The 72,089-nt window shown below is 37.3% G+C and overlaps 1 long non-coding RNA gene across 1 annotated transcript; it reads left to right on the top strand.

The window, feature by feature from the left end:
- Window positions 1-41,414: 41,414 nt before the first annotated feature.
- Window positions 41,415-51,307, top strand: LOC115835903. Its single transcript, XR_004030861.1, has 3 exons — window positions 41,415-41,521; window positions 43,532-43,534; window positions 51,276-51,307. It is a non-coding gene; the product is annotated as an uncharacterized LOC115835903 (long non-coding RNA).
- The last annotated feature ends 20,782 nt before the right edge of the window (window positions 51,308-72,089 follow it).

The raw sequence follows: 72,089 nt of genomic DNA, 5'->3' as shown, positions 1-72,089 counted from the left end.
CCTCTGAAACATCACCATAATTAAGTTTCAAGGCTGCACTCTATAGATCACTGAAACAGATACTAGGGTTGAAAAGGTCTCATTGATATGAATGGCATAAGCCATCTAGATGCCCAAGCAGAAATGACAACTTAAATATCACCCTTTGATTAACTCTGAAAGGAATACATCTACCAGGAGGGAGTGAGAGGCCACCTGAAAATAAAAAAAAAAGCTACTGAAAAGTAGGTGGTTCTTCTGATGAAAAGCAGGCTTACAAAGAATAAATTGCAAGACAGAGCAGGAGAATAAAACACAAAGACAAAGAGATGGTATTGCATATATGTAAATACAAGGCCTGGAGGAAAAACAAACAAGCAAAAGAAGTTGTATATTAAACTTTAGGAATGCACAACTCTTGTCACCAAGGTTTGCTGAATCTTCTTTCAGAATCTTTTGGGAAGCTTGCAACTACTACTTTACCAAAATAGCACCTAACTTAAAAAACTATTTCCAGCTACACCTAAAGCTTCAACCTAGCTTCAACTAAAACTGCTTCATCCCATGCTAAGCAGGGAGAGACAGGATCATTATGAAGGAAACACGTAGACTGGAAACAGAGGAAGTCTTTATTTGTGCTTCAGTAGTGGCTTTTTTTTAATATAAGCTTTGCAAACTTGAACAATTTCTTTAACCCACCTGAACCTCAGTTTCTATTTGTGAGAAAGGTGCAATATTCCTGCTCATCTTGTCTATTAATGAATATGAACGGGGATTTGTAAACTGCAGTATTGTGCAAACTGAAAATTATTGCTATTAAGAATCAATTTGTTCATAAAAGTAATTTTTACTGGAAAGATATTATATATATTAGGAATACCAATGAGAATAACTAACAAATAACTTGATCTTTGGCTTTAACCCATGTTTTTAAAGATAGTCATTGTATTTATTTCTTTTCCATCGGGTTGGCACCTCTAGGTATGTGGCCTGAGAGTCTCTCTGGAACCCAGGGACCTTGTGTCTGCAATTTTTAGCATTTGCCACCAGATGGCAGAGTGTAGCAAGTAAACTCCAACTGACTGCTCCTCAGGGAAATCTCCTGTGCTCCTTCAGCACTGGGAAAAATAATTTATGGAGACATGCTCATGATGGTTATTTTCATGCTGTGCACATCATTTTTAAAAAGCAATAAAAGTAGAATTCTATTGAAACGAATGTGCAAACAACCCATATATCAGGCCATATTTGTTTTCTGTGTCTTATGCATTTGTGTGTGTGTGTGTGTGTGTGTTTTTAAAGGGGTGAATGATTCTATGGTTAGCTCAGTGCCCAGCTTCTCAAGTGTTTCTGCTTTGAGTAAAAGTATGTAGTTCAAGATGATCTGTGTGATCATAATTGAATTTATATTATGTAGAGTTTGCTGAGTTTTGCTGTTTTTTCAACCTTAGAAGTGCAAATATTTCCCCATATGCCTTGCTTAAATAAATCTAAGCTTTAAGTTTTGCTGTCTACATTGTATTTAATTCAAAAGAAATCCAGATGTTACTCCAGGAGCCTTCAATACTGTTATAAATCTGTATTGAACTCTCTTGAAGCGGCAAGAAAGTGGGACCAGCATGGGTGAAGAACACCTTTTTAAACAAGAGCAGCCTTTCCAAACTCTTTGCTATTTCCCTCAAAACTTTGATCCTCTCCTCTTTCCTCTTGCATTCCAGATATATTTTTCTTCCCCCTCTGCCTCCCCCCAGGTCTTAGTTTTTTTCTAGTCCTTTCCAAGGTAATTTTCATCAGCACTATTAAACCGGAGGTGAGTGGTACAACATACGATTTTTCTTAGAATGATTTTTATTTTCCCTTAATGTGGCAATCTAAGTGGTTGCAGGTAACAAGTGACTAGAACAATCCAAGTTGTTGGAAGTTATGGCCATGAAAAGCCAATTAAGTCTTAATGTCATCCGGAAGTCCACTTTTCACACATTGCCAAATTCATCAATCCTGATGATTAGGAATCAGCTCCTTCTGAAACATGTGAGCCATAGAGAGTTCCCCTCTTCTGGGCTCTGTCACAGTACCCTATGATATGTTGCTTTAATATCCTTTAATATGTGCATGTATCTCATGGCCTGATATTGTTTAAGAATGTGTTTGCTGCAAGTAACAGAAAAGCTAGTTAAACTTACCAAGGCCTAAAATATGGAGTTTATGTTTCATACCTAATAAAGAGTCTAGGACAACATAGGCAGCTCTGCATTTCATTTGGAAAAGTCTTTCATGATAACAAGATGGCTACACCAATGTCAAGCACAAGCCGAGTCTACTGTTTCATTAGGAATGCTAATCTTCCCCAGAAGACCTGAGCAATTTCTACCCAAGTTTCATTGGCCAAACTGGACCTGTGACCACTCTAGGTAGCAAGGGTAACTAGGATTGTGAGATGAGCTCTTAGATCAAAGGACCAAAAGACTAGGAAAGGGCCAGGTTAGCTAGCCGATCATCACTGCCAGATTCTCTGTACAAGAGACTGCCAATTAGCCTCCAACATTTGATAAAAACCTCGAATTTTAACTGAGCACATGAGTTCCTAGAATAAGAGCCTTTCCCAACTTCTCTTGTAGCTCAGGGTGGCCACTTGACTATTCTTACAGAGAGATATAAATATAAATGTATATATACAAGTCCAAAAAAAGCCATACCATTTTTGGCTTCAGTTTTTATTCTTGGTTTTCTTCTACTCTATTTCTCTTTCTACTGTCTCAAAATCAGATGTGGTGGCTGGAGAAACCATCATGGATTACATAGATTACATGGTCTTCAGAAAGAAAGCTGCTTTTAGCAGGAAAACCAGACAGTAGGAATCTGGGCTGCTGACACAATATGGAGAATTATATCAGCATTTGACTGTTTGCCTAGGTTTTATTAGAGAGAAATAAACTCCACATTGTTGTAGTGGGTTGAACTGTGGCCTCAAAAATATGTTTCCACATCTTAATTCCTGGGATCTGTGGATATAACCTTACTGGGGTGGGAGTGGGTGGGAAACCTTTGCCAATATAATTAAGTTAAGGATCTCAAGATGAGATCATCCGGAATTTTCCAGGTGAGCCCTATATCCAATAACAAGTGTTTTTATAGGAGTCTCACAAGGAGAGTCACGCAGAAAATAGAGGAAAGGATGCAAACACACGGAGGAGATGGAAAGGTACACAGGGAGCAGAGATTTGAGTAATACAGCCACGTGGAATGCCGGAAGCCACCAGAAGTTGCAAGAGGTAAGGAAGACCTCTCCCTCAGAGTCTCTAAAGGGAGCTGGGCCTGCCAACACCTTGCATTTAAATTTCTGACCTCCAGGACCGTGAGAGAACACATTTCTGTTATTTAAAGTCACCAAGTTTGTGATCATTTTGTGCAGCAACACTAGGAAATAGATATACTTTTTTAAGCCACTACTTTTTCTTAGTTTTCTGCCATTCATAAAGTAATCTAATGCTAAATAACATTTTCACAAACTATATTGTAAACATCTTTAAATCAAAGATTGCATTTCGTAATTATTTATATCTCCCACATGGACTAGAAGAGAGTGTGTGTATGTGTAATTACTAGTGGCACTACTTTTGCATTGCTACCCATTCATAAGGGAATTGGTGTTTAGTAGATACTGCTAGTTTCAAATAAAGCTTGGAAGAATTTCGGGGGGTGGAGCCAAGATGGCCGAATAGGAACAGCTCCGGTCTCCAGCTCCCAGCCCCAGCAACACAGAAGACGGGTGATTTCTGCATTTCTGCTTGAGGTACTGGTTTCATCTCACTAGGGAGTGCCTAACAGTGGGTGCAGGACAGTCGGTGAAGCGCACTGTGCGCGAGCCGAAGCAGGGCGAGGCATTGACTCACTCGGGAAGCGCAAGGGGTCAGGGAGTTCCCTTTCCTAGTCAAAGAAAGGGGAAGCAGACGGCACCTGGAATATCGGGTCAGTCCCACCCTAACTGCGCTTTTCCAACGGGCCTGGAAAACGGCACACTAGGAGATTGTGTCCGCACCTGGCTCAGAGGGTCCTATGCCCACGGAGTCTCACCGATTGCTAGCACAGCAGTCTGAGATCAAGCTGCGAGGCGGCAGCGAGGCTGGGGGGGGTGGCGCCTGCCATTGCCCAGGCTTGCTTAGGTAAACAAAGCAGCCAGGAAGCTCGAACTGGGTGGAGCCCACCACAGCTCAAGGAGGCCTCCCTGCCTCTGTAGGCTCCACCTCTGGGGGCAGGGCACAGACAAACAAAAACCCTGCAAGAACTTCCACAGACTTAAATGTCCCTGTCTGACTGACAGCTTTGAAGAGAGTAGTGGTTCTCCCAGCACGCAGCTGGAGATCTGAGAACAGTCAGACTGCCTCCTAAAGAGGGTCCCTCACCCCTGAGCAGCCTAACTGGGAGGCACCCCCCAGTAGGGACAGACTGACACCTCATTCAACCCGGTACTTCTCTGAGACAAAACTTTCAGAGGAACTATCAGACAGCTGAATTTGTGGTCTCACGAAAATCTGCTGTTCTGCAGCCACCGCTGCTGACACCCAGCCAAACAGGGTCTGGAGTGCACCTCTAGTAAACTCCAACAGACCTGCAGCTGAGGGTCCTGTCTGGTAGAAGGAAAACTAACAAACAGAAAGGACATCCACACCAAAAACCCATCTGTACATCACCATCATCAAAGACAAAAAGTAGATAAAACCACAAAGATGGGGAAAAAACAGACCAAAATAACTGGAAACTCTAAAAAACAGAGCACCTCTCCTCCTCCAAAGGAACGCAGTTCCTCACCAGCAACGGAACAAAGCTGGATGGAGGATGACTTTGATGAGTTGAGAGAAGAAGGCTTCAGACGATCAAACTACTCTGAGCTACGAGAGGAAATTCAAAACAACAGCAAAGAAGTTAAAAACTTTGAAAAAAAATTAGAAGAATGGATAACTAGAATAACCAATGGAGAGAAGGGCTTCAAGGAGCCGATGGAGCTGAAAGCCAAGTTTTGAGAACTACGCGAAGATTGCAGAAGCCTCAGTAGCAGATGCGATCAACTGGAAGAAAGGGTATCGCTGATGGAAGATGAAATGAATGAAATGAAAAGAGAAGGGAAGTTTAGAGAAAAAAGGATAAAAAGAAATGAACAAAGCCTCCAAGAAATTTGGGACTATGTGAAAAGACCAAACCTACGTCTGATTGGTGTACCTGAAAATGATGGGGAGAATGGAACCAAGTTGGAAAACACTCTGCAAGATATTATCCAGGAGAACTTCCCCAATCTAGCAAGGCAGGCCAGCATTCAGATTCAGGAAATACAGAGAACGCCACAAAGATACTCCTCGAGAAGGGCAACTCCAAGACACATTATTGTCAGATTCACCAAAGTTGAAATGAAAGAAAAAATGTTAAGGGCAGCCAGAGAGAAAGGTCGGGTTACCCACAAAGGGAAGCCCATCAGACTAACAGCTGATCTCTCAGCAGAAACTCTACAAGCCAGAAGAGAGTGGGGGCCGATATTCAACATTCTTAAAGAAAAGAATTTTCAACCCAGAATCTCCTATCCCGCCAAACTAAGCTTCATAAGTGAAGGAGAAATAAAACACTTTACAGACAAGCAAACGCTGAGTGATTTTGTCACCACCAGGCCTGCCCTAAAAGAGCTCCTGAAGGAAGCACTAAACATGGAAAGGAACAACCGGTACCAGCCACTGCAAAAACATGCCAAATTGTAAAGACCATCGAGACTAGGAAGAAACTATAGCAACTAACGAGCAAAATAACCAACTAACATCATAATGACAGGATCAGATTCACACATAACAATATTAACGTTAAATGTAAATGGGCTAAATGCTCCATTCAAAAGACACAGACTGGCAAACTGGATAAGGAGTCAGGACCCATCAGTGTGCTGTATTCAGGAAACCCATCTCACATGCAGAGACACACATAGACTCAAAATAAAGGGATGGAGGAAGATCTATCAAGCAACTGGAAAACAAAAAAAGGCAGGGGTTGCAATCCTAGTCTCTGATAAAATAGACTTTAAACCAACAAAGATCAAAAGAGACAAAGAAGGCCATTACATAATGGTAAAGGGATCAATTCATCAAGAAGAGCTAACTATCCTAAATATATATGCACCCAACACAGGAGCACCCAGATTCATAAAGCAAGTCCTGAGTGACCTACTAAGGGACTTAAACTCCCACACAATAATAATGGGAGATTTTAACACCCCACTGTCAGCATTAGACAGATCAACGAGACAGAAAGTTAACAAGGATATCCAGGAATTGAACTCAGCTCTACATAAAGTGGACCTAATAGACATCTACAGAACTCTCCACCCCAAGTCAACAGAATATACATTTTTTTCAGCACCACACCACACCTATTCCAAAATTGACCACATAGTTGGAAGTAAAGCTCTCCTCAGCAAATGTAAAAGAACAGAAATTATAACAAACTGTCTCTCAGACCACAGTGCAATCAAACTAGAACTCAGGATTAAGAAACTCACTCAAAACCGCTCTACTACATGGAAACTGAACAACCTGCTCCTGAATGACTATTGGGTACATAATGAAATGAAGGCAGAAATAAAGATGTTCTTTGAAACCAACGAGAACAAAGACACAACATACCAGAATCTCTGGGACACATTCAAAGCAGTGTGTAGAGGGAAATTTATAGCACTAAATGCCCACAAGAGAAAGCAGGAAAGATCCAAAATTGACTCCCTAACATCACAATTAAAAGAACTAGAAAAGCAAGAGCAAACACATTCAAAAGCTAGCAGAAGGCTAGAAATAACTAAAATCAGAGCAGAACTGAAGGAAATAGAGACACAAAAAACCCTTCAAAAAATTAATGAATCCAGGAGCTGGTTTTTTGAAAAGATCAACAAAATTGATGGACCGCTAGCAAGACTAATAAAGAAGAAAAGAGAGAAGAATCAAATAGATGCAATAAAAAACGAAAAAGGGGATATCACCACCGATCCCACAGAAATACAATCTACCATCAGAGAATACTACAAACACCTCTATGCAAATAAACTAGAAAATCTAGAAGAAATGGATAAATTCCTCGACAAATACACCCTCCCAAGACTAAACCAGGAAGAAATTGAATCTCTGAATAGACCAATAACAGGTTCTGAAATTGTGGCAATAATCAATAGCTTACCAACCAAAAAGAGTCCAGGACCTGATGGATTCACAGCCGAATTCTACCAGAGGTACAAGGAGGAACTGGTACCATTCCTTCTGAAACTATTCCAATCAATAGAAAAAGAGGGAATCCTCCCTAACACATTTTATGAAGCCAGCATCGTCCTGATACCAAAACCTGGCAGAGACATAACCAAAAAAGAGAATTTCAGACCAATATCCTTGATGAACATTGATGCAAAAATCCTCAATAAAATACTGGCAAACCGAATCCAGCAGCACATCAAAAAGCTTATCCACCATGATCAAGTGGGCTTCATCCCTGGGATGCAAGGCTGGTTCAACATACGCAAATCAATAAATGTAATCCAACATATAAACAGAACCAAAGACAAAAACCACATGATTATCTCAATAGATGCAGAAAAGGCCTTTGACAAAATTCAACAACCCTTCATGCTAAAAACTCTCAATAAATTAGGTATTGATGGGACGTATCTCAAAATAATAAGAGCTATCTACGACAAACCCACAGCCAATATCATACTGAATGGGCAAAAACTGGAAGCATTCCCTCTGAAAACAGGCACAAGACAGGGATGCCCTCTCTCACCGCTCCTGTTCAACATAGTGCTGGAAGTTCTGGCCAGAGCAATCAGGCAGGAGAAGGAAATAAAAGGTATTCAATTAGGAAAAGAGGAAGTCAAATTGTCCCTGTTTGCAGATGACATGATTGTATATCTAGAAAACCCCATTGTCTCAGCCCAAAATCTCCTTAAGCTGATTAGCAACTTCAGCGAAGTCTCAGGATACAAAATTAATGTACAAAAATCACAAGCATTCTTGTACACCAATAACAGACAAACAGAGAGCCAAATCATGAGTGAACTCCCATTCACAATTGCTTCAAAGAGAATAAAATACCTAGGAATCCAACTTACAAGGGATGTGAAGGACCTCTTCAAGGAGAACTACAAACCACTGCTCAATGAAATAAAAGAGGATACAAACAAATGGAAGAACATTCCATGCTCATGGGTTGGAAGAATCAATATCGTGAAAATGGCCATACTGCCCAAGGTAATTTATAGATTCAATGCCATCCCCATCAAGCTACCAATGACTTTCTTCACAGAATTGGAAAAAACTACTTTAAAGTTCATATGGAACCAAAAAAGAGCCCGCATCGCCAAGTCAATCCTAAGCCAAAAGAACAAAGCTGGAGGCATCACGCTACCTGACTTTAAACTATACTACAAGGCTACAGTAACCAAAACAGCATGGTACTGGTACCACAACAGAGACATAGATCAATGGAACAGAACAGAGCCCTCAGAAATGATGCCGCATAGCTACAACTATCTGATCTTTGACAAACCTGACAAAAACAAGAAATGGGGAAAGGATTCCCTATTTAATAAATGGTGCTGGGAAAACTGGCTAGCCATATGTAGAAAGCTGAAACTGGATCCCTTCCTTACACCTTATACAAAAATTAATTCAAGATGGATTAAAGACTTATATGTTAGACCTAAAACCATTAAAATCCTACAAGAAAACCTAGGCAATACCATTCAGGACATAGGCATGGGCAAGGACTTCATGTCTAAAACACCAAAAGCAATGGCAACAAAAGCCAAAATCGACAAATGGGATCTCATTAAACTAAAGAGCTTCTGCACAGCAAAAGAAACTATCATCAGAATGAACAGGCAACCTACAGAATGGGAGAAAATTTTTGCAACCTACTCATCTGACAAAGGGCTAATATCCAGAATCTATAATGAACTCAAACAAATTTACAAGAAAAAAACAAACAACCCCATCAAAAAGTGGGCAGAGGACATGAACAGACACTTCTCAAAAGAAGACATTTATGCAGCCAGAAAACACATGAAGAAATGCTCATCATCACTGGCCATCAGAGAAATGCAAATCAAAACCACAGTGAGATACCATCTCACACCAGTTAGAATGGCCATCATTAAAAAATCAGGAAACAACAGGTGCTGGAGAGGATGTGGAGAAATAGGAACACTTTTACACTGTTGGTGGGACTGTAAACTAGTTCAACCATTGTGGAAGTCAGTGTGGCGATTCCTCAGGGATCTCGAACTAGAAATACCATTTGACCCAGCCATCCCATTACTGGGTATATACCCAAAGGACTATAAATCATGCTGCTATAAAGACACATGCACACGTATGTTTATTGCGGCACTATTCACAATAGCAAAGAGTTGGAACCAACCCAAATGTCCAACAACGATAGACTGGATTAAGAAAATGTGGCACATATACACCATGGAATACTATGCAGCCATAAAAAATGATGAGTTCGTGTCCTTTGTAGGGACATGGATGAAACTGGAAAACATCATTCTCAGTAAACTATCGCAAGGACAAAAAACCAAACACCGCATGTTCTCACTCATAGGTGGGAATTGAACAATGAGAACTCATGGACACAGGAAGGTGAACATCACACTCCGGGGACTGTTGTGGGGTGGGGGGAGGGGGGAGGGACAGCATTAGGAGATACACCTAATGCTAAATGACGAGTTAATGGGTGCAGGACATCAACATGGCACATGGATACATATGTAACAAACCTGCACATTGTGCACATGTACCCTAAAACCCTAAAGTATAATTAAAAAAAAAAAAAAAAAAAGCTTGGAAGAATTTCAAGAATTATCATTATTATCATTATTATTGCCTAGCAAAATACATAAGCTAAAGCAAAAGGTAGGTGAAAGGCAAGTAAAACCTAGAGTGACAAATCTAAGTTTTGGATATGCTAATATGTTGCTGTCTATTGCAAGGTTTAGTTTATACTGTGAATGGATTAGACATTTTTTTTTACTCATCAATATTAAATAAAAACCCAGCAGGTTGTCTGTTGTACTTATATTTAACCTGCTTCCCAAGTTAATTGGTTTCCTTCCAGTTTTAGCATCTTGAAGTCTTCCTCAGTTTTCTATCATGCTGGCTTGTGGCTTATTTCACTTGAATACTAATTCACATTTTTGTTTGCTTGTTTTCATTGTAGCACTCAACTAGGTATAGAAATAGTCAATTAGGGCAACCTGATAATTTGCAGAAATGAGAATTTGAGAGTTCTACTGACTTACTGGCCTTTATGAAGATCACATAAAGTATGAGAAACTTTGAAAGACTTGTCCTAGATTCAATCCTGATTTTGCCATTGAAAAGCTGAGTCAGGGTCTCAACTGCTATATATGTAAGGGAGGAATATGTATGTACATACACACACATATAAATACACATATATCATATGTAAAGTATTTACTATGAAGTACTTTTCATAAATTACATTATTACATTCTTGTCTCAGTTCTGAAAGGAAGGCATTACTATACACTATCATCAGAGAAAGCTCAGAACCTTGTTTAAATCATTTGCCCAAGATCAAGCACTAGTAAGTAGCAGAACCAGGTCCAACTGACTCCAAAGCATGATGCTTGCAAATTTATTCTTAAAATTTTATCTTGGGAAAACCTTATTGATTTACCATTTGGTAGAAAGATGAGCTATCACAGGCTTGATACTGCTAGATAATTACTGGCTTTTCTTTTTTGGAATGTGTTCTTTGTGACTATGCCTACTTTACATCTTGTCAATTTAATCCTATCTGCAAATTCTTGGGATTTATCCCATTACTGCCTATCTCTCATTAGAGAATATGAAATTTAAAATTCAATGAATGTTCCCTAAAGCTTGTGACTATTAAACATGGACAATAATTAATTTGTATTTGTATTTGCTGATATTACTTTTAAAACTACTTGTGTATTTGAAATCTTTCAAAGTCATGTTATTGGTTTAACATGTCTTTCTAAATATATGTATTTGTATATTATATAATATGTATATTTTCAAAATTAAACAATGGAATTGTTTATGCCACTTCTACTTAATGCACAGACCTTCAACTCTAAATGATGCAAGGTCCATGGTAACTATATTTGGAGGAAAGTTTTGATAGGATAAAATTTCTCCAGGCAGCCAGATGAGCAGCAAATCCATGTCTTGGTGTTCTGGGATCTTGTTCACTGTGCTGAGGGCGATGGTACTTCTGTTTACCTGTGTTCATCTGCCAAGCACACCTTTCAAGATAACAAGAGGAAACTTAAATCCCATCCTTTTCTGAAAATGAACCATACTAGAAGTGCTGGAGATTTTATTTCAAAGAAAAATGGCTACTTCATTCCAGTGCCACACATGAATCCAAAAACCAATTACATCTAGAGACAGCTAAGTGGATAGGAACTTTCATGAAATTACGCTCACCTTTTTCTAGAAATGCAGAAGCAGCCGCATGGCTGACAAGATGTTATGTCAAACATTGCAGATGTCCCCTTTCCTTGCAAATATCTCTGTTGGACATTCCAGGAAGTGCAGATTATCAAATGCCAGCTATTTGGAATGCATTCATTTCCTTTTGATTGTCTTGGATATAACTCATAAAATGCTACTGAAAGTCTATACTCATATTTAAATTGTCCAGATCTCCAAGAGTTCAGCTGTCAGGCTAGTAATTGACATACACTGTACCAATGTTTGAATCAATTTACATTAAAAACATAATTTCTTGTGCCAGTCTAGGTAATTTAAATTTCTATAAAAAGGGACACTAAAAAAAACCCAAATTCTTTAAAGAAATTAAACATTGAAAGGGTTAAGCCTATTAAAAAGTAAAGTGGAACTAAAAACAGACAAGATGCTAGGCCATTCATACATAGCCCAAGATGGTTTAGGGGAAGGACGAATGGCTGTCTGGATAACAAGGAGCTCTCTTTGCCCTAGGGCCAAGTTTGTCCTGAGGAGGGCTCTTCAGGGGGGCACATTCATTCTTTAAGGCACTAGGAACTCATTTAGTACCCTAAAATGGACTCATTATTTCTTAAAAGCAATGCTGCAGCCCACCTAAAAGTCTTTTATACAGGATCCCACAGTTTAAACTAATTAAATTCTGCATTATTTAGTTTAATGCACATCATTAAAGTCATTTTTCTTCCTTGGGAGTGTGGAGAATTCAAGTAATAATAATGCCTTGTATTTGTAAAGAATTTAACTTATAAAGCTTTTTTCCTCATTTATTATCCTGCCTGATCCTTAAAGCAAGCATATGAAGTCTTCTGTGTATGCAGCAATTCTACAACAAACTCCATAAAAGCAAGGGCCAAATCTGTCTTATTCCCTATGAGTCCCCATATCTAGCAGGGGGCCAGAAATGATGATGCAAAAAACACCCAATGCTCACTATTTACCAGGCATTACTCTAACCATTACAACTCAGTTAAATGAGTTGATTTACAATAGAGTCCTAAGAGGCAGGTAAAAGGGCTGAGTAACTTGCCCAATGCCTTGCAACAGGACGTGTGGCTCTCCAAAGTGTCACCTGTTGACCACTGTGTTCCACCGTGATAATAGCACAGAACAGAACACAAACCTTTGTTGCATGAATGAAGAAATGCAAGGATATGGTGGGCAGACACAATATCATTATTCCCAGTTTAGAAGTAAGGGCACTGCGGCTCAGAGAGAGCATCATTTTCTGTCATACAGCTGGAAGTTGTGCAGCTGGACCTGAATAGGTCATCTGATCCTAGCCCAGTAGTCTTTCCACTGTGTTATTTCTGCTTCTCTCTACTTGTCCATTTACAAGCCACCTTTTAAAAAATTAGTTATTTATTTTATATATTTTAGCTTGTGAGTTTTATGAAGCTCCTTATGGCACAGGCTCAATACGCTGGATTTTTATTCTGTGAGGCTAATGCTGACTTCCTCAGATATCGGAGGGGCCCACAGACTCCTCAGTGCAGAACAACTTTCTTAATTCTTATCAAGTATGTTGAAATGGATCCAATGGTAGGATCTCAAAGCCTCTCTTATTTGGCACGATCTGTATCTTTAACTCAATTCAATGTTGCCTAGGAACAAAAAGTGATTTAACTTTTTGAAAATAAATTGAAATTTAAAAAATGTATTTGGCAAAGTATTTGTTAATCTTTCTATCCAAAGTGGCATTTTAAATTTCCAAATAAATTCAACAATGCAACCATAAACCACATGGGACCCTTACTGGGATTTAGAAGACCAGTTTCTAAGACAGGATGAGCTTGGTTATTCAGGAGGGAAAAGCTCTTTCCCTGTATGTATATTTTCAAGATTAAACAATGGAATTGTTTATGCCACTTCTACCTAATGCATAGAGACCTTCAACTCCAAATGATGCAAGGTACATAATAATTATATTGGGAGGAAAGTTTTGATAGGACAGAATTTCTCCAGCTAGCCAACTCTGAGCGGCAGATCCATGTCCTGGTATTCTGGCATCTTGTTCACTGTGAGGCCCATGGTGCTTCTCACCTGTGTCCTTCTGCCAAGATACACAGCACAAAGGAGAATTTGAATGTTGGTCTCAGAATCACTATTTAGAAAGACTCAGTGATTCTGCCATTTGTAATGGACCACACTTAATTGAAGATTTATGTCTCTAGGTAGAAGTTTCAATGTTTGAAAGGCAACAACAACGTTCCATGTTTTTGGTTTCTTTCTCTGCAGCAAAATGTGAACAGACAGCAAAAGTCTCTGGCTCCAAAGTCCCTAGTCTCTAAGGAAAGCAGAAACAAAATTCATTTTCCTGAGTTGTCAGCTTAGATTAGCAGTAAAACACTGGAGACATGGCCTGTGGACTGTTTCTGTGATGGGGAAGATATCAAAGAACGAAAGCGGAACTCAGGAACAGTGTCTAGGGCTTCGTGGGCAGAAAGGGCCTTCTAGTTCCCTCTCACTCTCTGCCATCCTGCATCTCATGTCAGCCCTGCTCCTGGTGACAGGGTCCATGATCTGAGGAGAAGTGGGTCAGGAGATCAGGATGAACAGGGAGAGCTGTTTACCTGAAGTGGCCAGAAACAACGTAATTCATGGGAAAAACTAACTCCATGGCTAGGAAACCAGGCAGCAGCACTAGTTAGAATTGCATCTGTGGGTAAGCCTTTTTCCCTGTCCACTTTTTACCTCTGGTGAAAAGTGGCAAACTGTCCTGTGTCCCTGTTCATATCTAGGCTACTCGCTCTATGCTGCACCCAATTTCATTTCTTCTCACCTTCTCAAGGCTTCTGCTCCTTCCTTCATTTATCACCTGTCCTTCATCTATCTCTCATCTCTCTTTCATCTCTTTTTCTCTCTTATCTATTTCTCATACCTCTCTCCCCCTGGTCTTCCTTTACTTTCTCTCATCTCTTCTAGGTTAACCCCACCAGCTTACTAACAAGCTGCATTATCTGTAGTCTAAGCCACAAAATAAACTAAAACAAACCTCCCTTCACCCCAGGTGTTCCTCTAGCTCTTACCCATTTATTTGCTTCCTTTTATAGTAAAAATCCTCCAAAGAGATGTCCATACTTGGTACCTCCTCTTCCTCACCTTCCCACATCTGCTTACCCCAATCTAGTCTGTCCCCAATACTCCATTAAAACAACTCTTGCTAAATTGCAATCACCTCTGTCACCAGGAGCAGGGGGCTAATATCAGATGCAGGATGGCAAAGAGAGAGAGAATGAGAAGGTCCTTGGAATCCCAGTCTCTGTTCCTAAGTTCCTCCTATTTCAAGATATCCTCTCCATAGCAGAAATGGTCACCAGGACGCCTCTTCAGTGTTTTCCATGGCCTTTGTGTTGCCAAACCTGATGATCAATTCCAAGCCTACTGAACTTAATCTATCACACAGTATTTGATGCAGGTGTTTGTTTTATCTGCTTTAGTATATTTCTTCCCTGGCCTTTGAAGGATAACACTATCCTAGTTTTTGTCATACCATTCTCTTTGCTGGTTCCTCCTTTTTTTTTCTAAATGCTGAAAGACTCATTTCCTCTCCTTGGTTCCCCTCCCCCTCCTCTCTTCTCCACTCACCTCTGTCTTCAAACCCAGAGTTGGTAATGATGCTTGCCTGGAAATGAAAACTGTGAAGTAAAGGGAGTTGTATTCAGTCTCAGCATGTTGCTTTGGGTGCTCTCAGGTCACAGGCCATCTGTAACATGGCATCAGAAGACCTAGGCGGCTACAGTTAGAGTGTGATGGTTTCCCAGGACGCACACAGAACCAGCAGTCCAGCACTGTGGAGGAAAGTAAAACGAAGCCTAATTATTACTCCTTGTTTCTGATTTACTGAGAGCAAAGCTGTCCACCTACACATTGCTTGATGGACGCCAAGTGTTTTGCAAACTTCAGAGTAGCTTTTTTTGAAACTTACACTTTGATATGTTTCCCATCAGATCTTTTATGTGACAGAATTCTTGTATTGCTTGGAAATCCTCTGTCTTCTCAGTAAACGTACACACAGTACTGCAAAGAGATAACATAAATACCCAGTCCTACTTTTATTTTGGAGAGGGTAAGGCTGACTTTATCATGCAAGTTCACATGAATTTTTGCAACTGTCAAATAATATATTTATAAAAGAAATGTAAGAACCTAAGGAGTCTTATTATAAAGAATGCCCAGATAGTGGGCTAATTTTAATTTTATTCATAAGTTTCCAAACTGTGTATTCACACCTTCTTCAGGGATGCTAACTTGTCACAAAACAGATTCATTTGAATTTCATTATTCATTACCTGCCTTCCAAAGCATACGTAAATTAGCTTTAAAATAGCCAAAAGGCTAGAAGTATTGAAAAAGAGGATAAAGAGAATGAATATCCCAGAGCAGGGTTAAGGATGCATTGTGAGCTGGGACCAGTTTAGGAGATGAGTAAATTCCCTGCATCTGACATTCTCACGATGACAGAATAACAAGACATTCATGTAAGGGATGGACAACCCAGAACAAAGCCAGCATTGTCTGGGGTCTGGTCTAAAAGTCAGAAAATGGGATGAGATGAAGCCTGGCTTTTCCTGATGAGATTTCAAAGTAGCAAAGATAACCTGCACATAACCATGAGAGAGAGAGAGGCAGGCTGGTGTGGTGGTAGAGCACAGATTATGGAGACAGCATGCTTGGTCTTCAATATCAGCCTTGCCGCTTATCAACTGTGTGACCTTGAGCCAGTTAGTTAACCTCTCTGTGTCTCACTTTCCTTATCTATAAAATGAGGATAATAACAGTATCTATTTAATAGGGTTGTTAAGAAGATTAATGAGTCAATACACAGAGTTTCTCAACACTGGTACTATTGATATTTTTGGCCAGATAATTCCTTGTTGGGGGTGGGTTGGAGGGGAGGTGGGCTGTCCTGTGCATTATAGAATATTTAGCATCATCTCTAGCCTCTAACTATTAGATGGAGTAGCAACACCTCCTCTCAAATTGTGACAGCCAAAATTATTTCCAGACATTGCCCCTGGTTTTGAACCACAGAGTTAATATTTTTAAAATTCTTAGAGTAGTGCTCAGCATACGATAAGTGCTATGTAAGTATTTGTTAAATAAAACCAATTGTATAACTGACAGCAATATTTTTAAAGCAAGTGATAGAAATAAGGCATAAAGATGGGCTAGACATGCAGAGTAGGTGGAAGAAGATAGGCTGTTGGTCTTTCTCAGTTTATGGATTCCACCCTTAACCAGTTATCAAGACATGATTTATTAAGAAATGATATGCCTGAGAAAATAACTTAAAATTAAATGATTTCAGGGTTGACTCTCTGAAACCCCTGACTGCTGCTAGATTGAAACTTCCCTGATAGCCACTAAGAGCCATTCATTCCTCTATACTCATCCTTTGCATGTAGGTGCTCACCTAGGGCAACATTCATCTTGCCTAGGTGACTTTCCCATTCTCTTCACACACCTAGCTTTGTAGAATCTCACTTTTTGAGTAGCTTTTCCTCACTTCTTATTGAAGTCACTCTGCTCTCTCTAAAGGTAAACAAAGAATCCCAAACCCTGATGCCTCAGGGGTGAAGAAGATAATCAAAATGGCAGAAGTTGTTCCAGGAAGAGACACGACTGAGTTCCAGCAGTTGGGTAGCATTGGAGATGGACCCAGGTATTCTCTGTAGAACCTCCCTAGAACCTCATGAAGATGTCAAATGCAACTTGATAAAGTATCAAGTGAGTAGCTGTGATTTTCCAGCATCTTTTTTTTTCATTGAATTTTCAGAGGATTGTAAACTTGACACCAATATTTCTTTGGAATTTTGAAGCAATTGTGTGGGAGAATTTTGAGTAAATATACAAATAATTCTAGAACTATTTGCTGTACACCCTTGTAGTCCTATATGCCTGAGAAAATAACTTAAAATTAGCATTTAGATAATGTTTAAAATCTACAATCCAGTGGAACAAATGTATTGACACTAATATATAGACATCTTGCTTACTTTGATACAAATAATGTTTAACCAATATTTTAACTGTAGGTATTAGGGAAGGAATCTTTATTTATAACTGCATTAAGTCACACTGTAATATTTCAAATAGTAAGGACATAGTTTGCATAGTAATCTTTCACTAGCAAGAACTTCATTCATTTTGAATAGTTTGATAGTAACTAGTTGTGCAGAACTGATTGTTAAAGCCAAAATAAGCAATTCAATTATGCTATGGCTGATGAGGCCTTGTCATCCAGACAAGATCTCATAGTCAGTAACTGGACAGACATTGTCTATATACACTAAGTAATTTCATAACCTTATAATTATCATGTCCCACACATCTCAACAATGAGAGAATAAGACCAACTCCCCCATGGTGATAGCGTTTATTGATCATACATTAGGTGTGAAACATTATACTAAGCACTTCATGTATATTATTATATTTAAATCTGACAACAACCTGTGAGATAGGCATCTATTTTACAGGTGAGAAAATTTAGGCTCAAAGAGGTTAATTATTTTGCCCAATATTACCAGACACTAAGTTGTGTAAATTATTTTAGATCAAAAACTCCCTTATTACACCAGGCTAATTTCCATCTTAGAATTAAAATAAACACAACGGTGACATGTTAGTTAAAAAAATATATATCAGGTGTATGTATGTATGTATATGTATTTATATATATAAAAAACATAAAAATTTATCTCTGTACATACATACATATGTACACATACACACATACGTATTCATTTGTAGGCACTGTAGACACAAACACGTGACAATTATACAGAAAAGCATAAGTGACTACCATCGTAGGAGATAGAGGGATGGTTAACATACCAATAAGACTTAGCACCATCTTGGCATGGAAGTTTCAGAAGTGAACAAAATTGACACAAGTCTTGCCTTACGGAGCTTACCCTTCAGCAAGAGTGCAAAGCAGTGCCAGAAACAAAAGTCAAAGAAGAGAATCCAAACCTAAAGAAGCCAAAGTCAATCACTTTAGCCGAATTTACTTAAGAATGTCACCCATTGAAGGAAGGGTTGGATTGGATGTTAACATTAGGACCAGGCTTCATTTATAATTAAACCTAAGTAAAATGTATGCAGATCTCATTCCATAGCCATGTCTCCATAGTTTGATTAAGATTTAGTAATGATTCATTCTATTATTTTTATAGATAGTTGCTTAAACCTAGAGACATAACTCAAAATCTCAGGATTCTGGTACACAAAACAAACAGAAACACTTTTTACATAGTAGTTCCTTAACAAGAATCAATTTTTTAGAGGGTAAAGGAAAAATAAAGAACAGATGCAAATGCAGACGAGATGTAACAAAAGGGAAAAACAGATAGACACACAAATACATTTATTCCAGTTGTGTGGTCAGAGAATAATTCCCAATTTGTAAAGAGACAACATAGTCTGAGAGTGCTCAAATTCTATGATTTCTGAAAATTTATGGCCCTCTGCAAGATTTCTACGGGATCCTATTTTTAACTTTACAGACTTCTTGACCTCCCTCTGTGATATACTATTGCCCATAGGACTAAGCCCTACTGGAACAAGATAAAATAACACAGTAACTTCTCCTATCCATCTCAATAATATGGTGACTTTCAAACCCAGTTATGAGCACCTAAATGTCAGCTCTGTTAAACATTTCACTTCTCATCATTGTAATTGCTGTTAATAAGTTCATTCAGTATAAAGAAAGATAATGACTTGCCAGGCCTTGATATTCAATGACAGAAAAAAAAGCCATAAATTTATATGAATATTCACAAGTCTTAGTTTGCCTAATTGAGAGTCTTCATATTTTGTAATTGGCTTAAAATACAACCTTTTAAAGAATATACCTGCTGTTCTGGATCCTATGAGTTTTTGGGAAAAATAATGTGAAGGCAGTTTGAATTAATGAAGAAATACATTATAAATGGCTTTCCTTGTTAGTATATTTGGTTTTGAAATTTGAGTCCTTGACTCAAGGGATTTCATCAACAAAAAGTAGTCCATGTTTGCCTTTGATTCAAGTATGTCCCTGTGTATAATTTTATTGGAGATTTGACTCACAGCCTTACCAAATGATTTTAAGGTCTCAGTACATTTAGTTGGTGATCTAGGAGCCAGCAGACAAACTGAAACTTATCATACTGTTCCTGCAGCTCATCAAAGAGAAAATTAGGTGGAGCTGATTGATTGAAGTTCCACAAGAAAGAAAAGAAATATAAAAGCAAACAAACAAAAAAATGGTGGAGACACATATGGATAGAGAGTATAGTGAGACTAAAGAGAAACATGGCATTAGGAGGCCGACTCTACCTTAAATGATGTCATATTTCAATAGAATTGAAAAGCAGGCACTATTCACAATAGCAAAGATTTGGAACCAACCCCAATGTCCAACAATGATAGACTGGATTAAGAAATTGTGACACATATACACCATGGAATACTATGCAGCCATAAAAAATGATGAGTTCATGTCCTTTGTAGGGACATGGATGAAGCTGGAAACCATCATTCTCAGCAAACTATCACAAGGACAAAAAACCAAACACCCCATGTTCTCATTCACAAGTGGGAATTGAACAATGAGAACACATGGACACAGGAAGGGGAACATCACACACTGGGGCCTGTTGTGGGGTGGGGGAACGGGGGAGGGATAGCATTAGGAGATATACCTAATGTTAAATGATGAGTTAATGGGTGCAGCACACCAACATGGCACATGTATATATATGTAACAAACCTGCACATTGTGCACATGTACCCTAAAACTTAAAGTATAATAAAAAAAAGAGAAAAAAAAGAAAAGCAGGAAATATTTTCAATAGATAAATGAAGTATAAAAAAGGTCAATTATCTATAAATTAACCTTGTGTTATGATTTGTTTATGTATCTGTCTGTCTCTCCCCATTGGATGATGGGCAGAAACAATGTCTTCTTCATCTTTCTATATTGAGTGTTTAATCATCTGTTAGAGCTCCAGATGCATTAGTTTGATGAGTGAATAAACTTGACCATGTGTCTTTCACACTATTCATGGGGTGGTGAGAAAATACTCGAGCATGCCCTCCTAAGTTGTAGGCCAACTGTCAGCCTCTCTAGCCAAGCCAAAGAGCCTCCTCCTGGTGTGCTGATTATCAGTTGCCACAAGAATTCTTTGGAAAATATCTGAGGAGAAAACCTTTATTTTATTGGTGGACATCGTGAAGTAGGGTTGGGAGAGAACTCATTTTAGACCAGGCTAGATGATATATCCAAGAATGAGTTCAGAGAAAAATGTTTTCAAGAAAGTAATTCACTTACACAGTCACTTTTCATATGCTATCCTATGCTGTAATAACAATAAAAGCCATCATTAATGGTGAGTTTACTGTGTTCCAGGCACTAAGTTAATAGCTTTATATACTTTATCTCACTGAATCCTCTAAATAGCTCTATTATTTAGAAGAATGCAATGTATTGATCTCTGTTCATTTGGCTGGGCCTTCCATACCAATACCCTGGCATCCAACATCATGTCTTCTTGTGACCCCTACCAAAAGTTTTCAAAACTTCTACAGAACACAGATGAAGGTCAGATATAACTACAGGGCCACGAGTGGATCCAGAATGTCTAGAAAATTCACAGTTAGGGACAAACTGAAAAATAATTGAATTTATAACAGAAGATATCAAATCTGATTAAGACATATTATGAAAAAAGAAAAAGTGAGGACAGATCTGGGGTCAGAGCTAGTTGGGAATGAACAAAGAATAACCAGAGGAAATTCCTAGAATCATCGACTTCTCTGGTGGGGCTATCATCAAAGGCCTTTGACGGTACCCACAGACGCACTTTCTTGAATATTAAAAAAGAGCCTCCCCATGAGAGAGGCAAATAATTCTTCCCTATTGGCTTAGAAGGTGCATTAAAAGCACTGTCCAAGATGCAAATGGAAACATCAAGTGCGGTGACTTCTACCACATACATCACTGATGTACGGCAACAGCATCAGAGTCTCTGCTCCAACAGTAAACTTGGAGAAACTTAACCTGTGAGAATAGAGCTAAGGTGCATTACAAATCTCTTTCATGCCCACCAATTTATTTTCATCAAGTCCCCTCTCAATTTCATTTTGAGCAGGAAAAAAATAAAAAAAACTTATTCAGCAGATTGAATGTGGCACCAATACAGAATCCAGTTCATGGACAAATAAAAGGTCTATAAATATTTTTAACCTTCTGGAAACTAAGTGGCCTATACCTTCCAAATACATATCTCACATCTGGCTTCCTGAACACCACCACTAATATAGTTTTCTTTGGATGGATAAATAAATCTTCCAATGAGTGAGCCCTAGAGAGGGTTAAATAAAAAGAGGGCTGCTCCATAAAAAGGGCCTTGGAACTCGGTCAACATAGGAATGAAGTGATGTAGGACAGAGCACACCTGGACTAGTGACAGCAGAAATAGAGAGGCCCTGAACGAGGAGGACAGAAAATACCCTGCAAAGATAAAAGAAATGAAACACCATGAAAAAAGGGTGATACCTACATTAAAACAGCAGAAACTGGTCAAACCAGAGAGGAAGGGTGAGAATTGATCTTAACTGATTGCCTATTATGATTCTGGCACTTACCTGTCATTTTTGTTTGTTATCCTATGCTATCATAAGAATAAAAGCCACCATTAATGGAGAGTTTACTATGTCCCAGGCACTAAGTTAATAGCTTTAGATAACTTATCTCACTGAATCCTCTCAATAACTCTGTTATATACCCTCATTTTGCATATGCAGAAACACAGTTTAGAAAATGTTAAGTACTTTGCCCAAGGTCATGCCATAACTAAATGATGAAGGAAGGATTTGATCTCGGGTCTCTGACTCCAAAGTAGATGATATTTCCACATGGTGTCTTCCTATGTGGCCAAAAGGCAGAGTCACTTAGAAGAGATAAACCCTCAAAATAGTGGAAACCATAAAGAACTCATTATTAATTCTTTAAAATAATGTGTATGTCAGCATAGATAATATCTTACAATTTTCTATAGCAAGCGGCAGTGATATGCATCTATATGCCAGTTGTATCCAGCATGTGAATTCCAACACTCCTGATCAATCACAATCCTGATTTGCTTCCTGAAGGATCTAAGCTTGGAGTCAACTCTAGAACACTTGCATTGATTGGACTTAATGCAAGTCAGCACATTCTCTCTTATCCACCCCACTTGTTACTCACAGCATGCATTTGCAAGATGTCTGGCCAGGTTTGGGGGTACAATGTGTGAATGTAGAATAGATTTGTTATTTTTTCTCTGAGTCAATTTTCCCAGTTTCTATAGGGAAAGAGTCCATGCTTTTGGCCTTATTAGCACTGTACCAACTGAGCTCACTGACCCAGATAAATATTGTCTGCCTGACATGTGCTTCAGGAATAATAAATATGCAAAACTATTTTTAAACAGAACTCTGCTCTCAGCTATGGGCATTCACTGAGAGAATCAGAGATTGGAATAACCCCCAACATCAGAGAGCTCCATACTTTTTCCCCAAATCATTCCTATTTGTCTTTGTTCTCTGCCGTATGATGTGTGTTCTGTGGTTTTAAGATTCTAATAATGCTTCGGTTAAGCTAAGGTTAAAATTAGTTTGCATTTGCTGCCCACACAGCAACTGATGGCAGGGAATTCATCCCGGGAGCATGCTGCACAGTGGGAGAAGCTGGCTCAGATGTGCTGGAGGTAATCTGGGAAGTGGAAGATGTCTGTGATGAACATGGAAAGGCACTATAGATCACTGCAATCACACACACACAAAATCCACTTATTGTTCAAACATAGTGCAAAAAGAGCTGGAAGCTGGGGTTCACAGCTGTAGGGAAACATAGGGGAGAAGAGAAGTTTACATGTAAATGCTGATGCTGTGGCAGCAATAAGGAGTAGACTCTAAGTGAGAAAGGGGGCAGGGGTCCAATTTTCTTAGGAAAAAAAATTCCATTATTGTTACAGATTTTCCATAAGAGATAGTTTTTCTAGGATCTAGCTTATTCATCTGTGAGTATAAAAATAATGACATTTTCTTTTTGCATTATGAGATTTATACTTCATTTCGTTTACTCATGAGAATTTGCAACTAAAAAAAAAAACCTCAAAATGCTTCTAATTAAACTGCTTTGTTCACTATTCAAGGGACCTTGCTGCCAAGGCTTTCATTTTGACTTGACAGTAAAATCGTTGACACTAGAGGCCTAATGCAAGGAATTAAAAATGTAAAGACTACCACTGAAAACCATTTTCTTCTATTGGAATGTTTTTGTATATGGCCCAGATTACCACTGAAAATTGTTGCCTTTAGATAAGTTTATAATACTTTTTCATTTTAGAAGAAATGTGGAGTTTTTGTTTAGAAATGAGCAATATGAAAGTTAAATTGAATTTGTGTTTCTTAAGCTCAGAATGCTAAAATGCAGTACAAAATTATGAGAAGAGGAAGTCATCAGAAATTTCAGAACTGCTCAGTGTGTAAGACTGCAGAGGCCCAATCATCATAAACTCAAATGCATTTTAATAGTCATTTTCATTTAATGTAAAATTCTGGTGTATTCAAACCGTTTAGCAGCTCAGAGATCACAAGATGTGGCTCTATGACTGTTGTATGCTAATTGGAAAGCAGCTAGGAAACAAAGAGTCATTTGACAGAAGTTTTTTATCTTGGCAAGTTTATGTGGAACTAATCTCGAATAAAGCACTGTAGCCCACTACTACAGGGACTTAAAATGTTCTAAAATATTAAACATAGCACTTTTCCCCTTAGTTTACTGAGCTTTGCTTGGTTAATAATTTAACTAGCAAGTTTATCTGTCCCCATTGCAAGTCTTTGTTTCTGTTATGCTTGTAGATTTAGAAGGATCTAGTCTTTGCGTATTCAGTGGTGAAGTCTCTTTTTCACTACAGAAATACTAGTTAAGAAACAGCTTCCACCAATGTATCAAGGTGACCGATGAGAGGAAATGCTATCCTCCAGCTATCTGCTGAAAATGAAGCACAGACTCGCTGCACTCACCAAAAATGGGTTTGGATATAGGTGAGGCAAGAAAGAAGGTTTAACTGGACCAAAGAATGTAGACCATCATGAGCAAAAAGACTATACGCCCCCAGAATTCCTGAGCTTCCAGGGCCACATCTTCATGTTGTAGATGTTGATTGTTAGGACCATGGAGAGGTAGGGAAGGAATAATTTCCCTCAGCTTCTACATGCAAATATTCCTGTAGCCTGGTAAGGCAGCCTGGGTCTTTTACCACAGTGGCAAGGTTTGTTTGGAATACCAACAAGGTAAGGGCTTGAAGTCATCATTAACAAGCTGATATTTAGAGCAGTTGTAGCTTAGTAGTTTAAAGAGTAGTTTAAGAGTTCTGTATGTATACCAGTTAGGACTGAATTTGGCTCTGGCAACAAACTTGACAAACAAAGGGATAAATAAAACTGGAGATTATCATTCTCAAATAGCAAAAAGTTTAGTTGTAGGCCGTTCAGGACTGGTTTGATTACTTAAAGATCTTATAAAAAACCTGCACTCCTAATTTCTTGTTATCTTTTTGGTTTGCAATATGGTTGTTGAACTTATGAGACATCATGTTTGTGTCTCAGCAGAGACAGAGGGTAATGTCTTCTCCTTATGAGGTTTGTCTTTGTATCTGGGAAGGAAAGCCCTCCTTAGAAATTTATGCTTACATCTTCCTGACAAGGATTATATTATGGGTATGTCATTTTTAGTGGAAAGAGAAGCTGGGAATTCATATATTTTGCTAACATCTATCAACGTATCATGGAGAAAGGTGAAGAAGGATAAGGGGGTTGCAATGGGTGTGGAATAAGCTGGCCACAAAGTAGAAAGCAGAAGGGGACAAACTGTAAGGATATCAAGCATATATATATATATATATATATATGTATATCTCAAAAGATTGACCAAGTTAAACAAAATAGGAACAAATTCACCCCCAAGAAGACATGGTGATCTTGTTTTATTTGAAAGTGACATGTCATGGAATGTATGTAGTGTAACTTGAATGGGGTAATAATCTGGAGAAGGATACAAAGATGAGTGAAGAAGGACTGATTTTATATTTTCTTTTCTTAATTTAGAAATACTTTACCCTCCCTGAATTATGTCTGCTTTTTCATCCTTTCTTGTTCTCATATTGTCCAAAACACATGACATCGTACCTTGAGTTCTACATAAAATACTACAAAATTTCTAGGACAATAAAAGTTCTAATTTGAGCATGCCTCACATGCAGTGTTCACTGATAAGTGAGGATTATCTGAAAACTCACAATAGTATTATTGATTCCATTACTACAATGCTCAGACTATATTACATTTGTTAGAGCACAAGTATATCCCATTACAGAGCTAGATATAGAAATAGAAAGTGCAGTAAGACAGGGTAGGCCAGCAGATTCTGGGAATTAAGTGAGCATAGTCACTGGAGTGGAACAAGCTGCATGTGGGATGGTGGGGGGTGGGGTCAGTAGCTGCAAGCAATTTGAGAAATCCAGACCTAGAGAGTAGTAGTTTTCAAAGTGTGAGCCCTGGACAAGCAATAGCAACTCCTAGGACATTGTTAGAAATGCAAACTCTTGGACCCCACTCTAGGAAAACTGGATCAAAACATAGAAAAGAACTCTGCAAGAGATCACACAGACTTATCTTGGAGTAGAGATTTGGTGAATTTGAAGAGTAGCAAGATATGTCACTCCAAGTGAAGCCACTTTGGCATAAGGATAATTTTGGCTGAACGCAATTGAGAAGAAACAGATATAAGAAGTTAGCTGCCCTCCCCCAGTTTGATGAAAAATAAGACATAAGTTTGTAAAGATGTCCCTCCTCTTCTCTCTAGCAGGAATGACAGAAGTTTATAACCAGAGACAACACTAGACACATATTAGACCCAAGATGGTAATAGAGGAATCTATACAACAAACACTACTATCTAGCTCTTATCTCTCATTAATTCCCTCTATATATTTGCCTTCCAGAATTTTCCTAGCCTAGAAGCTCAAAGTTTTCCCCTTTGTCTTGTCACCTTTCTAAAAAGTATTGTTCTTTTGTTGAGAGACTATATAAACTCAAGTTCTAACCAACCCCTTTGAGTAACTCATCTCTGAGTAACATGTGTATGTGTGATGCAAATGTTAATAAACTTCTGCTTGTTTTTCTTTTGTTAATCTGTCTTTTGTAAGTCTATCTTACAGAGCCCCGTCAATGAATCTAAGATGTATAGAAAAAAAATGTATTATTTTTCCCCCTACAGATTCTAGAACCAGCAGAAAATTTAGCACAAGCTAAATGTTTCATGATTTCTGAGGTGAGCAGAAGGTGACAAAAAGAACTTGGGTAAAGAACTTACGACTTGGTGTTTGAGACAAAGCCAAAGCTTAATTATTTTGTTGTGAGTGAAGGTTAGAAAAGGACTGCTATTGACATGAAGTCCTTGCCCATGCCTATGTCCTGGATGGTATTGCCTAGGTTTTCTTCTAGGGTTTTTATGGTTTTAGGTCTTACATTTAAGTCTTTAATCCATCGTGAATTAATTTTTGTATAAAGTGTAAGGAAGGGATCCAGTTTCAGCTTTCTACATATGGCTACCCAGTTTTCCCAGCACCATTTATTAAATAGGGAATCCTTTTCCCATTGCTTGTTTTTGTCAGGTTTGTCAAAGATCAGATAGTTGTAGATATGTGGTATTATTTCTGAGGGCTCTGTTCTGTTCCATTGGTCTATGTCTCTGTTTTGGTACCAGTACCATGCTGTTTTGGTTACTGTAGCCTTGTAATATAGTTTGAAGTCAGGTAGCATGATGCCTCCAGCTTTGTTCTTTTGGCTTAGGATTGACTTGGCCATGTGGTCTCTTTTTTGGTTCCATATGAACTTTAAAGTAGTTTTTTCCAATTCTGTGAAGAAAGTCATTGGTAGCTTGATGGGGATAGCATTGAATCTATAAATTACCTTGGGCAGTATCGCCATTTTCATGACATTGATTCTTCCTACCCATGAGCATGGAACGTTCTTCCATTTGTTTGTATCCTCTTTTATTTCATTGAGCAGTGGTTTGTAGTTTTCCTTGAAGAGGTCCTTCATGTCCCTTGTAAGTTGGATTCCTAGGTATTTTATTCTCTTTGAAGCAATTGTGAATGGGAGTTCACTCATGTTTTGGCTCTCTGTTTCTCTGTTATTGGTGTATAAGAATGCTTGTGATTTTTGCACATTGATTTTGTATCCTGAGACTTTGCTGAAGTTCCTTATCGCTTAAGGAGATTTTGGGCTGAGACGATGGGGTTTTCTAGATATACAATCATGTCATCTGCAAACAGGGACAATTTGACTAAAACACCAAAAGCAGTGGCAACAAAAGCCAAAATTGACAAATGGGATCTAATTAAACTGAAGAGCTTCTGCACAGCAAAAGAAACTACCATCAGAGTGAACAGGCAACCTACAGAATGGGAGAAAATTTTTGCAACCTACTCATCTGACAAAGGGCTAATATCCAGAATCTACAATGAACTCAAACAAATTTACAAGAAAAAAACAACCCCATCGAAAAGTGGGAGAAGGATATGAACAGACACTTCTCAAAAGAAGACATTTATGCAGCCAAAAAACACATGAAAAAATGTTCATCATCACTGGCCATCAGAGAAATGCAAATCAAAACCACAATGAGATACCATCTCACACCAGTTAGAATGGTGATCATTAAAAAGTCAGGAAACAACAGGTGCTGGAGAGGATGTGGAGAAATAGGAACACTTTTACACTGTTGGTAGGACTGTAAACTAGTTCAACCATTGTGGAAGTCAGTGTGGAGATTCCTCAGGGATCTAGAACTAGAAATACCATTTGACCCAGCCATCCCATTACTGGGTATATACCCAAAGGATTATAAATCATGCTGCTATAAAGACACATGCACACATATGTTTATTGTGGCACTATTCACAATAGCAAAGATTTGGAACCAACCCAAACGTCCAACAATGATAGACTGGATTAAGAAAATGTGGCACATATACACCATGGGATACTATGCAGCCATAAAAAATGATGAGTTCATGTCCTTTGTAGGGACATGGATGAAGCTGGCAACCATCATTTCCAGCAAACTATCGCAAGGACAAAAAAACCAAACACCACATGTTCTCACTCATAGGTGGGAATTGAACAATGAGAACACATGGACACAGGAAGGGGAACATCACACACTGGGGACGGTTGTGGGGTGAGGGGAGGGGGGAGGGATAGCATTAGGAGATATACCTAATGCTAAATTACGAGTTGATGGGTGCAGCATACCAACAAGGCAGATGTATACATATGTAACAAACCTGCACCTTGTGCACATGTACCCTAAAACTTAAAGTATAATAATAATAATAACAATAATAATAAAGGAAAAGGACTGCTATCACTGGTGACTTGCTGCCATTTCCCATGGCCATATCCTTGAATTTCTCCTCAGACAACACTGACAGCACAGGAGAACTAGGTAATTAGAGGTCAGACCAATTGTATTAGTCTGTTCTCACACTGCTAATAAAGACATACCACAGACTGGTAATTAATAAAGGAAAAGTGTTGGGTTAATGGGCTCACAGTTCCGCATGGCCAGGGAGGCCTCACAATCATGGTTGAAGGCAAAGGAGAAGCAAAGGCACGTCTTATATGGAGGCAGGCAAGAGAGCTTGTGTAGGGGAACTCCCATTTATAAAACCATCAGATCTTGTGAGACTTATTGATTATCATGAGAATAGCATGAGGAAAACCTGCCCCCATGATTCAATTACCTCCCATCGGGTCTTTCCCATGACACATGAGGATTATAGGAGTTACAATTCAAGATTTGGGTGGGGACACAGCCAAACCATATGACCAATTAAATCACAATTTCTGTGGGAGGTTCCCAGGCTTTGGTAACCTTAAGACTCTCTTCAGGAGGTTCAGAATGTGATGCCAAGGTTGAAAACCCTGCCCCAGGAGCCTCTAGGTAACAACCAATGACTTCAGCTTGGGAAAGGAAAGAGCTATGGAGACAGATAAGACATTCTAGCAAGGAGCTAATTGACTACCCTTTTCTCATCTGTAAATTGGAGAAAATAATAGTACACTTAGAAGAGTCTCTGGCACAAAATGTTCAACAACGTGTATGTGTCCATATTTCTTATGATAATATAAGCTTTGTAAGAATGGAAGAATGGGGATTATTTATGACATTCACCCCAGCACCAAATCCACTATACAGCACACAATCAACAAAGAGTAAATATTTGTTAAATAAATAGATGAGGCCGGACATGGTGACTCATGCCTGTAATCCCAGCACTTTGGGAGGCCGAGGCAGGCAGATCACCTGAGGTCAGGAGTTTGCGACCAACCTAGCCATTATGGTGAAACCCTGTCTCTACTAAAAATGCAAAAATTAGCCAGCAGTGGTGGCATGCACCTGTAATCCCAGCTACTCGGGAGGCTGAGGTAGGAGAATCGCTTGAACCTAGGAGGTGGAGGATGCACTGAGCCAAGATTGCACCATTGCACTCCAGCCTGGTAGACAGAAACTCTATCTCAAAAACAAACAAACAAACACAAAACCTGATGAGTATTTCAGTTTCCCAGGGTTTAAGATGAAAGCTAAACACATTCCCAATATTCTATTTTCACAGAGATGGAGTGAAGGCAGCTGAGTCTAATCAAAAAAGCTGTTTTGTGAGCTTCTTTTTTTTTTTTTTTTTTTTTTTGAGACAGGGTCCCACTCTGTCACCCAGGCTGGAGTGCAATGGCATGATAACAGCTTACTGCAGCCTCAACTTCCTGGGCTCAAGTGATCCTCCAACCTCAGCCTCTCGAGGAACTGGGACTACAAGCATGTGCCACTACACTGAGCAATTATTTTTTTATTTTTGCATAGAGACAGGGTTTCACTATACTTCCCAGGCTGGTCTTGAACACCTGGGCTCAAGCAATCATCCCACCTCAGCCTCCATAAATGCTAGGATTACAAGCATGAGCCACCGTGCCTGTCCCTGTAATTCTTAAAATATATATATTTTAAATCTACAACTGTGCTGTCCATATAGGAGGCACTAGCTGCATATGGCTACTGAGCACTTGGCACATGCCTAGTCCAAATGGAGATGTGCTGTAAGTATAAAATATGCACAAGATTTTGGATGCTTAGTATGAAAACTTAATATAAAATATCTGATTAATAGCCTGAGCAACATAGTGAGACTCTGTTTCTACAAAAAAAAAAAAAAAAAATAGCCAGGTAGGGTAGTGCATGCCTGTAGTCCTTGCTATTCAGGAGGCTTAGGCAGGAGGATTGCTTGAGCTTAAAAGTTTGAGATTGCAGTGAGTCATTACCGTGTCACTGCACTTCAGCCTGGGTGACAGAGCTAGACCCCATCTCTATAATAAATTATATATTAAAATTATAATATTTTGGACATTGAGTTAAATAAAAATACATTATTAAAATTAATTTCTCCTGTTCCTTTTCTTTTTTCAAAATATATTAAGAAATTTTAAATTACATATATGGCTTGCCCTTTAGGACTGCTTTATATTACTGTTGGACAGTATTGGTCTAGAAGGCAACAATACTATGATGCTTTGGCTTTACTTGATGGCTGTGTCACAGGAAACAATTAAGACAAGAAAAGCAGCAAGGCCTTGATATTTTGAGTTAGAGCAGCCCAGTTTTAACCATAGCCAATTATAGGGAAATTACAAGCAAAAGATATGAAGACACTTAATAAAGCAAAGCAGAATGCTTTATGAAGTCAGTCATCCAATCTTAGATAACCCTTTCCTGGAAAGCGGTTTTTGTCTAACCTGGGTTTAGTGCCCCTCTACGTGAATATATTAGGTCTGTTATCCATTACAGGCCTTCGGTTAGGAATTATTGACTACATATTGTTTCTCTGAAACATCTATATCAACACTGTTACTTTAACATCTGTGTTTCTTCATCTGTTTATAATCATAGCAATATTCTTCACAAAATTTGCTTTTTGCTCTTTAAAGATTTTTTACTAAATAAAAGTTTGCCAGTGTATTAGATGCATTGATATGTTATCAATAAAACTTCCCCTTTCTGTCCAGGCACTTAAAGTACCAGGCCCATTTTCAATTGGATTGCTGATGAAGACGAGTGTGTGAGTGTGTGCCTTGCATGCAAACAGACAAATGAAAAATTAATATAAAGTATTATCTGATTCATTATTTTTTGAATCCCTACTTATCATTGATGATTGTGGGTTTTTAAATTAGTATTAAATTAATTGAGCTGAGGAAGTAATAACATGCTTTTAAAATCATGGTATGTTAGACATTGACAAAATAAGCTTTAAAAATGTATTATGAAAAGATCCTAGTTCTCTCCCCACCCCCACTTTGTAGGTAATAGAAAATGAAACAGTGTTAATAACAATCTAATGCTCAATAACAGCAAAGAGAGGCAACATATCATTATCCATCTGCAATAGAATTATCATTCAGGAAGACTTCTATAATGAGACATATATCCATCTCTCTGTTCATTCTATTCATGGACAAGAAGTCTTGTGCATTCTTAAGTACTTGAAACTTGCTGTCAAAGATCTTTTTAGATTGAGCAAATAATGTGCTTTGAAATACAAGTGATGAACTTGGGGAATTTGATTTTTCTCTCAGATACATAGTAGAAATCTGTGCTTTTAGACTAAAAAGTAAAATGACATAATTTCATGGTCTTATATTCTTCAAGGTACGCTATTGATTACTCCATTTTTGAATTGGCTCTGCTCCCTAATAGTTCACTCTTCCGTTTTAGTCACTCCTTATTGACTGTTCCTTCTCTGTGTTCTCTAAGGAATTTAAATTTTATGCCAAACTCAAGGAGAACACCATGAAAATTTGACATCAACACGATGTGAAGTAGGGTGAAACCAGAATCCAGTTGACAAACGATGAAGGTCTAAACTTAAAAAGCTGGAGGTAAGACAGAGAAAGGGGAATAGATTCCACAAATATTAAGAAAGCCTAACTTTCTTCCATTTCTATCGTGACAGATTGGATATCCTAAACAACCCTATTGAAGACGATAACTAATAATTTAGGCAACATTTTAAAATAATGAAAAAGACAAATTTTAGTATACAACGGAAATTGCAAACACACACACAAACATACACACACACATACACACACACACACTCACACACACCCCTACACACAAAGGATGGAAGCAATAGAGGACAAAAAATGAAGTGAAAGTAGGAATTCTGAGAGATCAGCCAGTGCCTAAGCCATTCTGATGACCTCTACAAAACTCTAGTGACCTTGAGTTCTAGTTTCACTGACTACAACATATGTGAAACTTACAATCTAGAGCAGACAAAAATGTAGACTCTGATAAAATTCCCTCACATAAATCTGGGGAACAACAGGACTATATCCTCAGTAAGGGTGTCCTGCAGAAGAGGCCAGCAAGGAATATTGCCTATCTTAATTTTGTTGCTACAAGAATATGAAAAATTTACCCCTGAGATATCACAATGCAATCCTTTTATTATGTGAGGCTGTAGCACAAATTCATACCAGCTCAGATAAAGTGACTCCAAATTGGTGGTACTTCTGCAAACAAGGAGAAGCAAACTCAATTCCTCTTTGGAAGATGTAACCTCAGACCAGGCATAAAAGAATATTCACATAAAAAGTTTTAAGGAACCTGAGTTCATAAAGTCATAAACAAAACAAGGATACATGCTCCATGTTGTCAGCAAAAACAATAGGAGGTAGCATCAAACCCACAATGATATTTAAATTGTAAGACAGAGTAAAAATTAATTATCACTAATAGATTTTAACTAATAAAAGAGGAAATTAAATATATGAACAAAGAACAAGAGCATATAGAACTTGCCAATGAAATTTGAAAAATAATAATCAGAAAAAAATTCTGTGCATAAAAACAATAATGACAATTTTAACTCAATAAATAAGTTAAACTATATATTAAACTCAGTTGAAGAGAAAATTAAGGAATTCTGTGAGAAGTTAGAAGAAGTTATCCAAAAAGTAGCCCAGAAAGATATATTTGTTGTCTATAAAGAAATAATCAGGAGAATAAGAAAATGATACTATGTAGAAAATATTACTCAGTTATGGAAAGACAAGATGGGAAGCACAGAGTAAGAAAGTAGAAATAAACTTAGAAAGTAATAACAAAAATGTAAACAAATTAAACTCTTCACTTAAAAGACAAAGATTGTCAATTATATTTTTTATAATACATTGAGTTAAGTGTGCTTTACTAAGGAAACTCCAAAAATATAAAAATGCCAAAGGATTGAAGATTAAAAAGTTGTGAGGCAAATACTAATCATACAGTCTCAAAATCTATAAGGCAAAAATATTCCAAATTAGAAGCTAAACTTGACAAAGTTATAAATTTTCATGTCTTATTTTAGGAGCAGATTTAAATTGTAACTGATCACAGGTGAAAAAGAGGATTAATGTTCAGGAATAAATAATCAAGCAGACAAAAAATCAGCAAAGATATATGACTTTAAAGAGTTTGATGAGCAAGCTCAACTAATGGATACATGAAATATTATACTAGGCTAGGCACAGTGGCTCACGCCTATCATCCCAGCACTTTGGGATGCTGAGGTGGGCAGATCAGTTGAGGCCAAAAGTTCGAGACCAGCCTGGCCAACATGGTGAAACTGTATATCTACTAAAATTACAAAAACTTAGCCAGGCGTGGTAGCACACACCTGTAATCCCAGCTACTTGGGAGACTGAGGCACGAGAATCACTTGAACCTGGGAGGCAAAGGTTGTAGTGAGCCAAGATTTCACCACTGCATTCCAGCTGGGCAACAGAGAAAGATTCTGTCAAAAACAAAACAAAACAAAAATATACTTGATGCATAGAAAACACATTTTTTTCAAACACATATCGTATATTTAGGAAAACCGACCATAACCTAGGCAATAAATCAGTCTCAATAAATGTCCCAGAATTTGACAAACAACAATGTAAGATACAAGAAATGCTATTTTTTCAAAAAATGCATAAAACTATTTGATAAAATTCAATAACAAAAAGATGACCAGGAAAGATGCTTATATTGAAATTAAAAAAATCACATGGATATGCAATTCTTATTAAAGAAAAATACTGAAAATTGGGAAATATTTAAAACTAGTTTTAATGAGAAAACCTCATATCAAAATCTTTGGTATGCAGCTAACAGTGTACATAGAGGGAAATGTAGACTTAGACTTAAGCGATAACATTTTTAAAAGAAAGTCTAAGAATTGAAAAATAAAACACCTAAATTAAGAAGTTACAAGAGGAAAGGAGAAGAGTTAATCTGCCAAAAATAGAAAACGCAAATAAGAGCACAAATAAATGACAAGGAAAATAAACCCACAATGGAGCAGATCAACAAATTTAAGAGTTGAGTCTTTGAAAACACTAAGAACAGATAAAAACAATGGCAAGATTAATGAAGAAAAAAAAGAAGAAAAGAATATACAAACAACATGGAAATAAATCGAGTTTATATTTAAAGATACAAATTTGAAGGATCACTACAAGACTTGCCAATAAATATAAATGCAATTTAGAAAGTCAACAAACCTTAAAAGTTGAGTACAAGAAAGAAAATTGTAGACCAATCTTTTTCATGAACACAAGTACAAAAATATTCAATTACAATGGCTTTCATTTATATAATACCAAATGTCAAGCATGAATCTAAGGACTTTACATATATAAACTCATTTAATCATCAAAGCAACCCTATGAACTAGGTACAAATATTGTGCTCAATTTACAAATAAGAAGACTGAGACACAGAGAGCAACTTGGTCAAGGTCATACATTAAGTTGCAATGCTGTAATTCAAATTCTGCTGGTTTTGCTCTAGGGTCTACTAAAAAGGCTGGCAAAAACAAGTTTTGGCAAGATGCAGAAGTATTGGCATGCTCATGTATTGCTGGTGGGAATGAAAAATAATGTAATTTTTTAGAAAATAATCTGGCCATATCTTATACACATTCACCTTCCCGATGACTCAGGAATTCTACTCCAGGTACTTTCCCAACAGAAACAAAACATATGTCCACAAAAGATCTGGGGGCTACAATGTTCAAAATAGCAGCTTTATTCATAATTGCCCTAAAATGGAGACAACCCAATGCCATAACCAGGTGATTATAATAAAATTGCAATATATTCGTATGATAGAATACTTAGCAAGAAAAAGAACAAACTACTGATGTACACAACTTGAATAAAAATGCCAGACACCAAATATTTTATTTACATATATGTTGCAACTTATATCAAATTCTAGGATAGGCAAAAACTAAGATACGGCGATTGAAATCAGAGCAGCCTCTAGGATAAGGAGATAAATTGGAAAGGGAAATGAGGGAATGTACTAGTTTTTTGATGCTGTATAACAAAGTAGCACAAACTTAGTGACTTAAACAACATCCATTTATTATTTTACAGTTTCTGTAGGTCAGAAGTCTAAGTATGGCATAGCTGGGTCTTCTGCCAAGGGTTGACAAAGTGTTAGCTAGAGCTGCAGTCTCACCTGGAGTCCAAGGACCTTGTCCAGGTTCTTGTTGTTGCAGGAACAATTTAGTTCCTCACATCTGTAGAATTGAAGTCCATGTTTCTTACTGACTTTCAGATAGAAGTCACACTCTAAATACCTAAAGTTACCCTCATTTCCTAATCACAGGGACCCTTCTATAGGCAGTTCACAACAAGCCTGATTTTTTTTTATGAATCAGAAGTATGTCCGCTACTGCTGGCGAGGATGTGGAGAAGTAGGCATGCTTTTACACTGTTGGTAGGAGTGTCAGCCATTGTGGAAGACAGTGTGGTGATTCCTCAAGGATCTAGAACCAGAAATACCATTTGACCCAGCAATCCCATTGCTGGGTATATACCCAAAGGATTATAAATCATGCTACTATAAAGACGTATGTTTTTTGCACACGTATGTTTATTGCAGCACATTTACAATAGCAAAGACTTGGAACCAACCCAAATGCCCATCAATGATAGACTGGATAAAGAAAATATGGCACATATACACCATGGAATACTATGCAGCCATAAAAAATGACTTCACGTCCTTTGCAGGGACATGGACAAAGGCAGAAACCATCATCTTCAGCAAACTAACATAAGAGCAGAAAACCAAACACTTCATGTTCTCATTCATAAGTGGGGGTTGAACAATGAGAACACTTGGACACAGGGAGGGGAACATAACACACTAGGGCCTGTTGTGGGGTGGGGGGTAAGGGGAGGGAGATAATTAGGACAAATACCTAATGCATGGGGGGCTTAAAACCTAACTGACAGTTTGATAAGTGCAGCAAACTACCATGGCACATATATACCTATGTAACAAACCTGCATGTTCAGCACATGTATCCCAGAACTTAAAATAAAATAAAATAAAATAAAAATAAAAGCTACCTAATTACAGTAGGCTCACCCTTTTTATTGAAATCGGCTGACTAGGGACATTAATTATAACTGCAGAATCTCTTTGTCTATATGACAAAGCATAATAAAGGGAGTGATAGTTCCTCATATTTGCAGACCTTACCACATTTGAGGGAGGGAATCATATAGGGTGTGAACCCTAGAGACTAGGAAATTTGGGGGTCATCTAAGAATTCTTCCTACCACATGGAATTTATTGGGGTCTGTACACATTTATCAAAACTGATTAATCTCCACATTTAAAATCTGTATGCTATATTATATTTAAAATATACTTCAATAATAATAATAATAATGACAGAGTAAACATTATATTTAATGATAAAATATTGAAAGCTTGTTGCCTGATCTGGAAGAAGAAAAGATTTTTACTATCACCAATTCTATTTAACATTGTACTCATGTGCAGGCATCCATCTTGGTCCTATACTTCATCTTCAGGAGACATTGGAGATGGGGAGAAAAACTGACACCAATATGTTGAAACTCATGTTGCTTCTTTTTTATTTATTATACTTTAAGTTCTAGGGTACATGTGCCCAACGTGCAGGTTTGTTACATAGGTATACATGTGCCATGATGGTTTACTGCACCCATCAACTCGTCACTTACATTAGGTACTTCTCCTAACACTATCCCTCCTCCAGCCCCCAACCCCACCAAGACCCGGTGTGTGATGTTCCAGTGTAAAAGCGTTCCTATTTCTCCACATCCCCTCCAGCATCTGTTGTTTCCTGACTTTTTAATGATCGCCATTCACACTGGTGAGAGATGGTATCTCACTGTGGTTTTGATTTGCATTTCTCTGATGACAGTGATGATGAGCTTTTTTTCATATGTCTCTTGGCTGCATAAATGTCTTTTTTTTTGAGAAGTGTCTGTTGATATCCTTTGCCCACTTTTTGATGGCATTGTTTGTCTTTTTTCTTTTAAATTTGTTTAAGTTATTTGTAGATTCTGGATATTAGCCCTTTGTCAGATGGATAGATTGCGAATATTTTCTTTCATTCTGTAGGTTGTCTGTTCACTCTGATGATAGTTTCTTTTGCTGTGCAAAAGCTCTATAGTTTAATTAGATCCCATTTGTCTATGTTGGCTTTTGTTGCCATTGCTTTCAGTGTTTTACTCATGAAGTCTTTGCACATGCCTATGTCTTGCATGGTATTGCCTAGGTTTTCTTCTATGGTTTTTACGGATTTAGGACATATATATATATATATATATATATATTTTTTTTTTTTTTTTTTTTTTTTTTTTTTTTTTGAGACGGAGTCTCGCTCTGCCTCCCAGGTTGGAGTGCAGTAGCGCAATCTCGGCTCACTGCAAGCTCCGCCTCTCGGGTTCACGCCATTCTCCTGCCTCAGCCTCTCCGAGTAGCTGGGACTACAGGTGCCCGCCACCATGCCCGGCTAATTTTTTGTATTTTTAGTAGAGACGGGGTTTCACCATGGTCTCGATCTCCTGACCTCGTGATCCGCCCGCCTCGGCCTCCCAAAGTGCTGGGATTACAAGCATGAGCCACTGCGCCTGGCCTAGGACTTATATTTAAGTCTTTAATCCATCTTGAGTTAATTTTTATATAAGGTGTAAGGAAGGGATCCAGTTTCAGCTTTCTACATATGGCTAGCCAGTTTTCCCAGCACCATTTATTAAATAGGGAATCTTTTCCCCATTGCTTGTTTTTGTCAGGTTTGTCAAAGATCAGATGGCTGAAGATGTGTGGCGTTATTTCTGAGGCCTCTGTTCTATTCCTTTGGTCTATATAACTGTTTTGGTACCAGTACCATGTTATTTTGGTTACTGTAGCCTTGTAGTGTAGTTTGAAGTCAGGTAGTGTGATGCCTCCAGCTTTGTTCTCTTTGCTCAGGATTGTCTTGGCTATGCAGGCTCTTTTTTGGTTCCATCTGACATTGAAAATAGTTTTTTCCAATTCTGTGAAGAAATTCAGTGGTAGCTTGATGGGGATAGCATTGAATCTATAAATTACTTTGGGCAGTATGACCATTTTCACGATATTGGTTCTTCCTATCCATGAGCATGAAATGTTCTTCCATTTGTTTGTGTCCTCTTTTATTTCATTGAGCAGTGGTTTGTAGTTCTCCTTGAAGAGGTCCTTCACATCCCTTGTAAGTTGGATTCCTAGATATTTTATTCTCTTTGTAGTAATTGGGAGTGAATGGGAGTTCACTCATGATTTGGCTCTCTGTTTGTCTCTTATTGGTGTATAGGAATGCTTGTGATTTTTGCTCATTAATTTTATATCCTGAGACTTCGCTGAAGTTGCTTGTCAGCTTAACGAGATTTGGGGCTGAGACAATGGTGTGTTCTAAATATACAATCATGTTGTCTGCAAACAGAGACAATTTGACTTCCTCTTTTCCTAATTGAATACCCTTTATTTCCTTCTCTTGCCTGACAGCCCTGGCCAGGACTTCCAATACTATGTTCAATAGGAGTGGTGAGAGAGGGCATCCTTGTCTTGTGCAGGTTTTCAAAGGAAATTCTTCCATGTTTGTCCAATCAGTATGATATTGGCTGTGGGTCTGTCATAAATAGCTCTTGTTATTTTAAGATATGTTCCATCAAAACCTAGTTAATTGAGAGTTTCTAGCATAAAAGTCTGTTGAATTTTGTCTAAGACCTTTCTTGCATCTATGAGATAATCATGTGGTTTTTGTCACTGGTTCTGTTTATGTGATACATTACATTTACTGATTTGCATAAGTTGAACTGGCCTTGCATCCCAGGGATGAAGCTGACTTGATCGTGGTAGATGAGCTTTTTGACATGCTGCTGGATTCAGTTTGCCAGTATTTTATTAAGGATTTTCACATTGATGTTAGGGATATTGCCCCAAAATTCTCTTTTTTTGTTGTGTCTCTGCCAGGCTTTGGTATCAGGATGGTGCTGGCCTCATAAAATGAGTTAGGGAGGATTCCCGCTTTTTCTATTGATTGGAATAGTTTCAGAAGGAATGGTACCAGCTCCTCTTTGTACCTCTGGTAGAATCTGGCTATGAATCTGTCTGGTCCTGGAGTTTTTTTGGTTGGTAGGCTATTAATTATTGCCTCAATTTCAGAACCTGTAATTGGTCTATTCAGAGATTCAGCTTCTTCCTGGTTTAGTCTTGGGAGGGTGTACGTGTCCAGGAATTTATCTATTTCTTCTAGATTTTCTAGTTTATTTGTGTAGAGGTGTTGATAGTATTCTCTGATGGTAGTTTGTATTTCTGTGGGATCGGTGGTGATATCCCCTTTATCATTTTTTATTGCATCTATTCGTTTCTTCTCTCTTTTCTTTATTAGTCTTGCCTGTGGTCAATCTATTTTGTTGATCTTTTCAAAAAACCAGCTCTTGGATTCCTTGATTTTTTTGAAGGGTTCAGTTTCCATGTAGTTGTGCAGTTTTGAGTGAGTTTGTTAATCCTGTATTCTAATTTGATTACACTGTGGTTTGAGAGACTGTTTGTTGTGATTTCTGTTCTTTTAGATTTGCCGAGGAGTGTTTTACTTCCAATTATGTGGTCAATTTTAGAAAAGTGCGATGTGATGCTGAGAAGAATGTATATTCTGTTGATTTGGGGTGGAGAGTTCTGTAGATATTTATTATGTCTGCTTGGTCCAGAGCTGAGTTCACGTCCTGGTTATCCTTGTTAATTTTCTGTCTCATTTGTCTGTCTAATATTGACAGTGGGGTATTAAAGTCTCCCATTATTATTGTGTGGGAGTGTAAGTCTCTTTAAAGATCTCTAAGAACCTGCTTTATCAATCTGCTTGCACCTGTTTTTTGGTGCATATATATTTAGGATAGTTAGCTCTTCTTGTTGAATTGATCTCTTTACCATTATGTAATACCCTTCTTTGTCTCTTTTGATCTTTGTTGGTTTAAAGTCTGTTTTATCAGAGACCAGGATTGCAAACCCTGCTTTTTTTTCTTTTTTCCATTTGCTTGGTAGATCTTCTTCCATCCCTTTATTTTGAGCCTGTGTGTGTCTTTGCATGTGAGATGGGCCTCCTGAATACAGCACACCGATGGGTCTTGACTCTTCATCCAATTTGCCACTCTGTGTCTTTTAATTGGGTCATTTAGCCCATTTACATTAAGGTTAATATTGTTATGTGTGAATTTGATCCTGTTATTATGATGCTAGCTGGTTATTTTGCCCGTTAATTGATGCAGTTTCTTCATAGCATTGATAGTCTTTACAATTTGGTAAGTTTTTGCAGTGACTGGTCCCAGTTTTTCCTTTCCATGTTTAGTGCTTCCTTCAGGAGCTCTTGTAAGGCAGGCATGGTGGTGACAAAATCTCTCAGCATTTGCTTGTCTATAGAGGATTTTATTTCTCCTTCACTTATGAAGCTTAATTTGGCTGGATATGAAATTCTGGGTGGAAAATTCTTGTCTTTAAGAAAGTTGAATATGTCTTGTCCGCAGAGGTGGAATCTAGAGAGTCAGTAGGCCTTGCTGAGCTGCAGTGGGCTCAGTCTAGTTCGAGATTCCCTGCTGCTTTGTTTACACTGTAAGCCTAGAACTGCCTACTCAAGCCTCAGTAATGGCAGACTCCCCTCACCCCACCAAGCTCCAGCATCCCAGGTGGATCTCAGACTGCTGTGCTAGCAGCAAGCAAGGCTCCTTGGGCATGGGACCCACCAAACCAGGCACAGGAGGGAATCTCCTTGTCTGCCGGTTGCGAAGATCATGGGAAAAGTGCAGTATTTGGGCAGGAGTGTACCATTCCTCCAAGTACAGTCACTCATGGCTTCCCTTGGCTAAGAGAGGGAAATCCCTCAACCCCTTGTGCTTCCTGGGTGAGGCAACACCCCACCCTGCTTTGGCTTGCCCTCCATGGGCTGCACCCATTGTCCAACCAGTCCCAGTGAGATGAACCAGGTACTTCAGTTGGAAATGCAGAAATCACCTGTCTTCTGCATCAATCTCACTGGGAGCTGTAGACTGGAGCTGTTTCTATTTGTCCATGTTGTAAGCAACCTCATGTTGCTTCTTATGCTGTGTGAAATAATTTTTCTTTGTCTGTGACCCAAGAGTTTCATGTCTTCTGTTAGCATTCATGGAAGAGTAATATACTAATCCATTAGCTTCTAAATAGGGTAAAATAAAAAAAATTTTTTTTTTGAGATGGAGTCTCTGTTGCCCATGCTGGAGTGCAGTGACATGATCTTGGCTCATGGCACCCTTCGCCTTCTGAGTTCAAGCTGATTCTCCTATCTCAGCCTCCCAAGTAGCTGGGACTACAGGCGCACACCACCTCACCCAGCTAATTTTTGTATTTTTAGTGGAGACTGGGTTTCGCCATGTTGGCCAGGCTGGTCTTGAACTTCTGACCTCAAGTGATCCACGTGTCTTGGCCTCCCAAATTTCTGGGATTACAGGCATGAGCCACCACACCCAGCCAAAATAAAATTCTTGAACTAACAGGTATATACCAGTGGAAATGTAAATATACGTACACCAGGATGTACAAAAAAATGAATGTAATCAGACTATTAGTAACCTCCACAAATCCAAAACGATGCATCAGTATTAGAATAGAAGAGTAAATTGTGAAGTATTACCATGTTAACTGAAAACAAATCACACAACTTATAAATTTGGAGAGAGGACTTTATTTCTTATAAAGAGTTATAGCCTGCAAGGTGGCCATCCTGCAGGCTCAGAAGAGTAGCCTCTGGCAAAGACCAGAGACAGGTACTTCAAAGGAGGAGGGGTTGAGGGAGGAGCTTTATGCTGAACCAGTTGCCTAAACATAGATATCCAACAGCTTATAGGAGAAGCTATGAATATTCATGAAGGTGGTCCTGAGGTATGTGTGTTGAATAAACATGCATGTTACATACAACTCATGTTCACTTTGGAGTGGAGACTTAACATTTAAATTTATTACAAGTAGACCCTATACATCAAAAGGTCTTTTCAGGACATGAAGGCACTTACATATGCAGCCTCATGAAACTGTCCAGAACCAATCCATAGTCTGCAGTCTTGTTATCAGGAGACAGTTACTGAAATCAATCTCTTGTCCAGTCAAACCTGTAGTTATGGTTTATGGAACGGGGCTGGAGGGATCAGTTAGTCAGCATCTGGGGAAGGTGCAATTGCTTCAGCATTGCTTATCTCAAGGCCAATGCTTGTTTAGCTGCCAGAGAAAAAGAAAAATCTTGTGGTAGTTGACATAGTTTATTCTTTAAGTGTAGGGGTGTGGCATGGTCTTAGGTCATGTTTATAATTTGGTATCTTATTGCCACAAAGAGTTCATTCTGTTCACTTCATTTCTATTTTAACATGAATGCTGATCAGTTGTTGTGTCTAAACCACAAAAGGGAGGGGTTATAACGAGCTGCGTCTGACCTTCTGTCCTGCCATGGCCAGGAACTCAGTTTTTAAGGTTTCTCTGGGGTCCTCTCAGCTAAAAGGGGGTTCATTCAGTCAATTGGGGGGCTTTAGATTTTATTTTTAGTTTACCATTACAATGTAATATATTATGCAGCAATGAAAATGAATAAGCTAATGCTGCATTGATACATCTCATTAATATAATGTTGAGTTAAAGAAGCCAGTCACATACTATATTATTCTAATCAAATAAAATTTTAAAAAGCAAGTAAATTAATTTATGAATTAGATAGAATAGTCATACTTCTGAGGAGAGAAGCTGTTGAGACTAGAAGCATCCTGCAGGTGTCTTCTTGGGTTATGATAATGTATGATAATGTTTGTCTAGGGTTGTGATAATGTGTTCTGAATGTCATAGTTCACCGAATGTTACACTTATGATTGTGAACTTTTATATCGTTATGTTAGTCTTCTGTTGAAATTTTATTGTAAAAAGGTAACTTTACAATTTCAATAAATACATAAAATACTCTAAAACTGATATACAAAAGATAAGCAAGCTCTTTGTGGAGAATGTTGTGAAACATGATGATGATACAGTAGAGTATACTCACATAAATCAAGACATATGGCATTTATGTAGATTGCAATATATAAATTCTATCATGATTTTCTATATATTAATACACATTCTATCAAAATTCTAACAAGATCCTTTCACATACTCAAATAAGCTGTTGTCATAACTTGTATGGAAGATCAGTGGACCAAGAATAACCAAACATTTCTTAAGGGAAACAAAGGTGGAGTTGGGATGGATTTCCCTGTGAAATACAAATATATAATAAAATTATATTAAGGCAATTTTTATATTAAAGTACAGTCAATCAACAATGAAAAAATAGACTATTCAGGAGCAGATTCATGGACTTGTGAAATTTGATTTGTAATAAAGTTGGCAGCAGTATTTTGAATGAAGGGATAAATTGAGTATTCATGTGGAAAGTTTGGCATACTAAATAAATGATAGAGAAACACTGGTTATGATTACTGGAAAAAATAAATTTAGATTCCTACATCACACTACACAAAAATCAGCTTCAGTTGAATTAAGGACATATATAAAAAGCTAATCTATAAAAGTCTTAAAAGAAAATAGAGACAAATTTTTTGTATCTTTCTGGTGGGGTAGGATTTCTTAAACAAAATACAGAAGTGGGACAGCTGGGTCAAATGGTATTTCTAGTTCTAGATCCCTGAGGAATCGCCACACCGACTTCCACAATGGTTGAACTAGTTTACAGTCCCACCAACAGTGTAAAAGTGTTCCTATTTCTCCACATCCTCTCTAGCACCTGTTGTTTCCTGACTTTTTAATGATCGCCATTCTAACTGGTGTGAGATGGTATCTCATTGTGGCTTTAATTTGCGTTTCTCTGATGGCCAGTGATGATAAGCATTTTTTCATGTGATTTTTGGCTGCATAAATGTCTTCTTTTAAGAAGTGTCTGTTGATATCCTTCGCCCACTTTTTGATGGGGTTGTTTGTTTTTTTCTTGTAAATTTGTTTGAGTTCATTGTAGATTCTGGATATTAGCCTTTTGTCAGAAGAGTAGGTTGCAAAAATTTTCTCCCATTACTGGGTATATACCCAAAGGATTATAAATCATGCTGCTTTAAAGACACATGCACACGTATGTTTATTGTGGCACTATTCACAATAGCAAAGACTTGGAACCAACCCAAATGTCCAACAATGATAGACTGGATTAAGAAAATGTGGCACATATACACAGTGGAATACTATGCAGCCATAAAAAATGAGTTCATGTCCTTTGTAGGGACATGGATGAAGCTGGAAACCATCATTCTCAGCAAACTATCGCAAGGACAAAAAACCAAACACTGCATGTTCTCACTCATAGGTGGGAATTATTGAACAAAGAGAACACATGGACACAGAAAGGGGAACGTCATGCACTGAGGACTGTTGTGGGGTAGGGGGAGGGATAGCATTAGGAGATATACCTAATGCTAAATGACGAGTTAATGGGTGTAGCACACCAACATGGCACATGTATACATATGTAACAAACCTGCACGTTGTGTACATGTACCCTAAAACTTAAAGTATAATAATAATTAAAAAAATACAGAAATGACTAAAGATAAAGAACAATATATTCAAACTTCAGATCATCATAAGACATCATAATGTTAATAAAATTATAAGAGAAAAACTGGGATAAGATAGATAGCTATATATAATTGAGAACAAATTAGCAAGAAATAAAGAATTCTTATAAACCAATTAGAAAACAACCAACAGACCAATAGAAAAAGAAATGAATAAAAGATATGAAAAGGCACTTCTCATATGAGGAGATAAGATTGCCTGGGAGAAGCTGCTCAGCCTCATTAGTAATCAAGAATTTGTACTTTAAAACTACAATATCACTACTCAAGATGCTATTTCACCCCTGTAGATTGTCAAAAGTTAAAAAAGTCTGACAATATGTGTATTGATAAGGATAAGGAGAAATAAAGACTCTACTATATTGATAAAAATATAATTTGGTACAAACACTTTGTTACAGTCAATATTACTTTGTAGATTTACTATGCACGTATCCTATCACCATATATTTGTACTCCCAAAGGCACACATACACAAAGGAACATGTAGGAGAACATGATAGTGTTGATAGCAATTGTAAAATTAGGAAACAACCCAAAAGTCCATAAGCCATAAAACAAATAAATTTGACATCGTTATACAATGAAATGGTATATAAACTAAATTATATTAATAAATATTAAGATTGTAACTGATTTATAATGCAAAATTATGAATAAAATATAGCTGCACAAATCAAGATGGAAAGATGTCAAATCCTTTGAGGAAAATACATTACAAAAGATGCATAATATATTATTATATAAAGTACAAAATCAGAGAAAAGTAACCATATGTTACATAAAGATACATATAAGACTTTTAAAAATTTAAGGAAAAGCAGGTAGTGATTAAACACAAACTTCAGGACATTAGAGACCTTTGGAATGAGAGAGTAGAATATATTATGGGAAAGAAATAGGGTCCTCTGTATTTCTGATGTTCTATTTTTCAAACTGGGATTGTGTACACAGTTATTAATACTATTCATGTACATTATGTACATTATTTTGTATATATGATAAAAATGACAGTAACTTTTAAGAAATAAATTAACAACATGCAGGATGTTACATGCGGTAAGAGAGAGCAGAGTTTATTGTTGACTTTCAGTTTTTTTTTTTTTTTTTTTGCTTTCGTGGGTCTGGAGCTTCAGTTTCTTTCCTCCTGGGCTTCTTCACATGCTATGCTGCTTGGGCTTCCTCACAACATGGTGCGGGGTTCCAAGAGCAACCATTTCAAGATACAGGAATTGAAGATAGTTTTTTTTTTAAATTTAAGTTGAGGAATACATGTGCAGATTTTTTATATAGGTAAATTTTTGTCGTGGGGGTTTGTTGAACAGATGATTTTGCCATCCAGCTGTTAAGCCTAGTACCCATTAGTTATTTTTTCTGAACCTCTCCCTCCTCCCACCCTCCACTCTCCAATAGGCCCCAGTGTATGTTTTTCCCTTCTATGTGTCCAGGTGTTCTCATCATTTAGCTCCCATTTATAAGTGACAACATGTGGTATTTGGTTTTCTGTTCCTGTGTTAGTTTACTAAGGATAATGGCCTCCAGTTCCATCCATATTCTTGCAAAAAAACATGATCTTATTATTTTTTATGGCTGCGTAGTATTCCATGGTATATATGTACCATATTTTCTTTATCCAGTCCATCATTGATGGGCATTTAGGTTGATTCCATGTCTTTGCTATTGTCAATAGTGCTGCAATGAACACATGTGTGCATGTGTCTTATGATAGAATGATTTATATTCCTTTGGAGATATACCCAGTGATGGTATTGCTGGGTCGAATGGTATTTCTGTTTTTTGGTCTTTGAGGAATCACCACACTGTCTTCCACAATGGCTGAACTAATTTACACTCCCATCAACAGTATATAAACATTCCTTTCTCTCCACAACCTCACCAGTATTCATGGACTTGTGAAAATTTGATTTGTAATAAAGCTGGCACCAGCTTTATTTATTTAGCTTTTTATTAATAACCATTCTGACTGTTGTGAAATGGTATCTCATTGTGGTTTTGATTTGCATTTCTCTAATGATTAGTGAAGTGGAGCTGGTCTTCATATGATTCAACAATCACAAATGTATGTCTTATTTTGAAAAGAGTATGTTCATCTCTGCCCACTTTCTATGGGGTTATTTGGAGTTTTTTTTTATAAATTTGTTAAAGCTACTTATAGATGCTGGATATTAGAACTTTGTTGGATGCATAGTTTGCAAAATTTTTCTCCCATTCTGTAGGTTGTCTGTTTACTCTGTTAATATTTCCCTTCACTGTGCAGAAGCTCTTTTGTTTAATTAGATCCCATTTGTCCATTTTTGCTCTTATTGAAATTGCTTTTGGCATCTTTGTCATGAAATTTTTGCCTGTTCCTATGTCCTGAATAGTATTGCATAGGTTGTCTTCCAGGATTTTTATAGTTTTGGGTTTTACATTTGAGTCTTTAATCCATCTTGAGTTAATTTTTGTATATGGCATGAGGAAGGGATCCAGTTTCCATTTTCTGCATATGGCTTACCAGTTCTCCCAGCACCATTCATTGAAGAGAGGATCTTTTCTCCATTGCTTGTTTTTTGTCAAGTTTATCAAAATCCAATAGTTGTAGATGTGTGACCTTATTTCTGTGTTCTCTATTCTGTTCATTTGTCTATGTGTCTGTTTTTGTACCAGTACCATCCTGTTTTGGTTACTGTAGCCCTGTAGTATAGTTTGACATTGAGTAACATGATGCCCTTCAGCTTTGTTCTTTTTGCTTAGACTTTGTTCTATTTACCTTGGCTATTCAGGCTATTTGGACTCCTTTTTCATTCCATATGAATTTTAAAATAGTTTTTTCTAGTTCTGTGAAGAATAATAATGGTAGTTTAAGAGAAATAGCATTGAATCTATAAATTGCTTTGGGCAGTTACAGCCATTCTTACAATATTGATTCTTCCTATCCATGAGCATGGAATGTTTTTCCATTTGTTGTGTCATCATCTCTGATTTCTTTGAGCAGTATTTTGTAGTTCTTCTTGTAGAGATCCTTCACTTCCCTGGTTAGCTGTATTCCTAGGCATTTTTTTGTTTTTGTGGCAGTTGGGAATGGGATTGCATCCTTATTTGACTCTTGGCTTGACTATTGCTGGTTTATTGGAATGTCAGCGATTTTTGCACATTGATTTTATATCCAGAAACTTTGCTGAAGTTGTTTATCAGCTTAAGAAGTTTTTGAGCCGAGACTATGGAGTTTTCTAGATATAGGATTATGTCATCTTAATTTCATTCAAACAGGTGTAGTTTGACTTCCTCTCTTCCTATTTGGAAGCCCTTTATTTCTTTCTCTTGTCTGATTGCCCTGGCCAGGACTTCCAAAGCTATGTTGAATAGGGGTGGTGAGAGAGGTCATCCTCATTTAGTGCTGATTTTCAAAGGAAATGCTGCCAGCTTTTGCCCATTCAGTATAATATTGGCTGTAGGTATGTCATAGCTGGCTCTTATTACTTTAAGGTATGTTCCTTCAATACCTAGTTCATTGAGAGTTTTTAACATAAAGTTGTGTTGAATTTTATCTAAAGCCTTTCCTGAATCTATTAAGATAATCATGTGGTTTGTGTTAGTTCTGTGTATGTGATTAATCACATTTATTGTTTTGCATATGTTGAACCAACCTTGTATCCCAGTGATAAAACCTACTTGATCATGGTGGATAAACTTTATGATGTGCTGCTGGATTCAGTTTGCCAGTATTTATTTTTTAGGATTTTTGCATGATGTTTATCAAGGATATCAGCCTGAAGTTTTCTTTTCCTATTGTGTCTCTGCCAGGTTTTGGTATCAGGATGATGAATTAGAATGAGTTAAGGAGGAGTCCCTCTTCCCCATTTTTTTCAAATAATTTCAGCAGGAATGTATCAGCTATTTTCTGTACATCTGGTAAAATTCAGCTCTGAATCCTTCTGGTTCTGGGCTTTTTTTGGTTGGTATAGGCTATTTATTACTGACTCAATTTCAGAGCTCATTATTGATCTGTTTAGGGATTCAATTACTTCCTGATTCAGTCTTGGGAGGGTGTGTGTGTCCAGGAATTTATCCATTTCTTCTAGATTTTCTAGTTTATGTGCATAGAGGTGTTTATAATATTTTGTGATGGTTGTTTTTATTTCTGTGGGGTCAGGGGTAATATCCCCCTTATAATTTCTGATTGTGTTTAGTTGAATCTTCTCTCTTTTCTTCTCTTTTAGTCTGGTGAGTGGTCTATTCTATTACTTTTTTTCAAAATACCGGCTCCTGGATTTGTTGATCTTTTGAATGGTTTTGCATGTTTCAATCTCTATCAGTTCAGCTCTGATTTTGGTTATTTCTTGTCTTATGCTAGCTTTAGGATTTGTTTGCTCTTGAATCTCTAGTTCTTTTAGTTGTGAGGTTATTAACTTGAGATCTTTCTAACTTTCTAACTTTTTGATATGAGAATTTAGTGTTATAAATTTCCCTCTTAACACTGCCTTAGCTGAATCCTGGAGATTCTGGTTTGTTGTATCATTGTTCTCATTAGTTTCAAAAAACTTCTTGATTTCTGCCTTAGTTTCATTATGTACCCAAAAGTCATTCAGGAGAAGGTTATTCAATTTTCACATAATTGTATGGTTTTGAGTTAATTTTTTAGTATTAATTTCTAATTTGATTGCACTATGGTCCAATGGATTGTACGCTGTTATGAGTTCAGTTCTTTTGCATTTGCTGAGGAGTGTTTTACTTCTAATTATGTAATCAATTTTAGAGTAAGTGCCATTTGGCCATGAGAAGAATGTATATTCTGCTGAATTTGGGTGGAGAGTATAGCTATCTATCAGGTCGCCTTGATTCAGAGGTGAGTTCAGGTCCTGAATATCTTTGTTAATTTTCTGTCTCAATGATCTAATATTGTCAGTGGGGTGTAAAAGTCTCACATTATTATTGTGTGGGAGTCTAAGTTTCTTTGAAGGTCTCTAAGAACTTGCTTTATGAATCTGGATGCTCCTGTGTTGGCTGCATATATATTTAGGAAAACTCTTCTTGTTGAATTGAACCCTTTACCATTATGTAATGCCCTTGTCTTTTTTAATCTCTGCTGATTTAAAGACTGTTTTGTTAGAAACTAGGATTGCAACCCCTGCTTTTTGATCTTTACCAATTGCTTGTTAGATTTTTCTCCATTCCTATATTTTTAGCCTATGTGTGTCATTACACGAGATGAGTCTCTTGAAGACAGCATACCAATAGGTCTTGCTTCTTTATCCAGCTTGCCACTCTGTGTCTTTTAATTGGAGCATTTAGCCCATTTGCATTTAAGGTTCACATTGGAATGTGTGGATTTGATTCTGTCATCATGATGTTAGCTGGTTATTTTGCAGACTTGTTTATGTGGTTGCTTTGTAGTGTCACTGGTCTTTGTACTTCAGTGTGTTTTTCTAGCGGCTGGTAACCGTCTTTCCTTTCCATGCTTAGAGCTTCCTTCAGGAGCACTTGTAAGGCAGGTCTAGTGGTAGTGAATTCCCTAAGCATTTGCCTGTCTGAAAAGGATCTTATTTCTCCCTCACTTATGAAGCTTAGTTTGGCCAAATATGAAACTCTGGGTTGGAATTCCTTTTCTTTAAGAATATCGAATATTAGCCCCCAATCTCTTCTGGCTTGTAGTCTTTCTGTTGAGTCGTCCACTGTTAGTCTGATGGGTTTCCCTTTGTAAGTGATCTGACCTTTCTCTCCAGCTGCATTTAACATTTTCTTTCTTTCATTTCAACCTTGGAGAATCTGATAATATGTGTCTTGGGGATGATACTCTTGTAAAGTATCTTACTGGGGTTCTCTGCATTTTCTGAATTTGAATGTTGGCCTCTCTACCTAGATTGGGGAAGCAACTTGGAAAATATATATTTTAAGATATCATCTCATGGATGACATTCTGAATATGGATCATTCCTATCCATATTCTGAATTATATTTCTGTTATTTCAGCCATCTCAGTTAGGTTCAGAACCCTTGCTGGAGACATGATGTGGTCACTTGGAGGAAAGGAGATACTCTGGCTTTTTGAGTTTTCATAGTTCTTTCACTGACTTTTTATCATCTTTGTGGGCGTATCTACCTTCAATCTTTGAGGTTGCTGACTTTTGAAATTTTTTAATCATATTTGATGACCTTAAGTGTTTGATTGTGGTATAAGGTGGATTTGACTGACTTGCTTCATTTCTGGAAGATTTTAGGGGATCAACCATCAGCCCCCAACTCCTGGACTGCATGCCCTAATTCTAGGTTACTTGTATTGGGCCCTGACTTTGTTCTCTGGCTCCTCAAAGTTTGGAATCCATTGTGCTGGAGGTGGGGGATGGGGGGACTGAGATGTAGCAGTTGTGGCAGAGTACCAGCAGGTGCCAGGATGTTTGCCTCCCTCCCTGCAGGCATTCACCACAGTGGCAGAGGCAATGCAACTGGTGGGAGGAGTGTGGGGAAAAGTGGAAGAAGGGCCCTTGCTGGAGACTGTGTGTGCTGTTGCACTGGAGGTGGTGTTAACTTGGAGTGTGATGTTGGTGGGCATAGGTCTGGGTGACTTCCCTGTGCCCCACGAGCAGGAATGATCATTCAGGGTAGAGGAAGATCAGCTGTTATCTTCACAATGTTAGCGCAAGGGCAGGACACTGGTAGGAGTGGGTCTTATTGGCTCTGTGCCCACCAAGGCTCTATCTGCAATGGCAGTCAGGTGGGGGACAGACTGCACTCCTGCATTCTGGTGGGGCAAGGGAAGCAAAACCTGCCCATGCAAATATGAGCCAACAGATTTATGTGAGGAGTTGCCATTGGCCCAGGAAAAGCTGCAGTATGAGGAGGGAGCAGGTGAGCTGGTACATAGCCATAGGGGCCACCTTGCTGGAGCTTTCCACTAGTCAGGCACAGTCCATCAGCTCAGAAACTACACTGTGGGCTCCCAAAACACCCAAGACTGCCCTGCAAGCAGGCATGGCCAGGCTGGGGCCCCTGGAGCGGTCAGCAGATGAACGGGTGCTCAGGTTGAAACAGCCCCAACTGATGAGCTAGACCACCATGCAGAGATCAGGTCCGACAGTTCCCCTAGGACTAAAATCTCCTATAGGAGCAAGTTGAGCCTAGGAGTTGGCCATCCCTGGCTATGCTCCACAATAGCCACTTCCACACCAAACCCTCTGGGCTCCATATCAGCTGGTTTACTGCCCCTAACACTTCTCTAAGCAGTTCTCCCTGCCAACTTGAGTGTCTGTGGTGGTGGAAGGATCTTATCCTACCAGGGTTCCAGAGGCCCATGGTGAGAGTGGGTTGCTTCTTGCCAGTTCAACTCCCCTGTTCCCCCAGAGCTATTGTGAACCAAAAATGAGTCCTGGTGCATGGTTGTCCCATGCAGATTCCCAGCTTTCTCCCCTTTCAGCCCAGCTTCTGTGTCTTCCCCCTGTCCACTCTCAGCACCTTCCTTCTGAAGATCTGTTAAAAGCACTCAAGTCATCTCAGTCTGCTGGTGGGAGCTGTTCCACCTGATTGCATCTTATCATCCATCTTGCTCTCCTCCTTTGTCAGTTTCTTAAGGTCTAGTCCCAGAAGTTTACACAATGTCATATTACATTCATTGGGCAGTCAGACTCAGATTAAGGAAAGGGGATATAGGCTCCATCTTTTGACAAGAAAGAGTGTCAAAATACATTGTGACTGTGACTTAAATCTGCCACCAGTTCACCCATGACCACAAATTAATTTATATTCTACCCATATGCAAAATACACTCATACCCTCCCAACACCCCTCCACTCTCAAGAGCCTTATTTATTACAACATCAAGCTTAGGCTCCAGCTTCAGGATCATGTCATGTACCTCAGGTACAGGTGCAAATGTGGTTCCTCAGTCACAGCTCCTCTCAAACTGAAGACCTATGGATTAAAGAGACATATTTCTCCACCACCCATACAGCCAGCATAGGACACCCACAATAGGTATTCCCATTCACAAAGGGTGAAAATGGATGTGATAGTGGCTGGTTCATGACTGGTGCTGGCATATGCTGCCACTTCCTTATCAGAGCCTGGTCCTGGTCCCCAAGAATGATTAACTGTGGCTACTAGATCTACCCTCTGGGCTGTTGGTCCTGTCCTTTTCCATAATAAAAATGAGTTTGCAACTGAATTTCCTTCTCAGCTGCTTCTTGTCCATAATAAGTTGGAAGCCTAAAAGCTCTTTTCATTTTGTACTATCTCTGTTCTTTAGAGTTAAAGCTGGTAGTGCTTCTTCCAGAACAATTATATTTAAATCTGTAAATTTCTATGACTCTTACTGAGTTCACTCCACTAGATAAAAGTTATATCCCAAAATCTATTTGAGATAAACTCTTTCTATTATGGATAATTGAAGGGCAATGTCCTTAATATTCTCAGAAGTACTACTGTTTGATAGAGAAAGCCTGTGAGGTGTGTCTTTAACATCTTTTGAAAATCTTGTGTCTGCTTGAAAGGCTTTATAAGGCTTTGGCTTAAATCTTACAATTTCTTAACATAGGGTCTTATAGGATCACCATAGATTTGACCTTTTATTGGAAGACACATTTTAATCTGAGAATTTTTTGTTATGTAGAGAAGCTGGGAATAAAAGACTTTGATTTTTCATGTAGCAGATCTTGGATTATTTATATTTCCTCTAAATTTCCTCAAAAACTCAATGGTTTCTTTTTTAGTACATCTCTCTCCTCTTTAAAGTAGACAGCCAGATGAAGCCAAGCATTTTGACTGAAAATCTCCTTAGCTAGCTAATCAAATTCAGTAGGCGTGTTGTTTCCACATTTCTACAGGTGATGATTTTACCAAACTATCTACCATTATATACCAAGAGTCTCTTTTCTACCAGCTTTCAAAAATATTTTCCTTACTTTAAACTCTCACAAACATTGTTGTGAAGCCCTTCAGACCTCTACTAACACTCTCTTTAACACTTAAGGCTTTTACTAACACTCTTCTTGAGATTTTCAAGGCTTCCATAAACAAGTTTCTCATTGCCCTTCCAGCTTCTGGTAGATATCCAGGCCAAAATCAATGCCACAGTTTTCAGATTTTTGTTACAGCAGAGTACCACTTCTATCACCAATATCTGCATCAGTTTTGTATTGCTGCATAACAAACTACTCCAAAACTTAATGGCTTACACAACAATAATAACTTGTTTTGTTCACAAGTATGCAATTTGGGCAGGGATCAGTGAGGATGGTTCACCTTTCATCTATACCATATGATGTGGGGCAGCTCAGCTAGAGATGGAGGATCCACTTTCAATACTGCTCCTCAAATGGCTGGCAAATTAGTGTTGTCTGTTGATTCTTCTCCAGATACACCTCTCCACAACCCAGTTTGGGCTTCCTCACAGAATGGCTCCTGTATTCCATGGAACGAGAATAAAAGCTGCCATTTTCTTAAGACCCTGTTCTAGAAATTGGCGGCATATTTTGTTGGTCAAGCATTCAGAGTGAAAAGTTGTTGGAAAAGGACATATGCTCCAAATCTCAATTAAAGAAGAGTAAAAAAATTAGGGGTCATAATTCCCTTTCTATTTGTCTCCTTTTCATTGTCAAACATTCACAGTTTTTGATCCTTGCTTTCTCCTCTTCCTCATCTATCACTTATTCTTTAATTTGGTAATTTGGCCTCTAGTAATCCTCAGCTACACTGAAAACTACTCTTTACCTTAGTCATAAGTATTTCTCATCCCATGTCACTAAATTAAAAGGGCACTTTTCAATTATTTTGTTTGGCATCTCAGCAGTCATTGAAGTTGTTGTATTCACTTTTCCTTATAAATCTCTCCTTACTGATTTCTGTGTCTCCAAGCCTCTCTTCGTTTTCTCTCTATTCATTAATAAAGAGGCATGTTTTTCTTAATTTTGAGTGTGGTTCATAAGCGAGGCTAGCTAAATTACTTTAAGGTCTATGCAAGGACATTTGTGGCAAATTAGTGTGGAAAAACTCATTTGTATTTAATCTAACTCTAAAATTTACAAATATCATTGTTAATTCAGCTTCTAACGACAGGTTGATATTTAATGATTTTATCGTCTATTTTTGTCTGTCAAATTATTTTTGCTTATGTGCTAGCTATGTAGTCAAATGTAATGATAGTTTCTGAAGTGTCATGAAAGCAGTTGATTGAATTCTAAGGTGTTTTGATTTTAAAATTCTTCTCTTCTCACTATATGGACTATATGGGTTGAGAGATGCAGGAATTCTCCTAGACCAGATTTCTTACCTGCAGAGCAGAGGCTCAAACATCCTCAAGGAGCAAATCACTAAACTATTCAGCAAGAACTTTGAAAGGAATCAATATTTATAATGGACCTTAATGGCTCACTCATGCTAGAAGGACACAGAAATACTCTTTCTATTTCATACTTATTAAATGTGTGTTTGTTTGCTTATATATTAATCTATTTTTTCTCATAATTAAGACCACATACAAAAATATATTCAATAATAAATAAACATCACAGGGGGGAAATGGTGTATGTTATCCAAGGATGCAATAGCATATTATCTTTATTTAAGACAGATCCTGTGTTTTAAAAATAAGTGTTATTCTCAATGTAAAGTAAAAGTATGCAAATGTATCATTGGAGATAAGAAGGCTAACATATGCTAATTGACTACGCCTAACAGGAAACATAATTATTTTTGAGATGGGGACTTGCCGTGTTGCCCAGGCAGAAGTCATACTTCAGGACTCTAGTGATCCTCCTGCCTCAGCCTTCCAAGTAGCTAGGACTAAAGGTGCATGCCATCATGCCCAGGAAGAAACATAATTTTGATCTTGAAATAATATATCTACTTAATGCTTTAACCCATTAACAATATTAAAACTTACAAATAATCCAACACTTTTTTTTATTGAACATCCCAGACTAGTGCTGGGATACAGTGAACAAAAGTATAAGATCCCAGCCCTGCAGAAACTCACCTGATAGTCATTATAAATTCTTTGATTAGATAAAAGAAGTAGTTCTCTATGTTTTAAACTGTAATGTAAACTTTTTAAAAATTTGTTTTATTTTAGAAGTATATAATAGTTTGTGGAATGTTCTAATGAGTTAATAATCCATTTTGAAGTACTTCTCATGTATAATCTTTTGAAATTTTTATTTATTCTATTTTATTTTGCTTTTGTAATTTTACTTTGTGGCAGGAAATTAAGAGACCCTAAAATAAAGACAAATACTATATTAATAATATTACTGCTATGCCACAAAAGTTTTCTTACATGTTTAGAGACAAGAAATGTTTTCCAACTCAAATAAATTTATATTAAAATATCTTACATGAATTATTAGTATTATTTTATTTATTTCATGAGCCAACGAGATCATTCTGTAGAGGAATAAGGCCAGATTATTATCTTAGACTCTGCAAAGAGAAAAATATAAAAATCTAAGTATTAGGTAGCACTCATGCTTATTTAGGAAGGAACCCATAGTTCAAAGCAAATAAGTGTTCTTGATTATATTATTAAAGCCCAAAGTAAACAGTAACCTACTTTTCCTTTAAAATTTTATCCAAAATTAATCTAGCAACATTCAATTTCAAACATAAGGGAATAATATAACTGTAATTAGGTTATAATGTCAAAAGTACCCATGCAGAAATTATTAGCTTTACCATTTGTAAGTTAAAAGAATCCTGTCCCATTTTATCTAAAATCAGGCCAGGCATGGTGGCTGATGCCTGTAATCCAAGCACTTTGGGAGGCTGAGGCAGGAGTATCACCTGAGGTCAGGAGTTCGAGACCAGCTTGGCCAACATGGAGAAACCCCACCTCTACTAAAAATACAAAAATTAGCTGTGGTGGCAGGTGCTTGTAATCCCAGTTACTTGGGAGGCTGAGGCAGGAGAATCGCTTGAACCCAGGAGGTGGAGGTTGCAGTGAGCTGAGATCGCACCACTGCACTCCAGCCTAGGCAACAGAGTGAGATTCCATCTCAAAAATAAATAAATAAATAAATAAATATCAATTAAAATGTGACTCTGCCTTCTAATATTTTTCATGAAGGGATGATTTTGCTAGTTTTTAATTCATTAATACACTGTAAATTGTCTTTCAAGAGGATCATGAAAATTTTAACTCTTTAGCTAGTCTGGAATTCAATCTTCCCAAACTCTAAATTCATTTTAGGGAATTCATATAACCATAACTACATTTGAATAGTGATTTAAACCCTATCTTCTCTGTATACATTGATTTTTCCCCAGTTATCAGGTTTCAACATCATCCAAGTTAGATAGTTCCAGAAATCCAGATTGAGAAAAACTATCAAGACAAAAACAAACAAAAAATCCGCCATAGTGGGCTTGAAATGAACCAAAGAGATGAAACTTTCATTTGAATTTTTGCTTTCTTTAAACATCTACTTGCCAACATGATTTGGTGAAGGTCAATTGCTATGAAGAAAGTTGATTTGTGAAAGAATGAAAACCAGTGGAAAAAAATATTTTCCAAAATAAAGTCCAGAGGCCTAAATAATTTACATTGATTCGATAGCTCTTGTGAGGAAAAAAAGTGGGGGTGAGGGACAAACATGTAATTTGGGGTTAATGTCTGCCAACCTGAATGATGACATTTGTAAGGACTTAATTTTTTAATTGCAGTTAACTGTTGGAAAATGAGCAGGCTTTTTTTGTTTTTGTTTTTTTGGCAACTACAATGTATCCCTACTTCTTTCTGTGCTTTTTTCTCTCTACAAGAACCGTAGAAGCTTATAAACAACGTTTCCAAGATTCTTTTATTCCTAGGATTCTAGTTGCATTTCCCATTCTGCCAAAAAAAAAAAAAAAAAAGTTGCGCAAATCTAGTAAGAGACATGGGCCTTGCAAAACAAGGGTTTTGTGGGAGCCTCTGGCATTAGGCATTGCTCTGTGAATGGCCTGTGTGAGCGCTCCAGCAACTGGGGCATTTGGTAGCAGTTTGGCACCATTCCTAACCTGGGTGTCCAGAGAAACTTCCTGATTCTTTGGAAACCCATGGTAGTCTGGAGAGCTGATGTTGTCCTCTCCATTCTTAAATGATGTGTAATACACCAAACTCCTTAGGTTAAATCGCTTTCTGCTTCAAATGTCTAGAAATGCTATTTCTTTCTCAATAAAACTCTGACTAAAAAAGAGTACTCGTGGCGTCTATACATTGTGGCTTATCAACAATGACGTGCTTTAATCAATCAGTCTGCCAGAGGCCTAACTAGAAATAAGGAAGGCATGAGAGAATGAATGCATGCTCACTTGGGCTTTCTGATTCCCTTCTAAAGTTGAATAAATACAATATTCTAATTACTCAAAAGTAGTGTTTGTATTGACAAAAAATTCACATAACATAAATTCATCATTTTAACCTTTTTTAAATATACAATGAATTGATCTTGGTATACTCACAATATTGTACAACCACCTATCTAATTCCAGAGCTTTTTCATCACCCCAAGAGAAACCACATATATGCACTGTCCGTTGGTAATCACTAGTCTACTTTGTGTCTCTGTGGATTTTCCTATTGTTGACATTTCATATAAATGGGATTATACAATAGTGGCCATTTGTGACTGGCTTCTTTCACTTAGCATAATGTTTTCAATGTTCATCCTTGTGGGAGAATGCATCAGTACTTCATTCCTAAAATGGTTGAATCATATTCTGTTAAGTGGATATACCACATTTGGTTAATCCATTCATCATTTGATGAACATTTGGACTGTTTCCACATTTTGGCTATTATAACTAATGATGCTGTAAATATTTGAGTGTAAGTTTTTCTGTGAACATATGCTTTCAGTTCTCTTGGGTATATATCGAGGCATGGAATTACTGGGTCATATGGTAGCTCTGTGTTTAACTCTTTGAGGAACTGCCAAACTGTTGTCCACAGTGCCTGCATCATTTTATAGCCTCACCAGCAATATATGAAAGTGTTTCCACATCCCTACCACACTTGTTATTTTCTTATACATAAACATAGGAAATAGTGTTCAGTGGTACCTCAAATTTCACTGTGGTTTTGATTTACATTTTTCAAATGACTAATAATGCTGAACATTTTTTCATTTACTAATTGGTCATTTGTATATTTTCTTTGAAGGAACATCTATTCAAATACTTTGACAAATTTTTAATTGGGTTGTTTTTCTTTGTATTGCTGAGTTATGAGTTCTTGATATGGTCCGGATACTAGATCTTTATCAGACATATAATTTTAAAAGATTTTTCTTCCATTCTGTGGGTTTTCTTTTTACTTTCTTGATAGTGTCCTTTGATGTACAAAAGTTTTTAATTTTGATGAAGTCCAGTGATTGCTATCTACTTTTGTTATTTGTGCTTTTTGTATCATATTTAAGAAACCATTGCTTAATACAAAGTCAAGAAGATTTACACTTATGTTTTCTCCTAAAAATTGTACAGTTTTGTTTTATACATTTAGATATTTGATACATTTTGAGGAACAAATTCCTTTTTATATGTTACTTACTTTCGCTGGTATTATTTTGTTTTCTATTCTGTTTATGCTCTCCATTACTGCAGATAATTAAGAATTAATTTTATTCTGAAATCCTGCTGATTAAGGAAGCTTTGAAGAATGCAGGCGTCAATGCCAAAAGTAAATTCAAGCATAATGACTCGAAAAACAAAGTGCTACTAGTTAAACATAAAAATCTGAAGTCTTTGTTTAATGTTATCTAAATTTTCAAATATGTATGTTTTTCATGTATAACATATAATTGTAACATCTGAAGCATTTTTCACACTAGATTAAAAACCCTAGTCTTTTTTCTTTGATATTCCAACCCCAGCTGTAAGATTCTTATATACAGTACCTAGAAATGGGATCTTTCCCAGGATTCTGGGTTGAGAATTCGTTGCTTTACACAATATAAAATACTGACCATACCATTACATTTTTGTGAATTCAGGGTTTTCATCTTGAGTCAGACCCAAAGTTCATCATGCCAGCACTCTGTGAACAGAGGTTTTAAACAATGTTTTGTTGAAAAGCAATGGTGTAACTTCTCTCAATATCAGCTTTAACAATTATGTATACCCAAATTTTTGTTAAGTAGTCATTTTTAGCTCTGTTATTTGTAATACTCTTCCAATTTTTTCAAAATCACTTAGTTATTGCTATGGTTTGAATGTTTATTCCCTCCAAAACTCATGTTGAAATGTGGCAGTGTTGAGAGGTGGGGCCTTTAGGAGGTGATTGGGACATGAAGGCTCTGTCTTCACAAATAGATTAATTCATTCCTAGATTATTAGATTAATGGGTTATCATGGGAGTGGGACTGGTGGTTTTACAACAAGAGGAAGGGAGATCTGAGCTTGCATACTCAATTCCCTTGTCATGTGATGCCCTGTGCTGCTTGGGAATTCTCTGCAGAGTCCTCATCAGCAAGAAGGCCATCACCAGATGCAGTCCATCAACCATGAAATTTTCTGCCTCCATTTCTGTAAGAACAAAATTATTTTTCTCTATAAATTACCTAATTTCAGGTATTCTATTACAAGCAACAGAAAACTACTAATGCTAAGAGGTAAAGTATTTGACCTCTTAATAGGTCTATGTTTGAAGGAAAGGATCCATCTAATTTAAAATTTGTTGGGTTGGAAATACCTACAGCATATTAATTTGGGGTGATTTGTTCATTCATGGAAATGAATCTGATCACAATCGAGTAATATTTAGAATGAGGGAAAAGGCCAAGGGAAAGTCTGGTTGGGTGTGGAATAGATGTTAATATGTAAGTAGCCAAGAGAGGAAGGGGAGCCAGCAACCAAGTTGAGAAAGAACAGTTGACATAAAGGAAGAACACTAGAATGTGAAAAAACCCACAAGCTGGAGAAAAAAGAAATGCAAAACAAGCTTAAATATTAAGAAATTTAAAAACAAGAATGTAGTTAAATGTTAACAATTTCCATTAGACTTTGAGTAGTGAGACTAGTGGTAATCTTTGCTTGATTTGCTTATTGTGGTATTGTAGAAGTAGATTCTGAACATGAACACAAAATGAAGTCGGGAGAGCATGCAGACTTATCTTTATCATGTTAAAATTGGCCTTATTTAGCCTGAGAATACTGGGTAAATTCTGGACTACTAGACCTAGCAACCAGAAAGTGCCTCAATACTTCATCTACTTCAACCCCCATGACTTTAATGCAAATAAAGACTCTAGATTCTTTACGAAAGATGATGTAATCAAGCCTCAAAGATTTACCCAATGCCAATAGTTAGTTAATGGCTGAACGGAAAGACTAGGATACCAGGAAGGGAAGTGCCACCAGAGAACATGAGAAGCACCTTTCTGTGGTTGATGGATTTCTGGGGATTCATTTTGCTAAATGTTGTTTTGGAAGCTGGAGCCGTGCAATTGCTCATTGTGTATAACATAATGTAAGGTAATTGGACACTGATAACCTAACACAGTTGTGCTCTTTAAAGGTTTAAAGTGCATTTTCATCTGTATGTTTTAGTTATAATGACATGTTGGACTTTTTAAAATCTAAGCATTTATCCTCTCTTTTAAAAATTTATTGTCTACCAAAGGACACACAATAGATCTAGCTATCTGAGTTAAATGCCTCTGGTAATGACCCTACACAGAACCAGAAGCAGGAACAAAATAAGCCCTTTGTGCTGCTTATGGCACCACAATAGAACAGCTACTTGAGCATCAGTATGTTTTGTTGTACAAGGTCTTTATTAGGTCATAACTAAATATGTATTAAAGCTTTACAAGAAAGAGAAAAATTGAATAAACCTAATAACCTAATTCTACACAGTGGAAAAATCCTTGATAAAACAGCTTTTAGAATTCAAGGTATTATAAATTTACATAAAAATACTAAAATAATCTAGGAACCTTCTTGGAACAAGATGGCAATTTCAAGGTAGCTACTTACAGGATTCCATTAAATTTCATCTACTCAGCACTGTAAGTGTATACTGGGGTTTTATTCTGTTAATGGGATTTGCTTTGGTTTTAAGACACATCAGTTTCTTAAAGCACCATATGTAGAAGTAGACTCCTGCTGTTTTCAAGGTTTTTGCTTTCCCACCCCCCAGCCAAGGAGGACTTTAGGAGAAAGACTAAATAATGAACACATAGAATGTGCATCTATGTGAATATATATCATACAAAAATACCATTCATTTGTTTAGCATTATTAAACTTCTCCCATATACAAACCATATATTAGGCATTTGGGGGTGACAGATCCATTCAACTAAACAAATAACTATACAACATCTACTATGTTCCAGACACGAATATAAAGATGATAAGTCGTGGTCTTTGTTCATAGGGGTCTGATCATCTCTTTTACATGTACTAAGTGAAAAAAGATAAAGTAAAGCAATCACAGTTGCAGATATGCATACTGTAGTCAGCCACTCAAGGGTTTTATTTGCCGTGGCATCTGTGAATAACCAGTTCGCTGAAGAAGAATGTGAGCATCTCTCTGCTGCTGGTAGGGAGAGTAGTTAGGCTGCGGTTACAATGGTCTAGGCAGGAAACTGCAAATGCCAGAGAAAAATCAATGGAAGTAGAAATAAAAATGGGGGCTTATTCAGTTTATATTTAAGTGTTATTATAAATAGGAATTGGTTTTGGATTAGACAGAGACAGTGAAAAGGTGGCCTATTCATGTACTGAATTTCACTCTCATTTGGGGCCTTTTTGATCAAGATCTAGCAGTGGCTTCTTGGGGCTCTTTTACTATTTAAAAATTTGATAACGAATATGTATAGTCTCCCAGAGAAAGTAGATATACCAAGAAAATTTTGCACATAATATCAAGAACATTATGTTCTCCTTGAAATCCAGCTATGATCTCTTTTGATCTCAAGCATGGTTTATATAAACTTGGATGATTTGGAATTAAATTCCAACTGAAAGAAAATTAATATTTTCTGCTCTTCCTTTTTATTATTAACAGGTATACATTCATACAATTATATTTATTTGATCTCTTAGAATGTTTTAGGGTCTTCCCATTTATTAATAGTATGCGACATTTCATGTTTTGATAATTGAAACTATTTTCATGAGCCATGCCCATTATACTAGGTACTGCAGATACATCAGTGATCAGAATAGGTGAGATCCTTTGTCATAAAGACTGCAGTGTGATTAGAAATGTGGCATATGCTCTGAAAGATAATCGAGGGGTGTTGTGAGGACATTCTCAGTCTAGAGGTAGAGATGGAGGTAGAGAGGCAACAATACCAGAGAAGGCCAATCTGGGGTAGTGCAGGTGCATACATGAATGAATAAAATAGGGAATGATAAATAAATAAATGAATATTAAGCCCCTATAAGCTTACCTTTTTAAAAATATGTATGTAACACATTTATTGAGATATAATTCACTGACCATGCAATTTACCCATTTAAATAAGTACACAATTTAATGGTTGTTAGTATATTCATAAAGCTGAACAATTATCCATCCACAGTCAATCTTGGAACACATTCAATACCCCTAAAGGAGACTCATATGTATTTATAGTCACTCCGCAATTCCCTCCAGCCCTGAGCCCCTCCCCCACCATTGGCAGGCACTGTTTTCTGAGTCTTCAGGTTGGTCTATTCTGGACACTTCATATAAATAAAATCATAAAATATATGGTCTTCTGTGCAGATAATGTCTTCAAGGTTCATGCATGCTGTGACATGCATCAGTACTTCATTCCTTCTTATAGCTACATAGTATTCAGTTGTATGAAGACACAATATTTTGTTTATCCATTTATCAATTGATGGACATTAGGGTTGTTTCTACTTTTTTGGCTGTTATAAATAATGCAGTTGTGAACTTTCATGTACACATTTTTGTGTAGGTATATGTTTGTTTACTTGTTTTTTCTTGAATATATACCTTGGAGTGGAATTGCTAGGTCATGTTAACCCTATTTTTACCCTTTTGACAAACTGCCAGACTCTTTTCCGTTCCTTTATTTTAAATCTATTACATTTATCTTATTACTTATTTCTCTTACATTGGGTAATAGATCTTTTCTGAAAAAATTCCACTGGAGTTAAATTATTTGCTAATGGAATCTATCTGTGTGTGTGTAGTGTGTGTGTGTGTGTCCCCTAAAGGAGCTTGATATTTAATGGCATCTGGCTTTTTAACACATATATAAAGCTCTGATTTAGAAAACAGAAAACCCAGATTCCAAAGCTGAGTTCTAACACTAACTTACTATGTGACCTGGATATGACTTCTCACCCATAAGAAAGAAAGAAGTTTTTTGTTTTTTTTTTGAGAAAAAATGATCTAGCACAATACACAATGGCTAGTGAAGTACATCAGAAATGAGAATTACATCTGGTGCCCTAGATTACACCATGTTTAGACAAGGATGTCCAGAAAACAAACAAACCAAATACAGATAAATTAAAATTACTTGATTTGAAGGTCTAACTGGGATATTTGTCGTTTAAATTTGATTTATAATCGAAATACACAAGTACTTCAAAGTGAAACTATCATTTTAATCCATCCACTCTCCTTCCCAAGATATTCTTTGGTCAGAGCTTTAGTTCCAGCTTTTCTGTTGCCACATTTTACCTAAGGTTAAGCAGAACAGGGAAACAAGTAGGAAGATTAAAGAATCTGAACAATCAGTTAACTAATCAGCCCCTTAATGTTAATGTTCAGAATTTTAATGCAGAGTCAAGCATTCAACAATGCCGAAATTCCTGGGAAACCAGGTTAGCTGTATTCTTCGAGCTTAGACAGTGTAACATCTGGTATATAGCTGCCATTACTAATGGTGGGTTGATTTTGTTTTGTTTTGTTTTGTTTTTTTAGATACGCTGATACTCCAGCCTTTTATTTTTAAAGGAGATAGACTACCTGGAGATGGGAAAAGATAGGCTGGCAAACTGTAATTTTTGAGCTCTTCCTTGCATGGAAAAGAGGGAGATAATATTTAAATAGTATTCAGCATGCATATATTGACAGCCTAGAGCATGCAAAATATTTATCTGGGAGAGGTGGTGAGTTCAAACATAAATAATACCCACTCCTTCCCAAAAACTTATCATCTGAAGCACACACATAGTTATTATATATGTTGAAAATGTCTAAAGGTCATCATATCAGTAAATAAAGAAGCTAAGGAAATTCAGAGGAAGGAGAAATGACTCCTGCCTGAAGAATTAGAGAAGGGTTTGAAGAGGGGATTTGGTTCCATTTAAAATGAACCTTGGAGGATGGATCATATTCCATCTGGCAGAGGAGGTAAAGTCATTCTAGCCAAAAGGCACATTAGGAGCAAAGGCATATAAAATAAGAAACTCTATCAGGCCTGTTTGGGTAAGAAGAGTTTTATTCAAAAGTATTCAAGAAAAGCCATGGAAAAGATCTTCCACAAATTCTCTGGATATTTGAAATAACATATGAATTGAACAGCCTTCTAAGAATCTTAAAACTCTTTTTCTGCATGGCTTTTGGGGGATCCTTTTCTCCTCATTTATTGTCATCCCACTGGAGTAAAGTAGAATCTCAAAAGGTGGAAAGTGAGGTGGTTCTGTTTACCATGTGACTTTATGCAAGGAGAAAAATGTTTCTGTCCAGTGGCAATGCCCACATAATATTCCACTATTAGGCCCTTCTTCCTGAAAACAGGGACATCCAGAAAGTATCTTGGATGAATGAATGAATGAAGAGGAGACCAGCAGACCATGGTTTATGGTATAGACAGGAAGCTTAGAGGAACTTCCTTAGAAATGAGTTGTAACATGTTCTGATACTTGCTCTGTGAAATCCCCTCAAGACTGCTTTTGGGGTACCATAGATCGTTTTACTGCCTCCTATAGAGACCACAGAATTCATGCAGAGCATGGAGAGATGAAGACAGAAAGGGAGAAAGATCTTCAACAGTTAAACCTTTGCCAATGAAGTAATTTAGCTCTAAACATGCCATTGCCAATACATGAAACTAAACATTTATATTTGCAGTCTGCTTATTGTTTGGCGTTGCCATATTCAGAAAAGCAATAGAAAGATGTTCAACATTAAAAAATAGAATGTATAAGCCAAGAGACAGAAGATATATTTTTATAAATGAATAAAATCTAGAATGTAATATGTGTCAAGAAGCTTTCTATAGACTTCAAATGATGTTGTCTATGAAGGAAGCTATAAAAAAAGATAGAATTAAAATGATTTAATCAATTTAATTAATATTATTAAAATCATAATTTACTCAATTTAATAAATTAAGTACTTTCATACATACAGAATTTGGACTTTCAAGTCACTATGGGCTTCAATAATTTAAACTGACCAAATCTACAGATAAATATTAAACCTTTGACGATATTACATAATCTGAAACTGTCAATTATAATTTTCAGTCTGAAAGATATTATATAAATTAAGCAATTAAAAAGGTAGTTCTGATGACCTTTGTAACTAAATCGAGTCATAAACACAATTAATAAGAGTTAACTTTAAGAGAAATAAACTTGAAAGACAAAGCAAGAAGAAAAACAATTCTGCCTTTTTCTCTACATGAATTGAAACCATATATAATTTTTAATTGCATAGCATGTGCTCTAACCAGTTGTGCAAACTATTTATGAATGTCATACCTTCAGCTGTGGCTGAATTTGTTTGCTTTTTGTTTTTTTGCCAGAGCTCAGTATTTTGGCATGTTTTATGTTGGAGTTTTCTTATGGTGACACAGTATTGCAGATACAGGTGGTGCCTCGTGTTCCTCTTGCAGTTTTATTTCTCTCCTTTATCCGGTGGTAATTAACTTGAGTTTAGTGTTCTTCACTTCCATCACTCCTCATTCATTGGATAAATATTTTTTAAAGCCTCTTAGGGCCCAGGGTCTCTTCTCTGTGCTGGAGAATACAGCAGTGAACAAAACAGACAACAGTCCCCAGGCTCATGGACTTTATATTCTCATGTGGGAGTGGACAGGCAACATGCAAATAAGGAAGCAAATTATTCTGACAGAGATGATCATTTTATCTGAAGGATGATGTTTAACGCTAAAATTTATCTTCATATAAAGTGCATGGGGCCAATTACGTTTATTAGTCTTAACATGTACACCTCAGAGTCGGTCAATGGGATTGTTTGTGAATACTGCCAAGCACCTCTGTTCATGTATAGTGAAATTCGTATTGCCCTGAAAATTCCTCAGTGTTTATAAATAGTCTAATCTGGAGTGTATAGACCAATTATACAGTCACAAGAGGCACCAAACTTGTTGTACAGTGTCCAAACTTTAGTGAATTCACTTGGCTTGTGGTCAGCAGTCGACATCAGATATCAAGCTTCTGGCAGGAGCCTGCATGAAATCATCTCTTCCACCTTCACTTGACCTCTGCCCAGAGGCTGTAGAGCTCAGCTGTAATGTTTCATAATACATCAAGACATTGATGTATCAGCCTGCCCACCATTCTGGCTGAGCTTAACTAATAAGTAAAGAAAGCAAGCTGAATTATGAGAAACAATGTTTTCACCCCATTAGGATGTTTATTAGATTTCCTACTTAATATGATTTTTATTTGAGGAAGCAAAAAAACAGCATCCAATCTAAAATCAAACCCTACTGTCAGCATTTAAAAAATTGTTTTATCTGGGGCAATGGCTCTTTTCTATTTTTACATACCAATCATTGTCAGAGGCAAGGTCAAAATTATAGGATATAAAAAATAAGTATGAGATGTTTGTATGCTATTTCTGGTCTGCGAAGAAGCAGAGTATACTAGTAAGACATCTGTACATTTCAGACAGATTTTTAAAATTCCATCTGAAATAGTAAATCTAACTGATATATTGGAAGAGTCATTCATTGAAAACTGTGTTGTTTGATGCCAGTGTAAATATACAGGCACAACAAGAATAGATTTGAGCTATTAATCTTGTAACCAATCTTAATCAAAGGGCATTAAGATGAGATTTCAACTAAGTGGACTAATAAACAGCAAAACTCCAAACAAAAAATCCTAACCCGAACAAGTTGAAGTGGTTTTATAATATGTCTGTTCTCTTGGGGATAATCAGGAATGAACAAATATTCACTGAGAATCTACTTTGCATGTGCAAGTCATTTTACTAGTGAAGGTGCCATTATTAAAATGCCATTTTCTTTGCCTGGGAAAACAAAAGCGATGAACAAAGGATTCTGGAATCTCAGAAGTTTTTGTAACTGTAGAGATCACTTACTGGTTCACAAAGTTGAACAGCTTTTCACTGAAACAACAGGACCTTGCCGTAGTCACTGGGAGATCTGAGTTTTGGAGAACTCACAAAAGGACTTTCTTCCTTCATTTAGTATGTCTCAGCATTCTGAAGGTTGTCCAACTGTGGGAGCTCACCAAGTTTCATTTCATCCATTAGGCTGGGAGTAAAGAACAAACCTGCAAATTCTGTCAAAATTGGTGATGTATGGCTGCTGAGAAATTCAAATTGCTTTAAGTGTGGGAGCCAACAAAGTAATGTCCAACTACAGGATGAGATCACATCATGCACTCACTCTTTATGTGAGCTGCATTCTATATGCATGAGGGAGAGCCAAAGCATGAGTTCATTGAAGAAGTGGTGAAGAGCTTCCCCTTAACTCTCTAGCTTCCAACAGTTCAACCAGATCCAACATGAATACGACCATAGACCCTACTTTGGATGTCTCTAAACATTGACCTGCACTCCACTTGGCCCTAGTAATGATAGGTGAAACAGATGCATGCAGAACAAAGTGCAAACTCAATTTAGATTGCTGATTGGACTGGGATTCTTAGGTGTACTATCATCTTTTCAGCCAGGATGGTCAACATTCTCCACATTTACAAGGTTTGGCTAGAATGAGTTTAAGAATCCTGTTGTAGCAACAGCCTTGAGTGAGTTGTCCAAAATACATATTGTATATGTAATAGCAACAAGTGCATTTTGGAGAAGTAAAACTAAGGTGTTGGTTTATGAGGAGAATTAAATTTTTTGAGACATTTTGCAAAAGCATTTGGCATATGTAAAAGCATTCGGCATATGTAAAAGCATTCAGCTCAGGGCAGTTTGGATGCCTCCTCTCCTCATTTGTACCAATTATTTCTAGATTGCGGAAGACAAACTATGTTCACAAGAGGGGAATGTTATGTCCACTGAAGGATTAAAACAATGTGTGGTCATCAGGAAGAGGTTTCAACAAAACATAGCCTCACATAAAAACAGTTTGGATAACAAAATGTAGTAAAATACATTTGTGGCTCTTATCTCAAATAAGGCTTTCAAATTTGTATTAGTACAAGAGATTCTCAGAATTCATGAGGAATATTCAACATGGGCCTGAAATGGTGATGGAGAGGGAAAATTATGCAAGATAGGGACTGAAGAGAGGCTTTTCATGGAATGGTGATATGACCTCGGCTATCATGCGCCTCCTTTTCCTTTCTTCTTCACAAGCTTGTCCTTGTCCATGCTCTCTCCCCACATCTAAGGCTGCTGAGGAAATTACAGAATGTCCAGTTAAATTTGTATCTTGGATCATTGAAAAAGATTCATTCATTGAAAAAATTATATATTGTTTATCTGAAATCAAGTTTAACTGAGCATCCTGTGTTTTTATTTGCTAAATCTTGCAACCCTACCAATATCCCATCCATTCCATCCCACCCAAGCTTAATAGCAGACGGAGAAAAGGATTAATAATATCAGCCAAGGAAAGCTTTGCCAAATGAATCAGGTTGGCCTTGGTACCTCTGGTTTTCTGCCCATCCCTATCCTTGCCTCCTCCCCAGCACTGACAGCTTTTCTCTTAAGTTAATGTTTTGAGCAAAGTACTAAATAAAGTGGTTAAGCCTCTTGTCTTCTAGAAAACTGTCACAGGTAAGGGGCCCCTACACTATCTGTGGAGAACACTTATTCTCCATGGGAGGAGTTGATGGGGTCAGCCTTTAGGATTTTGTTCATTCTCATTCAGCAAAATAGAATCTAGCAAGCACTGCTGTGAAATCACCCTCTTCGTTTGGCTCACTAATTTTTGCATATGAATGCTTTGGATATTAAGTAGAATCTTGAGAAAAAAATGAAAACATTGCTGTGTTGCTGCTCTCACACATTTACCATGGGGGAAAAATGTTTTCAAATATGCATTGCTTTGGACAGATTTATGAGATAACTATAAGAAGAAGAAGAAAAATAAGCCTTATGTATTGTTATGTACTCACTGAGTATAAGACTGAAAACGCTTGCACTAAAAAATCCATGATTGATTGATGCAGGCCATGGAAATGTGTCAAATTTAACAGCTTTTATGAACTATTTTGCAAATTGCACATATTTTCTTTTCTTATGTAAAAATTTAAATTGGCAATAAATTGTATCTGTTTTAGTCTCAGTAAATTATATAAATAACTTCCATGATATACAGAATTTCTCATGAATGCATCAAATGTTACAACACATTTTCATCTTTACTACGTAGATCACATATAGAACGTAGAATGTACCTAGAATGTGAACTATAAAGATGTTAAAACGTAGCACATACTAGGAAAATAAGCATTCCTTTGCAGATTGGAATGAATGCCTTCCAAGTGATAAGACAAAATACCACAAATCTGCTAATAAATCTGCCAGTAAACTTTCTTTCCAAATATATTCAAAGGGAAAATAGTTACCTATAAAGATTAATACATAAATATGCCTGTTTATTATGCCTCAGAATATCTCTTCCACAAGTCTCTTTAATGTTCAAATCTAATTCTACCTAATTTTAAGTAATCATTTTTGTTGTCATCTTACTCTTTTCTTATCTGTGAGACTGTCCCAAAAGTGTTAGCAACTGCACTTATTTTTTTTTCAGCTCTTTAACCCAAGACTTTTTTTTAAAACCAAGTCAGACACAGAAAGACAACTGTCACATGTTCTCACCCATAAGTAGGTGCTAAAACATGTGTACACGTGAATAGAGAGGGTGAAATGATAGCCGATAGAGAGTAGGAAGGCTGAGGCGGTGGAGGATGAGAAATTACTTAATGGGTACAAAGTACATCGTTCAGGTGATGGATACCCTAAAAGCCCTGACTTGACCATTACACAAACTATGCGTGTAATGAAATTGCACTTGTGCTCCATAAAATTTATATATTTAAAACGATTGTTTTTTTTCTCATTAGTGTCCATCCGTAAAACTTAAATATTAGAACTTATTTCACTTTGCTAACAGAAAAGAGCCAAGGTATTTACTTTGTAATGGTATTTTACTTATGCACGTTACAAATGTACATTGAGCAGACACTTTTTATTGCCTGTATTAAACTTCTTTTAAATTGATTTAGAGGTCTGTTTAAATGTACTTTAAAATTGTAAAATACTTTAGTAAAGTTGATAAATATGAATATTTCAGAAATGTATTTTGTATGTGAAATTACTCAGGTGTCA

This window comes from Nomascus leucogenys, chromosome 7b (assembly GCF_006542625.1).
Source record: "Nomascus leucogenys isolate Asia chromosome 7b, Asia_NLE_v1, whole genome shotgun sequence".
NCBI lineage: Eukaryota > Metazoa > Chordata > Mammalia > Primates > Hylobatidae > Nomascus > Nomascus leucogenys.
The sequence above is the reverse complement of the archived record's forward strand: the minus strand, read 5'-3'. Positions and strand labels throughout refer to the sequence as shown.